The 72,089-nt window shown below is 35.5% G+C and overlaps 2 protein-coding genes across 6 annotated transcripts; one reads left to right on the plus strand and one right to left on the minus strand.

Annotated features, from left to right (window-relative positions):
- Positions 1-934: 934 nt before the first annotated feature.
- Positions 935-41,572, minus strand: LOC126732639 (uncharacterized). Of its 5 annotated transcripts, none has more exons than XM_050435603.1 (36): positions 41,061-41,569; positions 40,864-40,960; positions 38,288-40,542; positions 36,077-36,191; positions 33,264-34,025; positions 32,722-33,007; positions 32,201-32,649; positions 31,900-32,026; positions 31,693-31,817; positions 29,688-30,349; positions 29,462-29,576; positions 29,253-29,369; positions 18,704-18,798; positions 16,858-17,009; positions 15,432-15,487; positions 15,137-15,350; positions 13,454-13,873; positions 13,088-13,362; positions 12,789-12,874; positions 12,619-12,705; positions 12,222-12,483; positions 11,701-12,108; positions 11,494-11,590; positions 9,594-9,895; positions 8,777-8,893; positions 8,458-8,625; positions 8,113-8,241; positions 7,919-8,008; positions 7,683-7,789; positions 7,405-7,541; positions 6,256-6,338; positions 6,075-6,170; positions 5,843-5,965; positions 5,179-5,262; positions 4,318-4,461; positions 935-1,401 (listed from the first exon to the last, which is right to left on the minus strand). In XM_050435603.1, the coding sequence occupies exons 1-36, from the start codon at positions 41,342-41,344 to the stop codon at positions 1,063-1,065; spliced, it is 9,465 nt and encodes a 3,154-aa protein (XP_050291560.1). In that variant the 5' UTR covers positions 41,345-41,569; the 3' UTR covers positions 935-1,062. The 5 variants fall into 5 exon arrangements, 4 of the variants coding, with proteins under 4 accessions (XP_050291560.1, XP_050291559.1, XP_050291562.1 ...); XM_050435602.1 differs by having other exon boundaries at positions 7,393-7,541; XM_050435604.1 differs by having other exon boundaries at positions 1,381-1,516; positions 7,393-7,541; positions 41,061-41,570.
- Positions 41,573-56,923: 15,351 nt separating this feature from the next.
- LOC126732641 (protein JINGUBANG) lies at positions 56,924-58,995 on the plus strand. Its single transcript, XM_050435606.1, has one exon. It carries the CDS (start codon positions 57,351-57,353, stop codon positions 58,860-58,862), a length of 1,512 nt encoding a protein of 503 aa, XP_050291563.1. The 5' UTR covers positions 56,924-57,350; the 3' UTR covers positions 58,863-58,995.
- Positions 58,996-72,089: the final 13,094 nt, after the last annotated feature.

Consider the following 72,089-nt stretch of genomic DNA (forward strand, 5'->3'; position numbering starts at 1 on the left):
TTTTGGTGAGGGTGGACGATTTCATTTGAACATATGTGATTTTAAATAGTTCCTCAATTGGCATAACATTGAATCATGAGGAATTTATTTTTGTAACAATGAAGGCAAGATTTGATCGTGTTTGGGAAGAATTTGTAGAGAGACTCAATTTGGAAAGATTCAAGAGATGAAAGGATGAGATTGAGCTCTTTTCTCGAACAAAGTTGTGTGAGTGGTAGTAAGCATTCTTTGTGACATGTTCATATTAAGGATTGAAGAAGAGTAGTAATTCTTCTTTGTGAATGCTAAGAATTGAAGAAGAGTTGTCAACTTTGTTATGCAGAAGTTTTTATTGGCATATTAAGGCTAAGGAGCTATTTCTTGGTACACGTAAGGCAATAATGAAGGAAATGGTGGAGAAAATTATTTGGGGTCCCAATAAATTATGAAAGATTGCAACCAAAACTTAAGGACAAGTTTTCCCTGGCCTGAGGAAGATGATGCAAATTGATTGATTGTGCAGATGCTAATTTTTTATACAATGTAATTTTTAGAATTTTAGATGGGAGGTCGTAGGTGTTTTTATTGCATTCCTCGTCAAGTTTTGAGTCCACATATGGTTATTGGTTAGGTATTGGAAGGTATTGGAACTGATTAGAATGTAAACCTAAAATTCTTGTAGAGCTAGATTTGTAGAAGAGTTGTGTTATTCATGTATTTCATATTTAGCTTCTACTCGCCTAAATTGCATTAGAACAAAATGCTGGGATTCACAAGCAAAAGTATAAGGATAAGGAAGCTGTGTACAAAGCATTGAAGCAAATGCTACATTTTAGATTACTCCTTGGGAAGATTAGTGTATACGTTCAATAGGGTATTCCTTACAATATTCTGCTTTTAGCATGTGCTTATCTTAATTTAGTTTTGCTTAAATTAATTAAAAAACAGAACAAAATACGAAAATAAGACCAGGGAAAACATAATATTGGGCAAAAGGAAGAGTATGTGCAGCCAGCTTTTGTGTGTCAGCCATATAAAAGCTTCAATATATACATTCAGGGTACAAAGATATACACAAATAGATCATTCTTTGCTATTGTTGTCAAGAAAACTCAACAAAAATCCACTCACAATCCGTCGTGCTACTGGATTAGGTATGCAACGACATAACCTTCCATCAACATATGCCACAATGCCTGACAATACAAACTTGCCAATCCCCCATTTCCAGATAAATTTTAACCTGTATTTGTCTGCTTTGGGCTTTGCAAGGACAACTGCTTTTTGATTATCATCATCTGACTCTCTCTTCCACTTGACGTTGGCTATATACTTATTAGCTTGCTTTCTCAGTGCACGGATTGCAAAACTCACAAATAGGTGTTCACACAATGTCAACACCGTTGGTCCAATTTTCCATCCCTGTGGTAAAAAATTTCATTGCTGAATTACTTCAAATTGATTTAGAGGTGAACTTGTGTGTACATTGATCGCCAACAAGTTGATAATATTTCAGTTCTAATCATAAATTTAAAATCTACATGCACACAAAAGAAATAAGATATAAGGTGATCAACATATTCATAGACACATAGGTCACCAACAGACCAGTTAATGTCCAAAGTGCAATAACCATAATGGGTTACACTACATTTTCTCTTCTATGTCAGAAATTTAGCTACAAAAGAGACATTTGACAAAATACCAACACATCTAACTCAAAATGATTCATGATAAAATGACTATTAAAAAAAAAAAAATTGTTTATATAAAAAGGTTTTTGCTACTAGACCCATCATATTACCAATACATTTAAGAGGTACTGTCATACAACTTAATGCAGGATTTTTTTATTTTTTATTTTTTTGTGGATAATTCCATTGTTACAACAAGGGGAGGAAATGGGATTCAAAGCCTATATCTCCCTATATCTCCTTATTACGTGTTGGGAATTTAAACAAATTCCCAGATCTATGAGAGGAGATCTGTGAGAGGCGAGGCAAAAACGAATAGAAAAATAATACAACACACAAGGCAATCACACGACACAAGAAATTACGTGGTTCGGCAATTTGCCTACATCTACAGAGTTGCAGTGATTTCACTATTTTCAGGAAAAAATACAATATGTGGTAATACAGTTTCTCTCTCAAACAAATTGACAACCCCTAATATGAAACAATGATATTAAGGAGGCTCCATGGGCTATGCCTCAGAAAATCTCCCATTAAAACCGTAACACTTTTATATTGGGTTTGGTCATAATCCGGATCAAGACTCCACATAGCCCAACATTAAAGAGACCTCATGTGGGAGAGCATGAGTTTAGCTTAATTAAAGTTTAGCTTCTATAACATTCTTTTCATTTAGGGAGTGTTTGATTTGCCGTAATATTACATTACGTCATAATATTACGTTATTGTAATCTTACATTAATGTAATCTCAAAATAATAATACAACATTACATTGTTTACGAAGGTGATGAGATTAAGATGATGTGATATATTTTGTAATTTTAAATTATGGTAATGTTTGAAATAAAATAAACCAAAAACTTTAATGTTACATTATCGTAATGTGCATCACATCAAGGGCACATCACAGCGAATCAAACACTCCCTTAGGCTTCCACCTCATCAAAATTTAGCTTTTACGTTAAAGTATTAATTAGCATATACAATTATTTCAATGTATTTATAAGGCTCAAAGAATTCGTATGCCTCTCTCTCTCTCTCTCTCACACACACACATACATATATATGCAAAAATACAATTTACACCCTATAAGTTTGGTGAATTTTCATTTTAGTCCACTATGCTTAAAGATTGTTATCTTAATCCCTCTAATAAGGTTATAGCATGTGATGCATTCTTAGAGAATAAAACAAATTTTAAGATCCAACAAAAACAATTTAACACACAATCAAGACTATAAAAAGAATAATTATGTTCTTAAGTTAGAAAGTAATTAAATATTTGTCAATTTACGCAAACAATATTACAATATGTTCTTATTCTAAATTATATTAGTTTTAAAATTCTACATTTTTCCATTTTCTAATGACATGTAAATTATTTATTTATTCATTTTGATAATGGTTAGAAATACTATTTCTAAGCAAAGAATTAAATGAATTATTTATTTATATTCAACAATAAATAATTTTATTTCCTTAGTATTTAAATTTTAATAAAAGTTTTGGGTAACCACCTAGCGGGATATATATATAGACACTCATCTTTCATAGCAAAAAAATCTCAAAATAAATAATCATATTGTACACAATAAATGGCTTGCCATTTGCCAACGTGTAAATATCAAGTATGTAAAATAATGTGTTGGTTGATAAATCTTCAAAATATAAATATTTTATTAAATATTATGCAAAGTTCCCAACTAATATTTTTGTTCCACGCATTTTGTTCCAAGCTACAATAACCTAAGGTTTTGTCATCTGATGCATTCTTTAAGGAGCAAATAAAATATTCTTTGTTTAGCCTTCCACCTTCAGCAATGCCTTTAATCATTTGTTTAATTCTTTTTAGTATTCTTTTCTATTCAACAAAATATATATATATATATATATATAAATATATATATTTTAATGATAAAATATTAATTTAATTTAATGTGTAATGAGGTACATTCATTTTCAAGTGCTAATTTTATTGGTGTTGCATCAATTATTAATATTAAAGCAGAATTTATATTGTTTTTTTTTTTTCTTTGTTTGCTCACAATAAGTTGGGAGGGAGGATTTAAATTTGGGTCCTTTTAGGCAATGCCACTAATATTCAAGGATCTTTGTAATTTATATGGTAATTTTTCTAAAATTTATATTACCAAAAAAAAAAAAAAAACTGATTTGAAATATGAAATTTCTGCTCAAGTTTAGTTGTTTTAGCAATAATTAAAACAAAACCTAGCAAAACACAAAAGCAAATTTAATAGTACATGCAATCAAAATATAGAAAATAAATATGCAGTTAAATTTATCAAAATAATAAAATATTTATCAATTCATTCAAACAATATATTCTTATATTAAATTATATCAATCATAATAATTCATATATTCTCTCTTTTAATAACATGTAATATAACTAATTTTCAAATATAATAATACCTAATGAAGTATTATGCATGAACAATAAAGCTAATTCTTTTACAAAATGTTTTGATATGAACCAATGATGTAGTTGTTCATTGTTAGTTATCATAAAAGAAAATGTTTTTAAATTCATTTCTGAAATAACATTCCTACTCATGAAACAAACAATAAATTTTAAAAAAGTGAAAAGGAAAAGAGGCACACTAAATGAATGGTCACACTTACTCTTTCTCCTTGAAGATGATGCAAGGGTCGAGAAGTTGTTGAAGAATCTCCCTTCAACAATGCCTTGCTAATAAGGAATGCCTTCACATGATCCATGATCTCCTCAATGAGAGAACTATTTGGGGGTAGGTTTTTCAGGAAAACCTAAACAAATAAATGTGATATTCTTAGAAACTATAAATAGTGATACAGGAGTATCTAAGCCAAAACAAAGAAGGTCCATTAGTCCATGTTGTCTAGCCCGCTAACTATTACAAGAATAGTCTTTGTTAGTCTATGTTATGTTTTTTTTATTATTATGTCTTTAGCTTTTTAGAGCATTTGCACCAATATGCGTTTCATAAAAAATGTTTCAAATTTACACATTTAAGCCCCAAAACTGCTCACATCAGTTAAGCTAAAATTGTGTAAATATCTATTGTTGCTGCAGTAATTGTGTATATTTACATAGTTAGTATTCATTTGTATTGTATATTTTATTCTTATTTCTCTCACCTCAAACCCGGTCAATCTCTCTCTCTCTTCTCCCCTCACTCTCTTCTCTCTCTACCTCATCTCTCCAAACATATAAATAGTATTTAATAAATTGTAGTGTAAAATAAATAATCTAATGTGGGGTGTTTTGAAAAGTGGTTGTGTAAAATAGAAAAAGTAAATTCTTATGCTAAAATAGATAGAAATTTTTGCACCAACTAGTGCGAATGCTCTTAGAAAGTCATGTGACTAGAATGTGACTTTTAATGAAATTTGACGATTAAGATTTAATTGTTATACGGAAGATGAAGGACGAGGAATTTAGGGTTACTAACAGCTATTATAAATATTCAATTAAATTTTTTTGCAACCTGGTCAATAAATTACCTGATTCTCAATGACTTTGACTCTAAGATATTCTTGCCTATACAAGGTATCCAGCATAGCTTGCAGGTATCCTTCTATGTATAACTGCAGTAATTAAAGCAAAAATTAGTAATTGATTTCAGCAATAGACTTATAAAAAATGCAAAGGATAATGAGCTGCCTGTAGATATAGAACATACATACACAAAAAATAATTGTCAATTTTGTTGCATGATGTGGTAAAAGATGTGTCTTAATGTTTTACAATAAATGGACTGCCTTCTTGTCTTGGGTTTGATGATAGGGTTCCCATGGTCTTTCCCCAGAAATATCATTAATAATCTCTAGGTTGAGTGCCATTTTTCAAGGAGATAAAGAATATCCATCAATTCAGTCAACAAACACAAGCCACAATGTCCCAAGCTTTCAATGGTGCGACACGTTACTCGCAAAGAAAGAATATGTCAATGGTATTTAGCACTAAAGGCATCAATGCGGTATGAAAGAGACTTGGTCTCAACTCATACAATTACACAAAATAAATAAATAACCAAATCAAGAAATTAAAACAATAACAAGAAAAGAAGAAATTCTATCTTCTAGAGTCTTGAAAAATGGAGCATGGCAAAGGAATATCAAAATTTCACATTAATTCTCTCATCAGAGTAAATATATCAGATTTTACCTCATCCACCCCAGGGCTGTGATCAAGTTTGATCTTTCGATCTGGACCACCTTCCATCAAGGCAGTTCCCAACAAGGATGGCTCCATAGCCAGTTTCAAAATTCCCTGGTGAAAGCCACTTACCTTCAAGATAGGCAACAAAATATTAATGTTAAAAATTCCAATAATAGAAATAGAAATCAAAACGCTGCAAGTGCACTAGTGGTACCAAAAGTTGAGAAGTTAGTTGTACCATTCCATTAAAACCGCTTGCTTCTGCTCCCTTCAGAACAGAGTCTGATATTTCAGTGACAGCAGCAAAGAGTACATTAGATCCTGCTTTTCTCAACTACAGAGCCACAAATATTATAGTTTTAGTGAGTGCAGAAGCGCAGAAGCAAACATATCCACAAATTAAAAAATACAAGACTTACAGTTTTTTCAAGATCACCAAAGTATCGTTTTGTCCCAGAGAATCCTTTCCCATCTATACATTTACTTATGAATTTAAACGTACCTGTCCTCAATAGCCAAAGCAGCAAACAGATATTACAACTAGGCCTTTGCAATTAAAACAAAAAGAGAAGGCATTAAGGGAGCGTTAGTGTCTGACAGGGATATCAGAAACACTACAAGCAATTATATGGCATTTCATGTTTAAGTACACGTACAAAACAGAAGGTCAAAACGGCCATGTATTTTTGAATTGCTTATTCACTTTATCTCAGCCAATGAACAGTACAATAAAAAATAAAATTACTCAAAAAGGTAGGAAAGAAATTCATAGCTGGATGCTAGCATGGCTAAACTATTACACCAAATAAGTAAAGATTTTTAACAATGTTGGCATTTTCAATAAGAAATTTATTAGATTATCCCTGTTGTACGTATCTTACTTTTGGCAAACTTGTTGCAGTGAATTTTTTTTTTTTGGTCTTCATGCTTCATAGCAGGTCAGGATATTGGAGCTGTTAAATGGCAAAAAGCTAGAAAATATTGTTTCCAATGTACTGACTCAGATTCTCAACAGAAACCAATTCAAGTTCCTGACATAATATTTACAACCATAAAATAAAGACTCCCTGCACTACAAAACCCAGATAAAGCACCACTTTAGTTAGCACCACTCAACAAATCCCAAAAACATCCACAAGCTTCTTGCAAGTGAGACAAAGTGAGACCAATCTGCACTTTACCTAACAATCAGGTCCAAATTCTCAACTCTTCTTTAGTGGGCTAATTGTTGAGCCTAGAACTTGTCCTCACCCCCCCCCCCCCCCCCCCCCCTGCCCCTTTCCTTCTTGCCCAGTGTCCAACTACACACACACTCACAACTAATTGCCACCAAACAGTTGGACCAAAGCAGACATGCAAACACCAAAGAAAATCATGATGAATTTATTGTATTAATTTTCATTTACAAATGCCTATAAAGTTCAAATAATTTCCTGGGAGCTTATTAATTCACCACAATGATGAAAGTAACAAGTACAAAAAGGGGAACTTAAACAATACCCTACCCCCAAAAAAATAAAAGATCAGTAAATTAACATATAGCGGAGAAAGAGTACCTAAAGTCAAACCTGGAAGATTCCTCAACCCATGGGAAGGATCAAAAAAAATATCAAGAGAGGATGAAGCCAAGTCATCAAACATAGACACAAAATCTGGTGGTAGCAATTGGCTTCCTTTTGCAATATAGATGGCTCTCATGCCATACCTGGACAATCATATCAATTTATGGCTTAATATGTGAATCACAAAAGAAAAAAAAAAGAAAGATAAATGATAGGCTTACCATGAATAATGTCGCGCACATCTAATACATAATTCACGCATTGTTATCAGAGCATGGGCTTACCATGAATAATGTCGCGCACATCTAATACATAATTCACGCATTGTTATCAGAGCATGCGTAACCAGGACCCCATTGAGCTCTACAACCTTATTCTTTATGAAAGGGACCTACAGAATTTTAAAAATGAGGGTAAACAGATGAGTTTAAGAATGAAATAATAAAATGACAGCATAGATACTGTATCAAACATTTAAGCATGAAAAATATCAAGCCTTTTAAAAGCATGCCTGACATACCTTTACCACGCTATGCAGTAAAGACCTTAGAGTCTCCTGAGCTGAGCTATAACTTGAGTATGATTCCCCAGGAAGAAAATTTGCAAAAATCTATAGAAAGAGATACAAATAAAGGTCATATTTCTATTAATTTAAGGTGGGTGAAGTCTACTATAATGTGAGAGAGGTGGAGAGAATAAGAAAAGGCATCAAACCTTTATTGGGTGGATCTCAAAATGATCAAAGTAAAACTGCCGACTCTGAGATTTAGATTCACTGAGAGATGTTCTCCAAAATGGCGCAATTCTCATTAATGTCTCCTCATCAAGGTTCAAATCAACTGGCTGTATGACACCAACTCAGAAAATCAGAGGCTAGCACAGTCAATTACACTTGGATATTGTGCTATCAAATATATTCCATAACATTGGTTATGAGAGTTTCTCACAGGCTGATCACTGATTGTCAAAGAATCCAAGTGAAAAAAAGAAAAAAAAAATGCAACAGATAAGCTTTAGGAAATATAGGGAAAAGATTAGCATCCACTGCCTGATTTTTACCTGCAAAGCTATAGATGAGTATTTAACTTGTGTAACATTGGAACTGGCAGGAAGCAGGACGAAGACAATTTTGAGTACACAGTCATTTGGCTCACTATAGTCCACCATATGTCTACGAAGCATTGCTGCAAAAGGAGCTCCTACCCACTTCTCCTCCAAATTCAAGGACTGGATTAAATACAACAAAGGCACTATAAGTAACAAAATCTGATGGAAATAATTACCCAAGAATTCTTATAACACTTCACACAATCTGGAAAGAATAGACTGATCGGGATCAGTGACTCTTTTGAAGACATCAAGCATATGGAATCATTACCTGTAAACTGATCTGGTTATATTTGTGCTGATCAGTAAATACAGAATCCATATTGATTTTCCCAAGCCTCATAATTAAGATTGGTGAATTAACTGACGTCTCACTCTCATCTCCATCCTTCAGAAGATTATAACATATTAGATAAAGACCATAAGTACTAAGCTGTCCATCAAAATGAAATTATGTCATTGTAGCATGTACTCTGCACAACAACAGAGCACACTGTTCAAAAGATAAGACTGTAGCTGCCATGGCTTTGAAGCAATATAATAAAATTATTGAGCAACTTTGGATACAATCGCATGGGCAGGGGGACATCATTCCCAATTGTCAAGTGCTATCCACTTAGTCATTCATGCTACAAAATTTTTGGACAGAAGTATTATCCTCTCAGCAGTATTTTCTTTATAGATGTTTTTCATTTGTTTTTGGTGAAATATATAGATGTGGCTAAAACCATACCATATATATTCAGAATTTTATAGTAAAGAAGATGCATCAAGAATCCTTATTCCTTTTTAGTTGGCTGGACATAAGGACAAGAAGTGGAGGTGACATATGACAAGTTGTGCATGTATTTAAATTTTTATTACTAAGAGAAATAAATGTCTAATAATATATGAGTCCCTTGAATATTGCAAACAATATAAGCTTGAGTTTACAATTTTTTTTTGATAAGTAAGAAAGATGTATATTCAAAAAACTGCTTTATGCAATAAAGGCATAAAGCAAATCAAAGGTTTAAAAAAAAAGAGAGAAAAGCAAAGAACAAAGAAAGAAACTAATTACAATATCAATAACGGGGAATTGGACTGACCTGTTTTCTACATTCTAGTAGGTGGATTGCCAAATGGGAAACTTTTAGTTGAATCTTTGCACGTGATTTAAGCATTGAATCTCCCTTGTTACTACTGGATATCTCACAAATTCGTAAAACCCGTGTGAGACCATCTGCATATACTTCAAACCCCACCTTTACCATCTCCATGCCAGTAACTTCACCAATATTAATTCTCTGATCTCCAGAATTAGATGCCAATCCTCTATGTTGCCACGGTTTGTAAAAAGACTTCCACGCACGCACCTTATCCAAGTTAATCTCACGTAATGGAAGACGACCTACAAGAAAAACCAGAATATCCAGTTATGTGAATCTACTTTTTACAATCCAAATTACCATGCAATTATTGAACCTGCAATCTGATTATAAATAATACATGCCTATATTATTTGGACAATTCTAAATGTGTTGCACCCATCTCATACATGACAAATGCATGGGAAGTATCACAAACAACAACATCATGATTCATCAACATGTCAAACAAAAGGAAGGAAGAGAAATCTTCCTTGTTAGGCATAAATTCCAAAGCTCGAGTACAATATATTCTGCATTACACGTATAGTCTAAGAGAGGTCAGACCTTAGTGTGATGGCAAGTTCCCTCCACCCAAGTGAGGTGTCATGGGTTCAATTATAGGAATCAGGCTCTCCAAAAATTGGGGTAAGAAAAACCTTCAACCACCTCTCACAGACAGTAGCCTTGTACACTGTGTATGACCTTTATTTATGAATTCTTAAAACTAGTGTGGTCGCATTGCATGCTACCTCAATACTTCATGTAACCCCAGGGTATAAAAGAGGAAATTAGAGACTTTTGACAATCTATAAACATTTTCAGGTCTTCATATTGAAAGGCATGATGAACCTAACCCCTATATACATACCTATGCTCAAGTGGCATACCTAGGTCCACATGATATAGGTAGAACCATGACAAGTGATCAAATCTTGATCCATTTAATGCAAAAAAAAGAGGAATTATACTCCAATATAATTGTCTCTAGAGAATCATTAATTGGTCAGCTTTGCAAGAACATCACATGCACAGACACCGACACACACACACACATATTTATCCAAATAGATTTCCTAAACATATATCCAAGAACATTACACACACACACTGTTTAATTTTAAAGTTCCATGAAATTTTATTTCCAAAGTGAATGGCATTTGAAAAGTGTGGTAAAGCATGATTTAGGTTGAGTCTTTTAATAGGGACAACTACATAGACATGTAAATGGTGGTAAATTGCATGGGGCCACTGAAAAGGTAGCCAGAACTCAGAGACTATGGTAGTAAGCTTTTAATGATTACATCAACATTTATCATCCAACAGATATGAAACTCTATAAGCTTTATCACATTGTTGAACACTAAAAGAAATTACAAATAATCAGATTGAGGTGTTAAAAGATTCTCAAGCATTATCAATCAAAGAAGAGAGCTGTTCTTCAGTATCCTTTCTCTCTTATTCCACAACAGAAACATCAATACAGATTTGTCATAAATTAGTAATACTATTGCAATTTAAGATAAACAAAGAGAACTCTGACTTTCCTATGTCTACTATAGCAGACCACAGTTCCCCTGTTCTGAGCCAACTCCATATATGAAACCAAAGAGAGTATTCATGTATATAAACATACACACACTACAATTTTCGTGTGATTGGGCATCTATATACACATGCATATAACACACAACTAAGACATTACGCAGAGAGAGAGAAGGAGGTGTTTCAGAGGTAAGGTTGCTCTCCACCATGTTGATTGAGAACAGAAAAAACCAAAGAAGAATTCTAACATTCATTTTGAACTGAATTGCTATGAAAAAATTTAAATTAAACAATCCAACAAGGGATCAGTGAGTACCATCGATTAGGACAACCAGTTTATGTGGTAGAGTCAAATCATCCCAAACATAATCCACACTACACCCAGATTTTAGAACCTCTTGCTGTGATGACCCCTGTCAAATTATCAAGTGATTATTGAAAAAGAAAAAAGGAAGAAGAAAATAAACTTACAGACGAAAATTCCAATTTGCAGATGAGTAAGGAAAATGGAATAATAGCTTGCCTGTTGGTAGAAAGTTATAGCTACATCCCGCAAGCCATTTTCAATCCGATATGGTAGACTGCTGTCTGGCGGTTTTTGGAAGTGCAGAACAAGAGAAGACCCTTTTTCTACTACACAAACAGCTGCAAATTCTGTGATATGTGTGTCTGCAGCTGTTGTTTGATTTGATTTTTGTTTCCTGAACTTCACGAAAAAGCACCCCAAGGAAGCAATACATACTGGTCCTGACCAACTGAGTTCAGGCTCATCCAGTTGAAACCGGATGTATTTTAATGAGTCATGATTAGCATTTCTGTGTTTTCTAATAAAATTCTCAAATATATTGAACTCTCTCCCCTTGCTAATTCCATTCTGCAGCATTAGTGTTATTTTCTGCTTACTGTTAATGCGGATGCCTTCCATGTCATCCTTCAGAGAGAAAAAAAGAGGGGGGAAGGGGGGGTTAACAGACGTCATACAACTTTACAGAGACATGAGCCAAAAGAGAAGTAAACTTTATTATTAATAAATATAGAGTACACCTGTAAATAACATTGACGGACAATGATACTCTCCTCTGATTCATTTAGCACAACATAACGTGGGACCATAGTCACTATCTGAGATGGCAAATCTACTTCACGTAAAAGTGGCCCCATGGACACCCCGAGCTTTGTAATAGATTTGACTCCAGATCCTTCATTTACTTCCAAGCTTATCTCTGTAAGGCCTGATAATGCATCCAAGTCTAGCAATAGCTCTGATGCAGAATCTTTTAACAATTTGAGCTGCACCTTGTTAGATCTGGCAAAACAGAGTACATAAGATGCCTATTACATGAAATTGGGATACCTATAAAATCAGGAAAATTTTAGCATCATAAAGGGAAAGATGGAATTCAAAAATTCCTATTGCCGTTGAATAAAGAAAATATCTTACTTCAAGAACCATGATCCGAATGAATTTGGACGCAAAAGTAATCCTAATTCTGGAGAGATGCTGGAACCAAAATTCTCTGCTTCATCCCTGCATATATTTACAACTATCAAAATTTCAGAGTTCTAGAGCAATGCTCAAAAAGTTAAACTAATCTCAGATGAAGTGACTACCTTGACAGAGGCTTCTTATTAGGTGGAAATAAATAAAGGGAAAAATCAGTATCATTCTTCAGGGAATATGATGTAAAAATAGTAGCCTGCAAATAAATATCAGCATTAGATTTCCAGCAAGATCTTAAACCAAGCCAATCAAGAAAGTTGAAATAATTAGCAAATATGTCTGTTTAACTTATATAGTCTGTAAAACTGCAAATAACTAGAAGGTAGCATTCCAACTTATGGTTTATGCACTTTTGACTCTAAAATTATCAAATATATACTAAGAGCTAATGTGGCTAGAGCATAGAAACCTCTAATATGCCTCTGTCCCCACGAGACAATCTTAAGGAAGCAAAATACTTTCCACCACCAAAATCCAGATCAATATCCAGATAATGGACAGCACTTTTCTTCTTTAATAACTTCTTGATCCAATCACCACTATTCACTGGTTTGCAGCTTGTATTAAAATCAGTTAAAGTAATAGTAAAGAATATAATGGCAGGATTAACATAAAAATCAACTGTTGAATGGCTTGATATGGTTTCTTGGCTCCCAAGGTTATAGCCATTAGTTGTACATACATCTGCAGCACAAGATTACAAAAAAAAAAGGTTTAGAGTCAAGTAACTTGTGAACTAAAGAATATTGCCATCCCATGAAATTTTTGGTCTTACCCCTTTCACTCAAAAGTACATGTATCTTTGAGTACAATAAATTGGACACCTTTAGGGTAGGAAGAAGAAAAATTTCCTTTTGCTCTTGTAATGCAACTGGTGAATCACTATTTTTAAGATGACCCCTTGATTTATCAGGTTGTATAACAGGCACATCTCTTCCAATTCTCTGAATCAGAAAATGCATGCTTGAAACATGTGCACCATTAGATTTGAGAATACAACATGCTGTACTGAAGGAACATTTCATGGATCCAACAAATAAAGCCTTTCGGACTCTATAGCTTAATTGATCGAAAAATCCAGAGAGACAAACTGCCTTTCCACCTTCAAAATCATCTGACCACTCCACTGAAAGTGAATTCTTAGAATTTATTGAGCCATCTGAAAATTCAGGTCTTAATGAAAATAAGAAGTTACCTGCAACATATCAATCACTAATCACATTAATTGCAGGTACAGAAAATAATTTAATGCTCATTGTTCACAAAGAAAATCGCCATTCTCACTAAGGTAACTTATCCAGGAAGAAAAAAAAGAAAAGAAAAAAGCCTGTGATAAGAAGATCTTCTTTCAAGCTTGAAGAATCGTAAAATTATTCAGCACAATCCAAACTCTAGACCATACACCACCCTCACAGATGCATTAAATCCTTTGCAACTGTACTAGGCCAACTTTGGCGTGTATAATATCTGTTCATTACTTTTCAAAATCCATGATTAATTCCTATTATTAAATTCAGGTATAAAGTTCATATATGACTTTTTCCATATCAAGACCATTTAGGTGGATAACAAGCTCAAACTTTCCCACCTAATTATGAAAATTTTCCACTCAAAAAACACATTTTGTGGGAACCACCACTTAAGGTATCCCTCTCCCTAATTAAAGAATTTTTGTCTTAGACAATGTAGTGCGATGATCATGTTTTTCTCAAAGGCTTTCTTACCTCACAATAATATCCATAAATGACTTGTTTTTTGTAAAAGATGGACATTAGTTTGTGTAAATTCAGGAACATGTAAAGATCGATACACCAATTTTTTTCTCCCACTTAGTCACATTCTATATCTTCACTCTCAATAATGACATACAAGTTTATATAACCTAGAAAAGCAGGACACCCATGATGTGTACCTGTGGGACAAGCCAAATTCTTAATGTTATTTTCCATGCTAGTAAATAAGAGGCAACACCTGATTTAGGGAAAGTGATTTTTTACAGCACTCTCTTCAAAATAAACAAGCAAACACATTACTTTAGCAGTCATATTTTCCCCTTCAGATTTTCAGATATTTTAGGATCACACAATAATCTAGATGTACTTCTCCAATACAGTCAAGGAGTAACAGCATCATCTACATAGCAATATCCAATGAAATTAAACGATCGCATCATGCAAACAAACACTCTAGCCTCAAATCTGATCTCCACTTGAAATCTGTTCTTCTAAAGTGATGAAACACATTTATATAAGATTCTGAGTAATAAGTATCATACATCTCCACATCATACCTTGTTAAAGATGATTACAGATACTAATGATAATGATGATGAAGATGATGATAATGACAACAATGGCAAGAAGGGGTTAATGAAAAGAATAATGGAAAGAAATATAGATAACTCTTAAACAAGTGGGGTTTTTATTTGATTTGATGAACTAAAGTTGACAATGCATACCAACACTTAAAGACGTCAATGCCTTCTTTAATTCACCAGACAAATTGACAGCATCAAACATGGCGATGGAATCATCAATTGTTTCTCCTGTTTTTAGCATCACAGAAGCAAACTCATCTTCATTTTGTTGCGGTCGTCGAAACCGTAGCTCCATAGAGAATCTAGTTTCATTGTGTATTCTTATTAAAGGAGAAACTACAACTGATAAACCATCCTACAAGGATAAAAATTAATATAATGTGAAATTTTTATGAACTAATGAAATTAAAGAGTAGAGCACTAATTGAACAAATACCTCAGATTTTCTTGAAATGTCAACTACAACAAAAGGCCCAGGGTAAACTTTTGAATCTGTCAAAGGAAATAAAGGGATGAGCTAAGCCCAAATAGAAGTTACACAATCAAATTCTGAAATTAATTGTACAAATTAGGAAACTAGCATACAAAAATCAGGTGATTAAATAACAAGATTAAGAAGTCAAGGAAGCTTAACCCATTCATCTCAAGCTGATAAAAAGATACTAAGTGTCATATAAACATACATGCTTCAAGTTCATGAAAAGTTCCGCATAAATTTTCTCACAAAGCATTAAAATTCATGGTTGAAATTTAAACAGCCAACGAGTCTCATATGGTACATGATATCCTCACAAAGAATACAATTAACCTTACATGCTACACAAAGGGTAGCACCATGTATTATATAAGCTTTACAAACTTTCACATCTTATAGTAATTTTTTTTTTTTTAAAAAGCCACCCGATCACTTCTGCTGCTACTTTTCCACCCCACCCCCTCCTCTCTCCCCCTCTTATCTCAAATTTCAGAACCATACATAAAGTAAATCACGAAATAGGAATCAATCCTTTATTGTTAATATTTAAGTAGGCAATTTTCTTGTTGAAGTGTTCACATAAAACCCATATCTGCTATATAGAGTTAAATACAGATAGTGATCCTCAAGTTTACAAGTTACATGGTACTAACTTTGGTTAACACCATGGTGCAGCTAAACACTTTGTGGCTTTGCTATATGATCAGAAAGATTTGAATTAAGGGGGGAAAAAAAGAATTAGTATAAATATCACAAACCACCTTTAAGAATTTCTTGCACATATAAATTCAAATTTTTTTCTCATAGTACTGTCTCTTTTATTTTTTGATAAGTAATAAAAAATTTATTCAAACATTAAACAGGAGAGTCACCCAAGTATACATGTGGGGATCAATACAATCAAGAACACAAATTACAAGCATCCATCAAATCATAAATTTAAGAGACGAAATGACTTTCTATGATAGACATCCAATCTACCCATGGAAACTTTTAAAAGACCCAGAACCAATGGGAAAGAAACCAATGATTTTTAATTAGACTGAAGTGATGAGATGTTCACCAGTAAAAAGAGTGAATTGATCCAAGTTGAAGGAATGAAAAAAGGTAGAGGAAGACCAAAAATAACATTAGTAGAAATAATAAAAAAGGTCAATTTCAGAAATAACAGAGTATGACTTCAAATAAAATAGAAGGGAGGAAAAGAATACATAGTCGACCCAAACTAATCTATTGAGGATCCATAGCCGACCCAATATTTTGGGACTAAGGCTTTGTTGTTGTTGTTGTTGTTGTTGATGAGATGTGTGACTAATGGCATATGGCCAGCAGTAAAAAACAAAAATATTCAATGATGTTGTAAAAAGAAGAAAGTAGTTGAAAATACCTTGGACTGACATTATTCGCGTTCTCCAGGCAAGTGCTTGAGCTTCTAAAAGAGAAAGATGTAGGGGAGAAGTTGTTAGGGATCCAGGAATGGCAACTTGGACTGAAACAACTGGTGATATTTCTGGAGATTGGTTTGTTATATCTGAGTTCCTTGCAATCATGAAATGAGAATACCAATCAATCAATATGTTATATATCGATTCATATGAACATAAACATGCATGTGTGCAAGGCTGTGTAAAAGCACAAACTTTCAATAATTTAGTAATCGCCAATAATACAAACACACATCTTTAATGAACCAACTCAATTACATTTCTGGTACTTGAAAACTGTACTTTGTTCTGGCAGATAATTGTTTTGAAGTTCTAACATTTTTAAAGTTTAGAAAGACAAAACAACACATTATGTTTGCATCCTCGCATGCATGAATGTATTTATGCTTGCATATATGAATGCATGTAGGTAACTAGATGAAACATTAAGAAGACTATAATTCAAATCATATTTTCCCAGCCGTGAAATGTCCTTAGCCATCAATATCTCTCAATATTTTAAATATATATGTTAGAAAAATAGTTAAACAATTAAATCCCTTTCCTAATAGTTTAAGCTTTTGGGACAAATGTTAGTTTATCATGGTATTAGAGCATGTGGTCTTGAGTTTGAACTTCATCTCCAATCTACTTGACATTTAAAAAGTTAAAAAAATCCTACATGTTGGCCTCACATAGTAAAAGAGAGTTCGGGCATATGTGAAGGGGAGTGTTAGAAAAATGGTTAAATTATTAAATTTACCATTTTCTTATTGCTTAGTGTTTGGGTTGAGTGATAGTATACTAAGGTAGGATCAATGGATTAGATATTATGAGCTAGCCACCTTACCAACAGGTAATCATAAGGCATTATTTAATAAAAGCTAGCGAACAGCCATAACCCAGCCACTTCTTCTTCATTCTTAAGAGGTCATAAAATTAATCCATCCTAAAAAAGTAAAAGCAGAAAATATTCAACCTTTTTCTTTTTCTAATTTTTCTTTAGGAGATGTGACTTATCAATTGGATAGCTGTTGAAATATTACAAATATGATAATCAGCATGCATGATGGGCATGGGTAGGGCACTTGATCTAATCTGTGACCACCAAAAGCCGGGTTCTATGAAAAAATATTGCAAGGTTTATGCTAGTGAACGCTGCAAAGCTTGATAGCATGGCTTGGTACACAGGCCTATTGATGCAGTTGTAGATCTAGCTCTTGCCTTGAATCAGTCCAACATGTGCAGGCTGCTGATACATGGTGCACAAGCAGGCAGCCTTAGCAGCATTCGAGGCCATTGGAGATCCAAAAATTGTTGGCCTGCGCTACTGGGCACGTTTGCAGGAGGTAGGGTCAGCTTTGTAAGAATGTGGTTACGGATTAGGCTCTTGTAAGTGAATGTAGTTGCCCATGTGTGCAATGCTTTAGAGCATGTGCTGCAATTAAGACTGTTAGGCAGTTAGGAGTAGTAACCTGCCAGGTTGGCAGGTTGTTACAGAGTTAGTTAGAGTGACACACAGGCAAATGGCTTTGTTATGCTTGTATAAAAAGGGCTGTTGCTCATGTACTCAAATTATGCTGAACGTAATGCAAGTTTTCCCTTCTCAATCCCTCAATTCTCTCTAAAATTCCCTTGCTACTCTCTAAGAAGGCCTGGTTCTGTTGAAGTAACCATTCCCCCATTCCCTAAATTCTTAGGGGTCACAAGGTCCTCAAAAGTGTAAGAATAACAAATGTTACACCTACCTCAAGTTGAGCTTGCCTCATGTACATGGAAATGCATGATCATTATATTTTGAGGAGGTACCTTAAAAATACAGAAGCAGACTGATTTCTGGCTATAGTTAAACTTTGATTATTGGAGAAGTGACAAAGAAGGCTTAAGCCTATATGGTTCTCCACCTGTCATGGTAAAGAATAATACAAAAATTAGTTAAACCAGTTTCAAGATTTATCAAAAAAATAAATGTACATATGTGAACAGAGGAGAGCGTAAAAAGAGAATGAAGTGCTGAAAAATCCAACCTAACTAGATCAGTTAGTGATCAAAATTTTATTGAAAAAAGAGAGGGGGATGGGGGAAGCAATAGCAATTTTTTTTTTTTTTTTTTTTTTATAGGTAAAAATACTTTATTGAAAAGAGACTATTTCATGCAAAATGACATGAAGTAGCCTAAAGAATTACAAAAAATACAAAACTTCAGGTACAAAAGGATAAAGATTCAATAAACAATGGAATGGAATATCTATTTGCGAGTCCCCAAGCGCAACCCCAATCAAACAAAGTACCAACAAAATAAGCAAGAAGCTGGTTGCTTGTTCTCTCCATATCCTCAAACGTTCTCTTATTCCACTTTTGCCAAATAATCCACATCAAACATAGCAGACCAAATTCCAAATATCAAACATAGTGAAACCAAATTCCAAATATCTGACGAGTGTTTTCCCAACTAATTCCTCTAACAAATAAAATATCTCTCACCCGCTTTGGTAAGACCCAAGAAATAGCAAAAGATTTTAAAGCAAAACTCCACAAATGATAAGCATTTGTGAAATGAATCAAAGGTGATCCACCCCCTCCCCACTACAGTGGCACATGCAACACCAATCCACTATAGTATATCCTCTCCTTCAAATATTGTCACAAGTAAGAATCTTCCCCTAGCCGCCTTCCAAACAACGAAAGACACTCGCCGTGGGACCTTCACACCCAAAATACCCTTCCAAGGGATAGGGACAAAAGGACCCCTCAACACACCATAAAAAGAGCAAGTATCAAACTCCCCATAGTTCTTCAACCTCCATCGCATCCGATCTCCATCTGGTATCCAAGGAAAATGACACTTCAAAAAATGAAAGGAATGCAGCCAGGTTGATCCAACTACCAATCATTAAAGTCCCGACTCCAGAGAGAACCATACACCCCAAAACCACCCCTCCCCTCCAACCTGCCTCACCAACAAAGACCCCATAGATGCATCCTAGTCAATAGAGTTCTCGTATAAAAGGGGGAAAAGCTTCTTCCAAGGATTGGTCACCACACCAAAGATCATGCCAAAAATGAATACGATTCTCTATACCAACCTTAAACCAAATATGCAAACCAAACATCTCCCGACCCATTTTAATACTCCTTCAAAGACCACGTCCATAAGACCCCTACCCAGCATATAACTCCAACCCCCATCCATTCTTCCCCAAATTTGGAAACAATCACAAACCCCAAACCTCCAAAACCACTTACCCAAAAATGCTTTATTAAATGCAGTAAGTTTCCTTATACCCAACCCTCCATTCGCCATAGGGGTACAAACGGTACCCTATCCCACCGAATGGTGCTTAGGCTTTTCCCCTAAACCTCCCCACAAGAAATTCAGGTTTAGCTTCTAAATTCTATTTGCCACACTAGTTGGGGTAGTAAATAAAGACAAGTAATAAATGGGCAAAATCAAAAGTGTTTTTTTCAATAAAGTCAACCGACCACTCTTTGAAAGATATAATTTCTTCTACCCCGCCAATCATTTTTAAAGCTTCTCCAAGATAACATTCCAAATCATTGTCAGACTTATAAGGAGCTCCCAAAGGCATACAAAAGATAAGACATCACCTTACATCCAAAAATATCTGCAAGGCATTAATAAAATCAACTTCCCCTACAAGAACCATCTCACTCTTATTAACATTAACTCTCAATCCTATTACCGCCTCAAAGCAAATCAACAACCACTAATCTGCTACAAAGAGGCATCACAAAAAATAATGGTGTCATCCACAAAAAATAATGGTGTCATCCGCAAACAACAGATGTGACACACAACCCTTCAGCTCCTACACCACTTGCCTTAAATCCCATGATGAGACCAACATCCTACTCAAAACTTCTGTTATGAGTTAGTATAAAGCTGGGGGCAAAAGGGTATTATTATTGTACTCTCTTTATATATATAAATAAATAATATTTTGTGTTAAGTAATTAATTAATTAACCTTAAACACACATTTTACCACAATGAACCAAGATTCTTTTCCTGGACTGGCTCCATTGACTGATTTCGTGGTCTCACGACATTGTATCATTGTCGCCTGACCGCGATTCAGTCACGGTTCTAGTCATCTTCCTCTGGCGACACATGGTAGCCACCAGCTGTAGCTCCTACCCTCGCGCCACCGGATTTTCAGCCTATGGTTTCAATCTGATCTGTCAGGGTTTTAATCTGTTTGTTTCTTTAGTCTATGCCATATGGCATAATTTTAGAGAATATTTCATTAGTAAACACGTTTTTGAAGCTATTTAAGAAACTCGCATCTTGAGTCTTTGAGACTCGAGTTCAGTGACAAACTCAAGCCTTTAAGGCTCGAGTTTTAGTGTTGACGTGGAACAATTTATCCACATGGAACTCGATTTTCTTAAACTCAAGTTCTATAGAAGTAGATTTGAAGAAGGAAGAACAAGAACAAGAAACAGATCTGAAGAAAAAGAACGGAAGAAGAAGAAAACAAAGAAAAAAAAGAAGAAAAAGAAGAACAGAGACGATATCTGGAGTACGCAGATCCAAAGAAGAAGAAGAAGAATAGAGAACACGATCTGGAAAATGCAGATCCGAAGAAGAGGAAGAAGAAGAACAGACAATTTGGACGATTGGATGTGGAGAATGCTGAAACTCAAGTCTTAAAGACTCGAGTTCCATGTGGATTTTTTTCCATTTCAGATTGCCACCACTTGCAACTCGAGTTCCATCTTTGAACTCGAGTTTTAGAGCCTCAAGATGCTAGTTTGCTAAATAGTTTTGCAAGCTTGACAACTAACTTAAATGTTCCAAAAATAATGCTAAATGCCAAAAAAAAAAAAATTCTTTATATCCCCGGATCCACTAGTTTATTTGTTTACTACTTTACTGTTAGTTTTTTTATAAGAGTGTTGCTATGGAATCAAAACCCACCAATTTCTTATTGTCTCCGAACATGTTATCTATTACTTCTATTGGTCTTAATGTAAGTAATTACGCTCAATGGACCCAAGCTGTTGAAGTTTGTCTTCTTGGTAGGAAGAAGTTCAATTATCTAACGGAGGACCCACCTCCATCTACAGATTCTAAGTATGCTGATTGGAGGGCAGAGGATGCACATATTAGAAGTTGTTTGTGGATAGTACAGAGCCTAAAATAAGTTCTAGTCTTATATTCTTGTCCACAGCAAAACTTGTGTGGCAACAGGCTCAAGAGTTGTATTCTAGTGTTAATAATCTTCGTCATATTTATGATCTTTATCAGAATATTTCTCTATTGCTCTTAATGATTTATCTTTGGAAGATTACCATGGGAAGTTTAAAAATATACGGGAAGAACTTAATCTTTACCAGCCTATTTCTTCTGACATTAAGGTGATGCAGGACAACCTAGGTTTCCCACCTAGATTTGTCCCACCGTAGACCTTAGGCTTCCCACCTAAGGTGTTTGGATTCAGCACCAAACAAACACAATGAAATTTCTGCAAATAATCTAAATAATAATAATCATAGTCTGTAATACAAAAGAAATCATTTGGAACTTTATATGCAACTTCCAGGAATCACAATGATAAGGATAAACTCTCCTAAACAAATCTTAAACAATCTCAAATACTAATTTGATAACCCTAAACAATCTCAAATACTAATCTGATAATCCTAGACAAATGATAATGATAAACAACTAATCCTAACCAAAATCAAATATCAATCCAAACTAAACAAATAACTACGTTACAATCTAAAATTATCCACGGAAAATCTAAAATGAAATATTGAAATAACTTTTGGTTATGCTCCTAAATTTTAAGGCCAAGCACAAACAGAGGGATTGCATGGATATAGCTCGTTTCCTCTCTCATTTACCCTCCATTTTTTATCCAATTAACGCAAATATTGGGTAGTAGGGACCTTTCCTCTCTAGGTGAAGTATTTAGTCGACTTAGACAGGCCTCTTCATTATCATCTAGTGAGAAATCAGTCTTTACTATTCGTAAGGGAGGTGATAGATCTTCTAGAGGTGGCTGTGAAGGTAGAGAACAAGGCTGAGAAGGATAGATCCTCAAGTGGTTGTATCTTCTATGCAAATTCGCCATATTATGGAAAAACTTAGTGTTATTGTCACCCTCCTTAAGCCACAATACTCTTGATTTTTGTCTCCAAGATATCTCTTCCAAGGAAACGAGACACTCCACTTCAACTTTCATTTCCTCCCTTTGTCTCCTCTCCTCGTGCAGAAGTCCATGGACACCTTCCTTCTCATCTAACCTCGCCAACTTGTCTAACAATTTCTTCTTATTGACCCCTACATTCCCAAACTCCATTCTATTCCATCTTTTCAAATCTTCCTTCAACACCTTCATCTTATTAGCTAGCACAGAACTAGGAGTCCGACTAAATGTATATTGGTCCCCCCAAGCCTGGACATTCTCAACAAACCCCACAATTTCAAACCAAAAAGGACTCTTCCCTCTCACCATTCCCCCATCCTCCAATAAGATTGGTGTATGGTCAGAAATTAGGCATGGCAAGACCCATTGCATCGCATCTGAGAAATGCTCTTCCCAATCCAAGGGGATCAACACCCTATCAATCCTAGACATTAAAGGAGGTTCTGACCCGCTAGTCCAAGTAAACCTTCATCTCTCAAGAGGCAAATCAATCAAATTGCGATCTTCAATGAAATCAGAAAATTCCACCATTGCCAAGCTAAATCTAGAACAACCCAACCTCTCATGCGGATAGCGAACCAAGGAATATCCCATCTATGGCGAATCTCAATTAATATCTCCCAAAAATGTCATCCAACACTATCATCATTAGAACCATAGACCCCTCAACATTGCCACTCAAACCCATCCTCCACCCCTCACCACCTACAAGACACCGAGCAAGTACCCACCACCACCTACAACTTCTCCAACAACAATCCATCCCACATAAAGCACTTCCTCAGCAGTATTGGAAGCATCAAGCACAGCCTAATCCGCATAAGAGCAACTCCACAAGCTAATAACCATCTGCCTATCCAATACATCCAGATTCGTTTCCTGTAGACACACCACATTGCATTTCCAGTCCTTCAAAAAGTTTCTTACCACATCATGTTTCTGGAGTTATTCATACCCCTAATTTTCCTAGATACAAGCCTAAGCTTCATGAGAAAAACAAAACACCCTAACACCACCCAACACCAACGCCCACAAAAAGGGAACACTTTCGCCCTTCATAATTTACAAAGGAAATTAAATTCCTCAATTCCCTAAGTATCCGTTTTTGAACAACTTATTTAGTCTTTTGCTGAAAGTGTGCTAAAGTATACTTGTACTTTAAAAAGGTGAGAAAAGGTAAGATTTTAAAAAGTTGTACATAAATGTTAAAAAGCAAAAAGCTAGCTTATAATCTAGTCCCAAACACACACCAAGTCCTTTAACATTAGCGTTTGCAGAACAGTGCACACTAACTACTTTCCCTTTTTCCTTTTTAGCAGCCTCCATCTTTGTTCCCAATTTAAGTAATAAAGTCACACATTCTTACTCATGTTCATCCAAAGGGAGGCCCACCATTTTACTAAATCCATGTTTATTCGATTCCATCAATCCCAAATGTACCACCAACACCTTCACCATCTATCTGCTCCCCCTGGTCTGCCACCACAATAGCATAGTCAACAGGATCCATTTTGGCCACCAGTTCACACTCCAAAGGGCTACCGACCCCAACATTGTTCAGCAATTATAGACAGAAGCTCTCAACCAATATTATCCCATAATTGGAAAAATATTTCAGACTTAGAACTAATACCACATGCACAACAATAACCAAAATTAGTCTTTCTCAATCTGCTTTCATTCCGAGTAGAAGCATTGTTGAAAATGTCTTTATTGGCCCAAGAATTGGTTAGAAATTATCATAAACCTGTGGGTCAGCCTAGGTGCACTATTAAAGTAGATTTGATGAAAGCATATGATTTAGTGGATTAGAATTTTATCTTAACACTCTGTTTGTTTCAGCAATGATATTTTCTAGAAAATGAGTCATTTTCCAAAAAACATTTTCCATAAAACTATCTCATTTTCCTATGTTTGATAGCAACCTTAAATGAGTTGAAAAACAATCTTATAACTTACCTTATTAAGCTTGCTGTGAGATAGAGTTGTTTTCCAAAAAAAATTAGTGGAAAAAAATCTCTTAACATAAGCCATACTTTTTATGTTGACTAAATATAGTTTTCTTTTGACTCATTTATTCTAATACTACCAAACACTAGAAAATACGGAAAACTATCTTTAAACAGTGTTTTCCATCAAAACAAACAGAGCGTAAATACCCTTGCAGCAATGAAATTTCCTGAGAGGTTTATCAAATGGATTGAAATGTGTTTTACTTCTCCAAAATTTCCAATTGCATTTAATGGTTTCTTAGTTGGTTATTTTCAAGACAGACTCTAATTGTGACAGATTAGCAAAAAGGGCTGGCAGGGTGATTTGTTCTGTGTTTTCTGCAGAAATCAGTGTGAAACAAGGGATCATCTATTCCTTGAATGTTTTTTCTCTAGTAGGATCTGGAGGAGAGTGGTATGTGATTGTCTTAGGCAGCAAGCGTGTGGCCACTGGCATAAGGTAATAAAATGGAATCAATAGCTAGGAGGGAAAAATGTCCGATATAGAGTTGGTAAAATGTTAATTGCTGCTGTTTTATAATCTTTATGGAGACAAAGAAACAATGTCAGATTTTTGAAAACTCAGTTGACTGAAGACCAAATGGAAAAAGGCATTGAGAATGAGATAAAATGGAGAATTGAAGGGAATATTCCAAAGAAAAAACCTTCAGAGTTTTAGTGCTATCTTGGTCTTTGTTGAGTTGTAGTTAGTCTATAGTGTGGTTTGTTTGTAGTGTTACCAATAGATTTCAATTGTGAGTTGTTTCTGTAGGCTGGTCTGGGTGTGCAGCTGGTTGCTGCTGGTTTATGTGGTCTGAACTTTTGTACTCTATTCTTCTTTGGTTAATAATAATCTGTTATTCATAAATAAATAAAGAAATACATCACTATGTTAAAATCAGAGGTTCTGGGAAATAAATTCTAGATTTTAGAGCTCTCTATCATATTTCAATTCGTTAAAGGAAAATCATTAATAGAATCACTTTAGATTTGTCTTTTTTCTTTTTCTTTTTGGGATTCTTTGACGCAAGACAACCAGAACAAAATGAATAGAAAAATAAAGGATATGAATTAGAAGTCAGCACCTAGGCCTTATTTGAAGTCAGCACCAAGGTCTTGCTTGAAGTCAGCACCAAGCAGGAAAACCGTTAGGAGTCGGCACGTAGGGTGGACTTGGAGTCAGCACCAGACCAAAAAAGAGACCAAACAATATTTTTTATATATATTATTATGTGTGGTGTGGGCGCAGGATTTCTGGTGGTGGAAAAAAAGTACAGTGAATGTCTTTTCTTTTTCTTTTTTTGTCTGGTTCTAGAGGATTGACTACGATGATGCTTCAAACAAATAGGTGTTTGCTCTAATACCAAAACTGAGGTAGGACAACCAGAACAAAATGAGACAACAAGAAAATAAAGGATATGACCCAGGAGTCAGCAACTAGGGGTCTGTTTGGATACCGCTTATTGCTGAAAACTGAAAACACTGTAACAAAATAATTTTTAAATGTGTAAATAGTATCGTGGAACCCAGTTTTAAAGAAAAAGTTGCTAAATGAAGGTACTTGTGGGTCCCGTAAACAGTGCATGAGTGCACGGGACCCATAGAAAAAAACGCTTCCGCTGGGAAATGCGCAAAATGCACTTCCCAAATGGAGGCTAGGCCTTACTTGGAATCAGCACCAAGCGGGAAAATCACTAGGAGTCAACACCTAGGGTGGACCTCAAGTCAGCACTAGACCAAAAAGAGACCAAACAGCCATTTTTTTTCATTCATCAAAATATCAACTAACTCTTCAAGGAGTACAATAGGTTGCTTATAAAGGATTGTTACATCCTAGTTCTAATTGGCTAGGAAACCCTAATTGCCTTATTACAAAAATAACCTTGCTTCCAAATTAAAATACTAATAGCCTAATAAACTACTAGGACCTAAAACATAAAAATACAATTAACTTTCAAAAATAAATAATACTAAATAAAATCTTTTTGCTTCTCCTGCATCACTCTTTCTTCTGCTCCTAGATAAGAGAACATGGTGAACGCCCAATAGACAATTGCTACTTATCATATCGTAAACCTCCTTAACTTAAATAAAAATCTTTGAGGACATTAGTAGCATCTGTATCATTTTGAAATCTTTCAAAGTTGCATAATCAACAGCACTGTAATTATAATGGAAATACATAAAAAATACTAGATCTCTAAAGTCGTGGTAAGTAACACACGATATTTGCCTAAAAGTAACAACATACATTATGATTACATTGATTCTAGATTGCAATCAGGGAGAAAAAAAAATATTTTGTCAGATAGGGTCAATTATTCTTGTTTGATAAATTTTTTTTTTTTTTGATAAGTAAGAATGTTATATATACGAATGGCTACTCTATGCATGAAGAACATAGAGCAAACCCAGAAAATACAAGAAGGAGAAAACAAAGAAAAAACAAAAAAGAAAACCAATCAACAGATTAATTACAAAGAGAAAAAGAACTAAGGAAAGAAGGGAGAGAATCACTAGTCGTGAGTCCCCAAGCCCGAGACCAATCAAAAAGAGTCCCACTAAAAGAAGCAAGCATTTGATCATCGGAACTATCCAAATCCTCAAAAGTCCACCGATTCCGTTCCTTCCAAATACACCAAAAGATGCATAACGGAACTAAATTCCATATCTGAGATGAGTACTTCCCCAACCAATTCCACCAGCCAAAAAGCAAATCTGGGATCAATCTAGGTACAACCCAAGATAGGCCAAAAGTTATAAAGACAAAGCTCCATAACCAATAAGCCATCTCACAATGAAGAAGTAAGTGGTCTACCATCTCTCCACAATGTCGACACATAATACACCAGTCCACAAAAACCAATCTCCTCAATCTCAGGTTATCACCCGTTAGGATCTTATTCCAAGCTATGCACCAAACAAAAAAGGAAACTCGCCCAGGGGCCTTTACTTTCCATATAGCTTTCTAAGGAAAGACAATTGAGGGAGAATCCCTTAATTTGTTATAATATGACCGGATATCAAAATCCCCATTAAGCTTCAACTTCCCACTCATCCGGTCTCCCACATCCATTGGAGGAGTATTAGCTCCCAATATACGAAGAAAATACAGCCCTGCATCCATCTCCCAATCATTAAATTCTCGAATAAAACGAACATCCCAAATTCTTCTATCCTCCGCCCCCCTGCCTTGACAAAGAAGCTTCTACAGATACCTCCTTATCAATGGCAATAACATACAACCTTGGGAAAGCCAATTGAAAAGGTTGATCCCCACACCACCCATCCTGCCAAAACCTCACTCTATTCCCTAATCCAACAACAAATTGACAATTTTTGCTAAAATCCTCCCATCTCATTCGAATACCTCTCCACAAACCACACCCATGAACTCCCCTACCCAGTTTTGAGGTCAAACCCCCCCATTCTTCCCCATATTTTGAAGCTACCACCCTCCTCCATAACCAATCCTCTTCCTTCCCAAACCGCCACAACCATTTCCCCAATAAGGCCTTATTGAAAGTAGTAAGTTTCCTTATCCCCAAGCCACCATTGGCTATAGGCGCACAAACTTTATCCCATCCTACCAAATGAGTTTTGCTATCACCCCATAGAAAGTCCCTTTGCAACTTTTCAATTCTATTAGCCACATGAGTAGGAATTGTGAATAACGATAGAAAATAGGTAGGAAGACTAGATAGCGTACTCTTGAGTAACATCAATCGACCCCCCTTAGACAAATACAGCTTCTTCCACCCGACTAATTTCCACTCTAATTTTTCCAAAATAGGATTCCAAATTGAAGGGGAATTATGTGAAGCCCCCAACGGCATGCCAAGATAAGACATAGGCAACTTTCCAACTTTGCAGCCCAAAATTTCAGCCAGGGCATGCACATCATCAGCCTAATAAATTATCAACTTTTGCATACATATGCACCAGCTTTTTTTTCTTTCTTTCTTTCTTTTTTCCCTACTGTCCAAGAACTCCATAGAGATATTTTTTTTCTTTTTTGAGGCATTACACATCACAACGTTGATAAACTATAAGTCCACTCCTACAATATCAATTTTACATAAACTGCACAAGCAAATGCATGCCTATTAATGCAGTGACACATACAAACATTATAAAGATATATATATTGATGCTTCATATAGATCAATAACATAGCAGAGTAGCAGACCTTGCAGCAATTGTCCAGAATCATGGAGCTTCTCAATGAAAAAGGACCAGCCAAATCTAGTTTCCCAAGTACAAAGAGAAGCTTGTCCAGTGAAAGCTCAGTCAGGGATATGTTTAACTGCTAAGTGCCACAATACAGATTGTTAAAAATGATGTAATTAAGAAAAGCGTCCTAAAACAACAATATTGTTAAGGAATCATGTTCTTAACCTCTCCAACTCTGCAATAGATATGAACAGGAACTCCATGTGAAGTTTTTGGATCCTGAATCTGGAAACTGGAACGGTAGAATATGCATATTTCAACTGGGGAAAGAAATTCTCTCCTACAATTTAGAACCAAAATGGAAGCCTTATAAAAAGATAGTTAGATGGGAAATCAATGTCAAAGAAAGGAAAGTGGTAAGAAAGTAAAAGTAGCTGGACTAAATACTCACCATGAGTTTCTTTGGGCATCAAAGTAATATATTGCAGTACTGGATGTGCTTATAACCCGGGTTTTGGTTGATAGAACATGTAGAATAATTTTAACATTACTGATGCAACCACGAAGGAGAGGAAAGATGTCCTTTGTATCCAAGAGTTGAACAATGTTTAGAGAAATTTGGTTAATAGTGATATCAATGCAAGGGAGAATTTTACCCAGTAAAGAAGTGCTATCTTCACCCATGTGTGCATTATGTTGCAGACTTGTTTCAGAAGCTTCCATGGGGTGGGTATCTAGCTTTACAACATCACGAGCTATGGAAGGATCAGTGAATACTTTCAACTTGAATGGATTTCCAGGCTTCCTAACAAACTCTAGAACTCCATTAACAAAAGCAACAGCACAATCATTCTTCTTATTCACAAGGTAAAAGGTCCCTCTGACCAACTGATTGTAATGCTCCCACTCGATATCTCCATCATAACTTTCAGGCTTACAAGAAAGTGCTCTCCAAAGCACCCACCCACTGTCATTAGTGCTGGAGATGTCAACGAAACCTGATCCTGGCCTATAGTTCAACCGCAATGGCTCCCCTGAGTCATTCTTGGCATGCAATGATATCAAGGAGAACCACGGAACTCGTGATTTCCATCTTTGATTTTGGTACTTGACCTGTATAATAAGTTTTAACAGACTTCATACGGCACATCATGATGGTATCTGAAAGACTACAAAGAACAATCAATGATTCCCACTAGAGAAATGGGGGAATGATGAGTTGTTGGATCACTACTTGTTGCAATAATTTACAAATCAGACTTCTTTACTGATGATTCTATGCAATATTACTTACTCCAAAAGTAGCATTAAAGCAACTGCTACGTGAACACTACTAATACACAACCACTTTTTCACAGGAGGTGATTTTTTTTTTTTCATTTTTTTGGTTGGAGGAATGGGGGAAGTGAGGAGACACACAAGAGAGGAGCAGGAGAAGAGAAACAACCTAAGAGTTCAAAAAGGAAATGGAAAGTAACTTATCAAAAAAAAAAAGGAATGGAAAGTAAAAACATTCACTATTCAAACATCTCAAGAGCTCAAAATGCAACATCTCTTACAAACTAATTCTATCACTACCTGGTGACATTCCTCACCCCATTATAGCCCCTTCAACTAACACTAACAACTTCTCCATGCTACAATATCATATCTTTGTTAATACTACTCGACCAATTTGAAACAGCTCTATATCTGTATAATGAGGTTTCCCAACAAAAACGACTCTTACTTTCAAAGCCCACATGGCAAGACTCATACTTGTTCTCCCACACATCAAGAAAAAGTGAGCAGAAAACAACTAAGCTATACTGCCACATACTTTTGGAATTGACACCACAATCATTTTCCAGCTAGCTTTGCTACAAGGAGACGGTGCCGCCCAACTGTGCTGCAATGCTAGAGCACCATGTAACTATACTGACCCAATGAAGCTGACTTATCAGGAAAAAAAAATAGTGACCCAAAAAACCTGAAGTTCAAAAATTAACAAATAGATCAAGTCTGGTCACCTAAGCCAACCTAGCACTTAGGTTTCTCACAGCAACCTATCAGATATACTAGAGCTCTGTAGAGAATCTCACCAAAATATGCAATTTTAACATCTGCAGCCCATGCATGCCAAAAAATAAAACCCATAGCAAATGACAAGACCCAAATCCAGATTGTACCCAAATAGAGCGTATGCTAAATAATTACAGCATCACTGTCTCAAAGCCACTAATAAACCTAAGAGCATAGCCAAAATCCTATGAGCCATCATTAGTGCTGAAACATATATTTTAAATTGGGATTTTAAAAATTTAACAGCAAACCAAAACATGGATTCACACGTATATGCTCAGTACCTATATTTGTAATACACTAACACATTATAAACAGAATCCATCAATTTTGGAAAGTGGTATTTCTCAGGCCCCTACATTTAACATAAATGTAAAGTATTAGAAATTCCGTACCCTGAAAAGGGCCCTTTCTCCAACAAGAGAATAATGAACTGCACCAACTAAATTGTACTTATTATCTCCTTCTTCAACAGTAATGTACATGTGTTGGTCAACATCTTGAATTGCAACAATTGCTCCTATAAAGATTATAAATGTGATTAATTGAATTTCGATCAAATTTTCAAGAAACATAATTAAATGTTTAGATGATCAAAGTACCATTAGGAAACATTGGTTCCATACTATTGTCTGATTCCTGACCACTGGTCCAGATCCTTTCATTTGATTTGCTGGTCGCTCCATTACTAAATAACCCAGAGAAGGTTGAGATTGTAGACAAAATCATCTGAAGCAACAATAGCAGGTAAAGGTCAGTAAGCCATGTCTTAATATTTGTTATAAAGAAGATTAAGGCATGTCTTTTACTGGATTAAGTATCAGCACAAGAAATAATTATGATGCCTAAGGGGACTCAAAACAACTTTATTGAAAACAAAGGAGGAAATAAAGCATTCCTCACCTGTATTTCGGAAAGAGAAATTGTCACATCAAACCCAGAAACCGAACCACGACCTAACCAGGCCTGATTTTGGTGCAAAGGACCATTCTCTGGCTTCTCAACTGCCACAGAAGCCCCTAACTGCTTCAAGATACAGTTCTGATGACTTAAACAGAATTCCTCAGATGCACAATTTTCTGTAGTATCCCTCGAGCAACTTGCTTCATTATCAAGATGGATCACATTTCTGTGCTGAAGTCCTTTAGCAGGAGCCCCAGACGCAGAGCAAGACATATTAATTGATGTGACAGAAGAAAAACGAGGAATTTGGATTTTATTTTCCACACTTTCTTGAAAGACTCGAGAAATGATTGAAAACCGAGATAGGTCAAATATAAGCTTTCTTCTCATATTTGCCAACTCAAATTCCAACTGGACATCAACCTCAAGCACAAATTCCCGAAAACCACCTGCATCAGTGAAATAATTATTTGGATATATTAGGCATAATTATAACTTATGACAAAAGAAGGGGAGCATACCAGATCCATCTTCAATTACAAGAACAAGAGAAAATTGGGACACATCAATTATAAAAGCTTCCAGCAGTTCCTTTTTTCCATGTCGAGATGCACGGGGCATTTCTTGGGCATTGTCCTTGACAAAATGATCATCCAGTCTAGTCACATCCTCCTCATGCTCCGCTTTTTTTATGTTTTGATCAGATGATTGAATGACAGATATAAGATTTCTGACACAATAAAGATAAAAAACAAGCCATCGAACAAACATTGCCAAAGCTGTTGTTTCAAGTAAAACAAAACCACCCTGCCCAATAGCATCAAGTTTCACTACAGTCAGAAAACTAATGATATTCTTTTTAGTCACAGAAACTTAATGATTTAGCTAAGAAGAAAACAACATTCATATGCATGACATTTCAACAATGCAAACTCATCTTTAAGCATAACAAAAAATAAAGACAAAAAAGTCTGACAATAATCATATGAGCAAATAAATATAGCAAAGGAAGTGTAAAGGAGATTATTGCTCTCCTCCAATCCAGTCTCCACCAAATTATCACCTTTATTCTCCAAGAGATTGTTCGAAATTCACTGCCAACAGAAAGGGATGATTGAAGCTTATTCAACTGATGTGCTCCAACCAGAACATTCTTTAGAGAGCATCTTGCAATAACAATCTCACTCAGTTCAATATTTGTGAATAACCAATGAGTTGGCTTTTCAGAATCAGTCATCAAAGTGGAATTTTCAACCATGTTGCTCAGACTATCAGAAGATGATGCATATTCAGGGGGAGCCAACGATAAAGTAATCATGCAAGTAGAAAGTGACATTTCATACAAGCTGTCAAGAGATTGCAGAGATAGATCCTTCAGTACAGACTGATCAGTATTTTCTCCTATTTGATTCTGATATCTAAAAATAACAGACTGGATCCCTGAAAAATCTATGAGAACTTCCATTTGTTCTTTGCAAGGTATCTCAAAGCTTGTTTGCTGAACAGACGCCCGTATTCCACAATCAGACAAACCACCTTCAGCAAACTTTCCACTAGTTAAAGCATCAAAGATTATCATGGAGCTCTCCACATGTTCGCTCCTCCTAGAAACATGAAGAACCATATCCACTGACTTGAGTTTGAAGGTTCCGTAGATTTTAAATAGCACACTAACATAAATCAAGGGATCTCCTTCTACTATTATCTCCTCTTTTTCAGGTTTAGCAAGCACAGTCTCTTGTGTGGTATATTCTTCAGGTACAGGACCACTAGGATCAAAGCTATGATAAACATGTGATACTGCAGAATGTAAACCTCCAACCACCTATCACAAAATAATATTCTTTAGTCAAAATTGGTAAAAAAATAAAAATAAATTAGTCATGTACAAAGAACTCATGGGATATACACACACATGCAAATACTACATAAGAAGATGAAAACAACAACCACATAATGTCAAAAATTCTCCAGTTCACCTAATTATCAATCCTTATTTAGAAAGAAACTACAAGAATTAGAATGATAATTACAGTACAACAATAACTCCTCCAATGGAAACAGAAGCTGGCATTCTTGAAGTCATTATGGTAACTATCACAAACCATGGCCATCAAGACAATTAAAATTTAAAACTCAGAGCATTAAGTCCCAACATATTGGGGTCTCAAACCATTTCTCGCCATTCCATTCTACTCATGGGCATATCTGCCTTAAAGCTGTAGCCAGCACACTTTTTCTCCGAACCCCACCAAGATTCTTTCCAGCTGTCTACCTTCCTGCCTTGTGGCACCTTCAAAAGATATCAAGTCACTTCCAGAAAGCTGAAAGTGCCAAAAGGACAATAAGGCTGAAAAAGGGAAAGGTAGAGATGGTGGAAATTTGCAAAAGATTTTGTAATGAATATGAGTCCAGATATTAGATACAACTTGTGGCAATAAAGGATTTATCAGCTGACTCAAATTATTTGGTCTACGGCCTTTGTCGAGTTTTAAAACTAATAATTTTTTTTTCCCATACAATTGTAAGTGCATATTTCAATAATAATAAAGATAAGGGAGTTCAGGATGCACCCAGTGCCCACGTAACTAAGGTTCTGCTAAATATACTAACTGTTGATGCGAGACTTAAATGCAAATGATACCAAAATCATTTTTCTTTTCTTTTCTTTTCTTTTTGGGGAAGGGGGGGTAGGAATATTTGTTAGTTTTCAAGAATATAACCACACAGACCATACCCATAAAAACCCCATGCACAAACTTATAAAATGTCAATAGCTTAAGGTTAGTCACAAATCAAAGCCCAATTACTCTTTATAGCACTAAAGGCAACAATATTTGGCATATAGAAAATAGCAACAACATAAATTTCAGCAAAACATGAACCTTTTGCAGTACAATGGCAAACTTCTGGAAGACAATTTGAAAGCCATATATTAATTCCATAATCCAAAAACCAATTATCCCAGAGGCATGAAACTTTTTTAAAATTTATTCTTTTATTTTAGTTGTAACCTTCAAAAATAATTATACTAGTACTATGACCATGCAATGCAGAAATTCAATAAAATTAGTATGTAAATTAAAAATATATTCCAATAATATCAGTGAAATCAAACAATGAAATAGAGTACAAATAAAAGGCTGAGTTTTAACAAAACCAAAAATGATAATAAATCATTTAAGTTATTTAAAATAAATAGTAAAAATTCTTTTAAATTTCTTGAAATCTAACTTTGGTAATAGAATTTCACCCAAAGCAAACCACCTTGGAAAATTTAATATACTTTTAGTGATCCAAATGGCAAAAACACAGCATACAACAATGACATGTAAAACTCACATTGAGTCTCATGGTGTAATGACGTGTAAAACCCAATTTTTAGTATACAGTACATCATATACTAAGAAAAATATATCCATTAGAGATTGAAAAGTTGTTAACAAAGAAAGACATGTTCACTCATTTCAATCAAGGGTCATTGGTCATAACAATTTGTCATTTGTACAACAATGAACCCAACACTGAAAATACATAGTATCTTGAAGTTGCTATAATTATTACATTTGGATTAACAACCTGAGAGTGAAACAAAGACCATCAAAGACTACTTTCTTCCACAAATATATTTATAGGATTGAGTCCTTGCAGCAGAGGACATGATTAAGAAGAACTTCACAAGTAACAGATGTATAGTGTAGGCCATCAGAAACTACTATTATCATTAAGAAGAGGCAAGCCCCACAAATAAAGAAACAGAAAGTTGTTCAATTAAAGATATGTTCAATAAAAAAGAAGGTATGCATTATTAAACGAGAACATTAAAAAAAGTCAATTAAACATCAAATTTGATTAGGCAATAGAAAATCACAACACCTGAAAGAGAGCATACAACTCATCCATATATGATAAAATGGTGATTCCCATAGCCTTCCCACAAAAAGCTGCTGAGAAAGCAACAACAGCTGTGCTAAATGAATGAAGATAACTCCTGCACCACAAATGCAATTCTTTCACAATCAAGACAATTAATGTAGGACAAACCAAAACAATCCAAAATAAACCGAAAAACAGGAAAATAAAGATAGGAGAACTAGGTGTCAGCAACTTAGGCTGGATTGGATTCAACACCAAGCAAGGGAAACCTCTAGGAGTTAGCACCTAGGGTTGGCTGGAATTGGCACCAGACCATTAAAATAATACCAACAACAATAACAAAACCTTAGTCCCATATTTTTTGAGGTCAACTGTGGATCCTCAACAGTGTTAGTTAGTGTCAGTCATATGTATTCTTTTCCTCCATTTTATTCTTTCTGAAGTCATAACTTCTCTTACTTCCTTAATTGAAACATTTTTTTTAACAACTTCTACTACTGTTATTATTGGTCTTCCTCTACCTTTTTTTTTTTTTGTTCCCTCAACTTGAATCATTTCACTCTGTCTTACTGATGCATTAATCACTCTCCTCTGCACATGACCAAACCATCTCAAGCAACTTTCCTTCATTTTGTCATCAATAAGTGTCACCCCTATCTTTAAGCAAATTTCCTCATTTCAAATCCTAACTTTCCATGTATTTCCACTATCCATCTTAACATTCTCATTCTAGTTACACTCATTTTATGAATACGCTGCTTCTTAACAGCCCACCATAGAGCACCATAGAGCGTAACTGATCTTATAGCAATCTTATAAAATTTTCTCTTTAACTTAATAGGTATTTTACAATCACACAATATTTCTAGTGTGCTTTTCCACTTCATCCACCCTACAATTTCTCTCTATTTTTATGGACTATTGATCCAAGATCAAAAGCTCCTGCTCTTTTGCATCCCCCAACCATCAAGTCTTACCACTCCTTCATCACTGCTTCTAATTTTACAAAACTTACATTCCATGTGCCAAGAACCTTATATGCTATAGCTCAATTAGCACCTCCTGGTGTTTGCAATAAAGATGTCAAAGGTTCAAATCCCCTGTCTCTCAACTATTTGTATAATTGGAAGCCTATATCTTGTGTCCACACCAGTCTTTCATACTATTTTAAGCAAACTAGAAATATCTTTGTATCAGCTTCAGGGGGAGTGTTGGAATATAAAATATAGTTCAAATGTATTGCTTTGTTATTTTACCACTCATAAGGGATACATGTATTTACCCATTAATGACTATTTAAGAGTAATAAAATATCCGTTAGGGTACATTAGAAACCCCAACAATGAGAGAGTTTGAATCTCGACATTTTCAACAATTATGCTACCTAATATTAGTAGTACCCAAAAACTTAAATAGAAATAGTTGATTATAAAGAAATTCCACAATTAATGGTTCCACATTCAGAGAATTCCATATAGAATTAAAATGGTTGTTAGAAATGTGCATTTAGCCATGTCTACAAATGATGAGAGGTAAGTATAAGTTAATGTTGTCAAAACCTAAGAATCCATTCATTTGTTACTGTGTAATTAAACTATAATTTTCAATTTGATTTTTCTAAAAATTTCCACATATCAAAATCATACTAAGGAATATCCAATAAAAATAAAAATATTTTTGAAATTAAAAGTAACAACATTAAGTTTTTTTTTGTTTTTTCTTGACATAAGTACCGAAAGCAAGTTTTATTATGGTTTGAATAATTGTTAAATGATTAAATTCACCATTTTTTAATAAGTTAAACTTTTGAGACAAGTGATATATCATAGTATTAGAGTAAGTTAAACTTTTGAGACAAGTGATATATCATGGTATCAAAGTAAGTGGTCCAAAGTTCGAACAATGTCTCTACTCTACCTCCAAGATATCAAGTTAAAAACTATTATGTTGACCCTCACTTATTAAGGGGGAGTGGGGCCTAAACATGAGATGAAATGTTATAAAAATTGTTAAATAATTAAATTCACTATTTAGTAACAGCTTAAGTTTTTGGTACAAGTGGTAACTTATCAATTATAACATAAAAATAAAATCAATAATGCAAATGAACATGATGTAAAGAAGAAAATAAACTAGAAATAACAGATAGGGCATTGCTGAGTTCATCTGAGCAACAATCAAGTAAAGCAAAACTAGATACAAAAATTCTACCTGATGGATGATAAGTGGACTGTCATGGGTTTTAATGCCAAAACATCACTTTGTTGCTTCTCTGCTAAGTCCTCCACATAAGCATCTAAACCACTAACCCGCAGATATAAGTCAAGTGAAACACGCCCTTCAGATACATACTTTTCACTATCTAATTTGGGAAGATCAATCATCTGAGGCTCTTTCAACAAGAGATGTTTCTTTTCTGCATCATCAGAACCCAGGGGCCCAGTCAATGATACCAGATCAGATCTGGACGTTGGCCAAACAGCAACTTCAATGTTATGAAGTTCAAACACAAGGTGAAAATCATCCTGATTAACTACATGATTTATGTCTTTATTCAAACCATCAAACTCTTTTCCCAATGATATATGGATATGAGGACCAGCTATAAATATTCCAAGTTCAACGTGTTTTTCAGGAATTCGAAGGAAGGCTGTCTTCATTCCCCTACCATTGAACTTGTATTTACTAGCCTCACTGATTTCTGGTTGAACATTAACTCCTCTTGGTGAACGTGGAAGAACCATTGCTCTCACATTGTCCTCAGTCCTACTAAGAGCGTCTTGTACCTGCCTAAGAAGCAGAGATAATGATAGTAATGATGAAAATCCCAAAGCCAAATTCAACTTTCCTAGTATCAAACTGCATTTCCAAAATCCAGAATCTTGATTCTTGAGGCCTGGATACACCAAAGAGCTTTTGATCTCACAGAGAAGGCATGGATTCTCTGAATACTGAATATCACGTTCTTCAAATTCTAAGCAAGCTCTTCTCCATCTCAACCACATTTCCCTCAGAATATTGTTCAGGATCAGTATGCAAGCACCTTCAACATCATCGGCAGCAACGGTATTACTAGTTTCTGAAAAGACAAATGATTGTGCTGGCTCGCCCCACAAAATAGATTTAAGATCATCAACTCTCTCCATCCTATGCCCTTCCACAGAATTAGGATAAATTTTTGAACTGCTTTCCCCGACAGAGGCTTCCATAAAAGATGATGATGAGTTAACCTTCAATTGCCCAAAGGATAGAAGGACAGAATGTTCACAAGTGTTTTGTACATATACTAATAACAATTTTTCAATTGAAAGACAAAATGAGAGGAAATTGGAATATGAGATCCCAATATGTGATTCTAACTTCTCATTTACAGAAGGTTGACATTCATTCATTTGACAAATAGTAATTACAAGTCTCCCAAGGTTCAAAACGAAGCAACTGCGCGCATAGGGATCTTCAAAGACAGTTCCACAATCTCCATCATTTCTTTGATCTTGCACCAAAACTTTCCTCAAATGTAAAAATTTTACAATGGCATGGAATAAATTGCATATGAGTTTCAAAATACATGCTAGTAGTTCAACAATCTTGCAAAGAAACCTGAAGTGACTAGTGACAACAGATTCCATGCTAGTATCTTTGACACTATGAACATTCAAAGCTGCTCTGTATCGGGCAATTCGCCGCGCCCGTGCAATAGCTTCAGCAGGCAGCTCTTTCTCAGTATCACAGATCACCTTCCAATGGTATTTGATAGAACTCAAAAACCATTTTCCATTGGACATCTCAGTACAGGATCTTTCTAAAAAGTGATCAGAAGGATATCCAACCAATGACAAGAAATGCTCATAAGCACTAACATAACGTAGCCAAAGACAGACAACAACAACTAGTTTATGGAATGATATTCTAGGAGCAGAAGTCACATGGCCAAATTTTCTTGCAGCTAATTGCCATAGTTGTCTACCATCTCTAGCAGGCTTGGATTCAATAGATGATATTTTACCAATTGCTGAATACATAGAAAGATCAGCTGGCGAAAAAAACAAGCTTAATTTTGGAACCCAAAGTTTGAAGTCCACAAGCTGAAGAGCATCCAATTTAATGTAAGTGAACATATCCGTTGAAAGCAAAACGCAGTTTATCCGATCTCCTCTCTTGAAGCTAATCTCAAAACCATTGCCACTGACAGTACAAGAAATCTTTTTCAAAGGTAAAAAAATTGCACCACAAAGCCCTCTAAAAAGACAGCCATGTGTACGATACTGAGATTCTGCATTAAGCTCCTTCATTTCCGATGCACATGTAAACAAATCATTTAAAACGGGGAACTGCACTTGCAGTCTAATATCACACATCTGAAGCCGACAATGTTTGAGTATAAGATTCCAAAAAGATGTTCTAAACTGACTTCTTGAAAAACTGGTGGGTAAGATCCTTTCAAGGGCACCATGCAAAGCACTACCCTGAAGTCAAATAAAAGCATCAGGCAGTAATGATCAATGCACAAAACTTTCACCCACATGTTTTATAAATAAATTTTTTTTTTTTTTTAACAATTCAATAGTTGGGTGAGTTAAAGAGAATAATTGCTATATATTAAGTATACTAGTAAGTATGAAAACTATCTCAACATTCAATAGCTCATTCTCAAGAACATGACACTCTAATCACTCGCTATAGCTCACTCATTACTTCTATTATTATATACTTCATACCAATAGTGTAAATGTAACATATTTTATTCTCTAAAGAATTAAAGAAACATAGCAATGTAATGCAAATACCTCAGGATCAAGCATAGAAAGCCTCTTTTTCATATCCTCTAAAAACGTATCCTTTGGTTTCCCAACCTTTATCGAATACCCCTCTTCATTCAAATCCCTTCAAGTAAAAAAATCCCAAAATATCATTCACATTTCACACAATTGAAAGCGCGCGCGCGCACACACACACACACACAGAAAAAAGTGCAATGATTCACCCGGCTGATAGTGTGACATGGACGCCGCGAACTTCGATTGCGAAGGCGGTTTCAGACCAGTTCGAGAACCGTATGCTCAGCGATTCGACAGTGAATTCTTTGAAACAAAAGCGAGAGGGATCGTCGACGATGAGCTCGTTGAGAACCGAAGTGTTGAGCCGCAGGTTCCTGGCGACCGCCTGAGAATTTATGAACCCTAATTTGACTTCCAGTTCCGGCTCGTCTCGCAGCCATGGCAGCAACAGAACCGCTAGTCTCCGTCGGATTATGCCGTCCAAGAACATTTTCTTGGATAGAGTCAAATTCAGAAGCTCAGGAAATCAATATACTTTGAGTATGGTCATGGTTCTTGAAAGCTTTCTTTGGAAACAAACAGGAAAAAAGTATTTTACCCTAACTCTTCTTTTGCTAAAACATCGGTGCAATTTATGAGAGTGAGTGAGTGAGTGAGTGAATCGGCGGGAAAGCAACTGGAGAGAGGAAGGGATATACAGGAGTCACCGAATATATGTAAGTCCTGTCTCCTGTGGACGGGACAATTGGGCAAGTAATCTTTTATCCTTTAATTTATTCGTGTCCAAACTTTTCAGTTTCTTTTTCAATTTGATCCTTTGAGTTTCAAAAATAGCAATTAAATTTTAAATATTTTATCTTTTTAATCCTTCAAATTTGTCTTCTTTTCCAATTTAGTACATAGAGTTTTAAAAGTTTGTGAAATGTGACCTTTTTTTTTTCAATCACAAAAATACCATTCACTTCCTATAAGGTTGCGTTTAGTATTGGCTTAAAAAGCCAGTTTTTTTACTATTTAATTTATTTTTACTACTATTCAATAGGTCTTATTGCACTTTTTAGTACTATTTATGAGTCCCACTATATTATTTTTAGTCACCCTTTAGTTTTATCTATAATACTTTCAGCAAAAAAAATTTAATTTCAACTAAATAAACTGTTTCTAATCAGACTCTAAGTTTGGTGAATAATCATTTTATTCCACTCAGATTAAAGTTCTTCATTTTAATTCATTAACTTTGACAACGCTGTCATTTTAATCCTTCTATCATTGTTGTTTGAAATACACCAATAACTTTCTCATATTCTATCATTGTTGTTTGAAATACACCGATAATTTTATCTTTTTATAGTATGAAATAGTTTCATTTTAAGAGTGTCAAAAGGTGCTTTTCAAATGGCAATGGATGGAATGACTTAAGATGACATCAACATCGTCTTAATGTGTAATTTTCAAGGCGGTTTCTTCCTCCCAGTAAAAGACAATTAAATATAAGGACGATCTGGCGCTTATTCAATGAATAGGAAACATATTACAATTGATTATTTGCACTTATTCAATGAATAGGAAAAAATCGAAAAAAAAAAAAAAAATGAATAGGAAACATGTCACAATTGGTTATTTATAGAACCATAGATCCTTTTGGCCCAAATGATCTCATCTTAGTAATTCTATTATTTATCATGTGCAACTAATAATTCCAGCATGTGTTTTTATTATTAACACATGTTCAATGTGATAGGCATGCTAGGGATTTTTTTAAGTTTGAGAATATTTTAGTCATTTTCAAGATTATAGGGTAAATCTATAATTTTGGAGGTTTTCAAATGATATTTTGGTCAATTTGGAGAATTAAAGGTATTTCAGTTATTTTGTATATTTCAGGGGTATTTATATTGATTTGGAGGTTTTAGAGATGTAAGGACTCGATTTGTAACGACCCAAAATGATATGGGATTCGCACGTAAAAAGGCTCAAACAATATAATTTGTAGAGCGTGGGTATTAAGAACTAAATTAACTTTCGTAGAATGAGAAGATTCACCCTCACGTATATTGAAGGCTCAGAGCTGGCACAACAATCGGTTTTTCGTTGAAATAGATACAGTTCTTTTGTTTTTCACTTTTTTCTTCTTCAGTCTTTGCTTTTCTTTTTTCTTTTTCTTTTTTTGTTATCTTCCGATCCCCCCTCCTGCATGTTCTTCTTTCAGTTTATATACCACCCTCTGTGTTCCATCCTCACCACACACGTGTAGGTTGGGTTCGGGGGATTTCTTTCTGTCCCATTTAGCACCTCCTGGAACTTCCTATGGGCAGTTGTAAGGCTGCTTCATTACTATTTAGGTATCACCTCCACATTAATGCGGCCAGAGAGTTGGTTGAGAGGCAATTAATGCGGAGGCAGCTGTAGTTATAGATATTTGTTTGCCTTTTCTTTCTTACCCTTGGTCTGTTATCTCATCTTCAGTGGTGATATAGTTCTGAGGTCCGATTGTAACAAGACCGCATCCTGATCGTCCTCGGATGCATACTGCCGAGGAGTATGGTGTCCTCGGACGAATACAGAACTCTACTTTCGTGATATTGACTACCCCCCCCCCCTCGGTGGTTACCCTTACGACCTAACTTGGGCCTCCTCGGACGAATTTGCATCCTTGGATGGGCCACAGGCCCAACAATCTTGACCTTAATGGGTTTGTTGATTGACTGGCCCCCACAAGAGATATTTCCTAGCTAGGAGCCAATTGAATTCAATTATATATATATACACACACACAAATGGAAGATTGATGTGGTATATGTGTGATAGTTTATTCACTTAAATATTTTTTCATATGACCTAAAAAAAAAAAATCTATATTTTCAAGTAATCCGAATCTTTTTTTTTTTTTTTTTAGAAGAAAGTAATCTGAATCTCTTTTTCTTTTTTGAAAAGAAAAGTAATCCGAATCTAGTTCTAAACTTAATCATTATGCGTAAAAGTCTAAGTTTTGCATTTTACCTTTATATTAGCATACCCCAATGATTAAGTAAAATAAAAAACTAACCCCAATGATGTTCTCGAGCCTATTTGCACCAAGCTAAAATCAAGCATAATTAACATCCCATATAATTTAACTATGTACAATTAATTCATGTGTCAATACAATATCATATTCATAATTAATTAAATTCATCTATTATTGTTCATGGGAAAGATGTACCACATGCTTTCAACCCATAATCATAGCTATCAAACCCATACAATTACAAGAGGTGGAAATTTGATGATGTAACGTTCGAGATCGATTATTACCCAAATGCACAGCTTGAGAAACTAGCTTTAGGTTATGTTTGGCAATGACTTAAAAAACCAACTTTTTTTACCATTCAATTTATTTTTGATACTATTCATGGGTCTCATTGCACTTTTAGTACTATTCATGAGTCTCACTGTACTATTTTAACTACCTTTTAGTTTTATTTACAGTATTTTCAGCAAAAAGTTTTCAGTTTTAGCTAAATAAGTTGTTTCTAAATAAAGTCAAACTATTTTGGTGCAACTCATATTATACTTTTACCCTAACTAACCAAATAATGAAGATTAGATAAATATCCTATAGGCAAGTCATAAGTTTTAGGTCCACTTTAAAAGAATTACAAATCATATAGCTTGACCATCACCCACTGCACCTATTAAATTTTTTAATACAACATCTAATTAGCAAATGGATTGATCTTATAGTTGGATTGCAACTCTTATCTATATCTATATATATATATATATATATATATATATATTAATAGCCAAAACTCAAAGGAAATCTAATTAGATTTTAATTGAATTCTCAATTTTGCAACACGTGCTCCATTTAATTTTCAATTTTGTACCAAATGAATTATTGATTGTAAAAATCGAACAGTCTAAATCCAATTAGATTCTAAATTGGATTTCAATTGAAGTCCAATTTTCTGCCACGTATCCATTTAAGTTTGTAATTTTTGTGGTAAATGAATTATTGGGTGCAAAAATCGAAAAGTCAAAAACCAATTAAAATCTAGATCATATATATATATAATGAAAAACCATTACATATTTTAGAAAATGTATGGTTTTAAAAAAGTGTAAACTAATTTCATATATAATTTGAACCATATAATTGTGATTGTTTTTAATTGTACCTGTGCATGTGCACAGAACTACACACTAGTTGATATAATCAAAGCCAAGGGTGTTTTAGTGATCATCAATCCATAATGTTCCATTTTAGAAATCAATGCATCAAACAAATAAACAAATTACACATTGACCTTAGTTTTTCTTTGATTTAGATATGTGATACCCCATATTCATTGGATATTGGATTGAATTGACTCATTTGGTGTTGTGTGGGCGTGTGTTGAATGCCACATAAAATACATATATATATATATATATATATATATGTATATATATGGGTTGGGTTTATGTTATACCTTTTTTTTTTTTTTTTTTTCGAGAATGAACTTGAAACTTTATTGAACTTGGTTGGCCAAATTGGCTAAATCATGTTGAGCTACAGAGAATAAAGGATGGGGGACTTCCTCCATCCATACTACATAGTCAAAAACATTTATAAAATATCTAGCTAGACTATGTGCTAATTTATTGTCGTCTCTTCTGCAATGAGAGTATAGCAATTTTGTAAAGAAACCAAAAAAAACAATGGCATCTTGAATTAGAGGCTCCATTGAAGCAATTGTATTGCCACCCGCCTTCAAGGACTCAATAATCAACTCAGAATCGCCTTCACAAACCGCTTCACTTATGCCTATTTCATTTCCAAACTCCAGAGATCATGCTGTTGCAACTGCCTCAATTTTAGCTGGTTGAAGTGCTGGGGATATAAGCTGAGTTAGTGACGCTATGATGGAGCCAGTGTGGTCTTGAACAACAACTCCTATGCCTCTTCTATTTTTATTCCTAAAGATTGCTTTGTCGAAGTTTATTTTGAAACAACTTGCGTCTAATGGCTTCCATTTCACCCTTGGTCTTGGTACTGCTGGTGGTGTTGGTGGAAGTACAGCGAGGAATTCATCCAACTTCTCTTTTGCCTGCGGTGCGAGCTGGTCTAAGGTGCAGCAAGGTTTGTGGGTGCAAACCTAGTTTCGCTAATGCCATATTCCCCACGTTATCATTGCAAATAGCCTCGGGTTGCCCTGCTTATTTAGTATCCATGATAGAAGCTCCTTGAAGTTTGTGACGCTTGTGTTTTGGCTAAAGCTCCACTCTAATGAAGATCACACCGAGCTGAGTTCATTGCAATACCACAATGCATGTAATGGGCTTTCCTCAGCACTCAAGCACCATTCGCACAGCGAGTTGTCTGTTATGTGTCGCCTCTTCAGATTTGCTTTTGTAGGAATAGAATCATGACAAGCTCACCACAAGAAGTTTTTGATTTTATTTGGAAATCGCAAATCCCAAATGTAGCACCATAATTTTTTATCTTCAACCTGCGTTGCCTTAGACCCTTCCTCATCTTCCTCATACTTCAAAAACTGGTATCCAGATTTGCAAGAATACTACCCACTTTGTGTCCACGGCTAGAACAACTTGTCATTTGTTGGGTGTTTGGACAAGGGTATTTTCTTAATGAGTTCAGCTTCCTCAGGAACAAACAGGCCATCAATAACCTCTTCATTCCATGTCCACTTCTCTTCATTTATCAGAACTTCAACTGTGACCTCCTCCCACCCCTCTAAAATAGGTGATGATACACAGGTAGGGTGCTTGATTGGTAGCCATGTGTGTTGCCAAATCTGAACTTTCTTCCCATTGCCTATTCTCCAACAAGCTCCACATTTAATAACATCACGACCATGTAGTATGCTTTTCCAAGCATAAGAGCCATGCCTTGATTCAGCAGCCTCCATGATTGTGTGATTTGGGAAGAAGCGGGGTTTAAAGACCTTATAAAATAGTAAGCTTTTATCCTACAATAAGTGTCATGCTTGCTTGGCCAAGAGAGAGTTGTTGTGCAAAGCTAAGTCACGGAAGCCCATACCACCCTCGCTTTTGGATCTTGTCATCTCACCCCATTTTAGCCAATAAATTTTTCGCTTTTCCCCTCTTTGTCCCCACCATTGGTAATTTAAAGCACCCCATTGCAAAAGTTGGAATGGCTTGGATAACTGCCTTAATGAGAATCTCTCTTCCAGTTTGGGAAAAGAGTTTTCCTTCTCAACCCCGCAATTTCCTCCATACTCTCTCTTTGATATAATTAAAGCTTTTTTTTTCCTCTTCCTATCAAAAATGGCAACCCCAAATACTTTTCGTAGTGGTGGATTTCACAAGTCCCAAGAATTCCTTTAATGATCTGTCTGTTTGCTTTAGTAACTGATTTGCTGAAGAATAAAGCTGTCTTCCCCTATTTATTTTTTGGCCAGAAACTTCTTCATACAAGGATAGAAGGTCCAACACCTTGCTACACCTAGTGTAACTCTAAATAATGTTACACCACATAATAACTTATTATTGAATTTATATCTTGAAAATCCAACCGTTGAATTACATGTTCCATATATTTTTAACATACATGCCAAATTTTGTGTCAATCAGGTATAATTTACCATTCGATCCATAAACTAAATTTTTATGCATTATTTTAAATTACAAAAACTTGAATTTAAACAATTGATTGATGACATGACTATTGATCTTTGATCACCTTGAAATTTTGCAAGTATGAAGAATATATGAAGATAATGTAATCTAACAACAGATTTGTCAAATTTGCATCAAATAAAAAATATTGAGTGGTGTAACATTGCTTAGAGTTGCAAAAACTTTAATTTAAACAATTGATTGATGACATGACTATTGATCTTTGATCACCTTGAAATTTTGCAAGTATTAAGAATGTACGAAAACAATGTAATCTAACGATATTTAACCCGTGCTTACACACAAGAATGATATATTGAAGTGGTACTATTGATGTTAGTTTGTGTTATTAAATATATAGGACATTAATTCAACCAGGACATTTTTTTTTTTTTTTTTTGAGAATCAACCAGGACATTTAAAGGTACTAAAATTTTCCTTACAATTTTCATGATATTAGTTACACAAAGTTTCTCATTACATTACTATTATGTATATAATTTTGAAAATTACTATTGGATACTACATATACAATATCAATTCACAATCATTGCACGTGAAATTTTACTAAATACAACACAAAATAAAAAAGAATAGGTTAGTCCAATAATATCTTCTAAGTTGAATGGGGATAGGTGTATGAGATCGTTCAGTACAATTATAATTTTTAAGGTTCAAGAAATCACATACAAAATACTTCCTCCGTCCCACTTTGTTTGTCTTCTATTCCATTTTGAAATGTCCCAAAATATTGTCCTGTTTCTAAAAATAAAAGTCATTAATTTACTAAGATTCCTATTATACCCCTATTTTATTAATAATTCAATTTTTTGATAAATTTATTTAAGAGTAGTTTTGGAAACTTATACATTTTTAAAAGGTAGACAAAACAATAAATGATGTTTCCTTAAAAAGTTTGACTTTTCAAACAGGACAAACAAAGTGGGACGGAGGGAATATTTGAATAGAAACAGTATGAAAAATATGCTCATTAGTTTAGGGAAAAAATAACAACAAAAATCTAAACAATTTAATTTTTATGGAAAGCTAACAAAAGCAAAATCCAATTTTGATTCTAATTGAAATTTCTTTAAGCTTTAGTTTAATATATATATATATATATATATATATAACCTAGTTAGTAATGGACCATACATAGTCATGGTATATTACATAAATAACTTATAAATTTGAATAATTTTTAGTTACACAAAAAAATGGCTCATAAATATAAAATCATTCAAAATCTCTTTTCCTCTAATTTTATATATAGAGTTAGATATATGATTAGGTTTTTTTTATGGTTTTTTTTTTTTATTTTATATTGAACTCCTCGTTTTTTATACTGAATTAACTTACCTGGCACAAATTTTTTTTAAAAAAAAAACTTAAATTAGATGGGACACGTGGCGTAAAATTAAACTCTAATTGAAATTTAATTTTTACACTGAATGAACTCACTTAGTACAAAAATTTTAAAAACTTAGATTAGATAGGACACGTGGTGTAAAACTAGACTCTAATTGAATTCCCATTTAAAATCTAATTGAATTTTTTCTCAACTTTGACTTATTATATATATATATATATATATATGATGAACCTCGATTATTACTAGATTAGTCCTTTTAGGGTATAGTTAAACTTATGTGAGCTCGGAGTCGTTGACTCACAATGTGTCTTGACAATGACGTCATGAATTTTAGTGTGTATTAGTCATTTTAATTAGGCTATAGCACGAATATGGTTAGTACTTTTCTTTAGGCCATTACAAGATATTTGAAGGTGCTTTTAATTTTTTTTTTTTAAATTAAGAAATACATACATTTTTATTTATTAATTTGCAACACATCAACTTGGATATGTTTTGATGACAAATATGGTATATAGTATATACCCTAACCAAAGAACCTTCGTCTTACCTTCCCCTCTCCAAAAAGAAATAGAAAAAGGTATGCTAGGCATGTTGTGCGAAGCTGCAAGCAACCTTATCGCGTTTCTTACCTCTGGAAATTCCTCACTTCATTAATGATGCAACTTTTTTATATACAAAATCTTTGATTCTCACACATTTGTTGTGGATTTATTGTATTTGCGATTATAATGCTATCAAGGTCCTTTTATTCAAAGTCTAACACAAGGCAAGCCCAATTATTATTAGGCCCTTTATTTCATTTACCTTTTCATATCGCATGGCCCAAGCCTATATAAAATTATGGGGGACTTATAGAATGAGTGTAATTTGGACGGCAAGAGAGCTTATTTTGAGCTTACTTATTGGATGGAAGAGGTTCTGCAAAGTGGGTTTTGAACACTTGCCAAACTCATAAGCCCATGAGCAAGCCCACATGCAAGCCATAAACTCAAGTAAAGCTAATCTGAAAATTCGTTGGATTACCTTGATTCTGGGCCTATTTATCTCCACCCATGAAAAAATTTACGTGTCATCATTTAATGCTAATGAACGTGATCCCTTAAATTAAGGGATCAATTCTTTCCAAAAAAAAAAGTAAATAGAGACTTGTTTGGCTAACCAAATCACCTAAAATTATTACCGCATATGTGATGTCACTATTCAAAATTATAAGTTGTTGTGAGGAGAGGGAGTAAGGGCCGAGATTCAAGTATCCAAAAAGAAGTTTCACACACATATAAACTTATATTAGACTATAATAGATTTTTATCTCAGACAATAAATAAATTTTTTTTTTTTAAAAACCCAAAATTGGCATCAAACCAAATTGTTGCATCCTTTCTTCTCAAATAGCAAAAAACAAAAAATAAAAAATTGTTGCATCCTTTCTTTCTCACAAAATCATGAGATAGACTAGAAGCTTTTGACAATTTCTTTGAAATTTTCAATCTACATGCATCAAGTCATTCACAGATGTAGATCACGATGCAAAGATTTGGTTGGAAGTTACACACACATATTATTTGGGTTATGTCGGTGATTAGGTGATGAAATGGAGTTGAGTTAGTTTTTAAATTGAGGTATTAAGTTTGTTTAGTCCAACTAAGTTACGTTGTAACAATTGTACCTTAACACATTGTTGAGAATAAATTTTTCACACCACATGACTTAATTTCATTGGCGATCCATACCACATCAACATTATCATGAATTTTGGGAAAATCCCTTCTAAAGCCCAAAAGAGCCCATATCGTCAAAGTCCATGGTTCAAGCTCAAAGCACATCATCTCATTTTCAGGCTCATGATCCAAGCTCATGAGTCTCATCGGGGGAATTTTGGGAGTCATGGTTTGGAGGGCCAAGAAGTAGGTTCAATAAAGCTCTAGTGGTTCAAAGTTGATAAAGGAAAGCATGTTACTTAGCATGTCTTCCCCAATTCCCTGAACTCTAACGGGTCAATGTGCAATAGGTAACATTTGATAAGTCTCTCATATCACATAACACTTTAAATGATAAAACTCTCCATGCTCTTTATATAAAAATTAATATTCATCATATAATATAAGTTTAAAAATGTAATTATAGTATTTCATATAAGCTATATTATTATCATCTAAATCAATTCCAAGCACATGGCTAAGTATATATTAATATCTCATATCTAGCATTAAATGCTCTCCTTACTCTCCAATATTTGGTTAAAATACAAAAAGATCATAAATACATCTCTAAAACTTCATCAAATATCAACCAACTAGTCTATTATTTACCAAAATTATATATGGACTAAACATATAATTTTCCAAAAGAGGAAACTTAGCCAAAAATACCAACAACGGCTCCAGCAAAAGCTACAAATAGCTTCTGCACAAACAGCTCTAGCAGAAGCTGCAAATAACTTCTGCAGAAATTGTAACATCTCCAACGGAAGCTGCAAACAACTTTTGCAGAAACTGCAACAGCTCTAGCAGAAGCTACAGTAGTTCCAGCAGGTTGACATATATCCTAAAATGACATCACTTGCTCATTAATTCCCAATTCTAACAGCTTGCTATAATACCCAAAGAAATAGAAGGATCTCATAAAGATTATCTTACCATTTTTAGCCAAACCATGAATTTAATGCCAAATATTTTCCCTCCAAGCAAAAGATGTCATTCAAATAGCATCATTTGACAGCTAACAGCTGTGACTAACAGCTATAACTGTTGTGACAACACCATTAAGTCTCTAACTTTGTTTCTTTTGGCTAAAAAACAAAATCCCACTAATGAAACCACTTACTTTGTTAAAGACTTTTCCTTATTTGCTAAATTTCCCTTCAACTGATTCTAATCTAGTTTCATACTTAGCTCTATATAAAGAGGACCAAGCTACACACCAAGGGGGGGGGGGTGGATCCATCCCTCTCTCATCTTCAATATTTTGAAACTCTATTCTTTTTGCTGCCATATCTCTAAAGATCTCCATATCTTTCTTCATCTCTCTTACAAAATCCCTCTTTTTAGATAACACTATTACATCACACCTATTACACTACACCATTACATACTATCCATCTCTCCCACACTTAAATATTTTGAAACTTCATCATTTTGCTATCCAAAAAACACATCTCTAGCTCATTCTTTATTTCTCATACAAAATCTCCCTTCTTAGAAAGCAACATAACCCATGACATAACACAAAAAACTACTCCAGCAGCAGCTATAATCTCATGTATTTACTATATTTAACCTTCATATTATCTATCTCTCACTTCCATATATTTTACAAACAAATTCCTCGCAAAATACCCATACATACTTCTCATATATCTTTAAACTCCATGTCTCACAAAGTATAAATATACAAGATCCATGTCGAACAAAATATCTACATATAATTCCTATACATATTACAAACACCATATCTCACAATATATATATATATATATATATATATTTCTTACCATTTCCATACATCTTAAAACATATCAAACACTCTTCGAAGAACTTACTACTAAAAGCCCTTTCTCATGGAAGACATATATTTATAATGCTAAAAGCCTTTCTCATGAAAGGCAAAAACTTATAATACTAAAAATTATTCTCATGGAAGGCAACATTACTCATATTTGATTAAAAACTAAAAGAGCATTACATGGGGAAAGTCATTTAAGTGCATGATGAAAGGGGATAAACTCAACCAACTTATGTATACGGCTGTACATACTCTCTCTCCCTCTAGTTGCACTCATTTTTCCCCTTCAATCATAAAGTCACCATCGAAGGACTCATACTATCATATTGTACCATTGGACTCGTTTCATCACACTGCTGAAATGTCATAAGTCCACTGTTGTTCTATGGCTAAAGCTACAAATTATGAAGATAAGTCAATCTTTCTCCATCTTTGAAATTACATTATTAAGTACATGTTAATTCATTATTATTGTACTGCTGGATGGAAGTTAGTTTAATATCATTTCACAATTTAATAAACATGATCTCACTAATACTTCATTAATGAACATACATATTAATAAATCAATTTGCCACCATTGCACATATGTTATTTGGACATGAACCACTCTTGGACACATATTTTTGGAAATGAACTGCCATTGGACATATATTATTTGGATATGGACCATTGCTAGATATATCTTATTATGTTGAACATGAACCATGAACCGCAGTTGGATATGGACTATTGGACTCATCCCATTATTGGATATTTGATACCTAATTAATTATTTTCTAATGTTAGACATCACTTAATATACATAATAATAACGTATCAACTTACCATTTAGTCAAAGCTATCATGCTAAGCATATTATTTATTTATTTCAACCATTATCATGATTCTAAAACTTTGGGTTTCATCTATTTTGTAAGCTTAAAAATATACCGGAAGCCATTGGTCTATGTGGCCCAATGTCGAGTTCCAGGTTGAACTCCTTAAAACAAATACGGGCTTAGCAAAGTCACACTTCCAGCAGGAGACATGTGGCTATGCGCAAAAAACCGCCCCCGACACACATTAAAACATTTTGTCACACTTCCAGCAAGAGACATGTGGCTACACGCAAAAAACCGCCCCTGACACACATTAAAACATTTTGTACATGAGGATGTGTCAATTCAACTACAAAACCTTTAGCATATTATTTGGGAGTTAAACAGAAATGAATGGCAAAAAAAAAAAAAAAAACATTTTATAACAATATTACTATTATACAATCTCTTGAATAAAAATGGAGAAAGCATGAGGAGGTGTCAATTCAACTACAAAACCTTTGGCATATTATTTGGGAGTTAAACAAAAATGAATGGCAAACAAAATATATATATATATATATATATATATATCCATTTTATAACAACATTACTACTATACATTCTCTTGAATAAAAATGGAGGAATAGACATTTAAGAGGGGAAAAAAGGCTTTTATAAATACTTTAATAAAAACTTATTAAAACACATTCAATGCTCTTTGATTTATCATAATTTTAGAGAGATTAAAAAAGGAATGAAAGAATATTCTTATTTTCTTTCGATGTCATTCCTTCTTATATAGCTATTTTTCTCTTTCAAAGAACTTACAAAAAGTAACATTTGATGTCTTGGTATAATAGTAAAGAAAAATTATTATGAAGTGAATGCTTAAATCATATTGTACATACTAGCCTCATCACACACGCTTTGCACGTGCGATGAGATTTTTTTTTTTTTTTTTATTATTATTGTAGGGATAATAGGCCTAGTAGAACATATCTATGTACATATTGGGCCAGGGGCCTAATCCAAAGATATTAAGTAGTCCGAGGATGAGTAAACACTTTAATGAGAATTCGTTTTAGTAAGTGAAGAGGTGAAGTGTGATCATGATCATCCAAAAAGTTGGTTCGAGGAGGAATGCCTCCTCGGCTAAGTAAAGTCGAGGTTAGAAAGTACGGTCTGACATCAAAAACAACGTTCTGAACAATTCCACTTATGAGGATAAGTATTAAAAAGGAACAGGATATAGGGAGGCTATGAAATATCTAAAGAAAAAGCTGTTACCACTGCATTAAATGTTCTGCAGCTAACTCTCTGATTGCATTAATAAGAAAGTGATACCTGAACAGTAACTTTCAGCCTTACAACTACTACCCAAAGACTTCAGGAAGGTGATGATGGGATAAGGATCAACACCAACAATCTGATCTGCACGTAGAAGGTGGAGATGAAAGGAGAAGATAGTATAAAAGGGAAGAGAGACCCTGAGAGAAGGGGATCAAGAAATTAAGAGAAAAACGTTGTAGAAATCAAGAATTGAACTTGTAATCAAAATTGAGAGAAATATATAAAGAACTGATCTCCGTAGACTGTACCGATAACGATTTTCTTTAGATTAAATCAGTTTATCTTCATTTTCTTATTATCTGAATCCACTTTATTTGTTGTCTGATTCATTAAAGCTCAGTTTTCCAACTCACTATCTACAAATTCATTGTATTGGGGTTTTTGGGTCTAAGTTCATTTATCCTTTGGGCTTAGGACTCAAATTACGTCCTTACAATTATTATTATTATTATTTTTATCTAGTATCATAGTTTCCTTTAAAAAAAAAAAAATTGGATAAGTTTGTTTTGAAAATATGGATTAGTAAGAGAGTGTTCTATTTTGTAGGCATTTTAAGTGGAGTTAGAGATATATTTTCATTGTGGATATAGTATTTCTTATTTTTATTAAGTTATTCTTAAGCTTTTTCCCCGTTAAACGTAAAGTTTAGGAATATTTTTGAACCACATAAAAATCCAATTCAAAGAAAAGAATCCTCTTATAAATAGTATATATTAAAAAAGAGTAATACTACAGACATAAATTATTTTACAATATTTTTATAAATTGCTGATGTGACTTTAGCATTTTTCAAATAGTTATTAGTAAGTAAAATGTAATGTTAGTAATTAGTTCCAAAAAAAAAAAAGTAATTTTAGTAATTGGCTCAAATTAAAACCAGTAAGAATTTGTCATATCAATAGTTTATAAATGTTAAAGATATATTAGCCCATTAGTATAGGCCAAAGTCTAATTCTACTTTGTGTGCAAGGCAAGTTTCCTACTTATACTAGAAGTCTATTAATCTAGGGTTTAGTCTACTATATATACACATGTTATGATTCATTATAACACAGGATTTGTATTACACTATAATATATTATTGATGTAGCCCTTTAGGGTTTCCTCCGTGGATGTAGGCCGTTAGGCTGAACCACGTAACTCTCGTGTGTTATTATGTTTTATACTTTATGCTTTCACTTCCGCATCTATACTAGCATATTCAACATGGTATATCAATGCTAATATTTAACATGGTATCAGAGCCACCTTCTTGTAGCCATGGTTTTCTGTCCTTACGGTATATTTAAGAGCAATCTTTGTCTTCCTCGGTGTTTTTCTTCGCTGTGTTCATCTTCTTTGGCTTCTTACTACTGCCGTCAAAACTCTCCGGTATAATCAAGCCACTGTTAGAAGTCGCATCAACACTGCAAGACCATTACCTTCCTCAAACTACCGTCACAGAGCCAAACTTCATTTAAGGGATCTTCTCAACCTTATCAAATCTCAAGATTTCATCAAGCTTCCATCTTGAGTTTGAGAGGGGGTGTTAAAGATATATTAGCCCATTAGTATAGGCCCAAGCCTAATTCTATTTTGTGTGCAAGCCAAGTCTCCTACTTATACTAGAAGTCTATTAGTCTAGGGTTTAGTCTACTATATATACACATGTTATGATTCATTATAACACAGGATTTGTACTGCACTATAATATATTATTGATGTAACCCTTTAGGATTTCCTCCGTGGATGTAGGCCGTTAGGCTGAACCACGTAACTCTCGTGTGTTATTATGTTTTATACTTTATGCTTTCACTTCCGCATCTATACTAGCATATTCAACATGGTATATCAATGCTAATATTTAACAATAAAAATATTGTAAAATAATTTGTGACTGTAGTATTACTCATTAAAAAAAAAAAAAGTTTATCTTATGATCTTATCTAATCTTATCATTTGGTTACTAAGAAAGTAATTGAGATTAAAATAAAAAATTTATTCAAATTATAAAACTTAATCTAAATCCAAAACAAAACAAAACATAGCCTTCGCACTATGATCAAATTTGTTTTGATTTAGAAATTAAGTGAAGGATGCATTGAAATAAAACTTTTTTAATAATTAATTAATTAATTTTAAAAAAAGACCTTGATATTTACCCAATTGGCCCCTAAAAATGCTCTTTACCACATTTATTTGGTTAACATTACTATTAAGACCAGGTCAAAGGCCTAAATTTTCCTGTTAAATAAAGAAAAGTTATTTGTTATAGTCACTCTTCGAATGCCCTGGTCTGTAACCGCGTACCTCCGCTGCCTCCATCTCACCTACACCATTGGTCCTAGGCTCAAGCTTTTTAAAGAATAGCTCGTCATTTCATTGTCTTTTGCTTTTCAAATGGCCAACTAGTACGTCAACGTGGCGTGCTGTGATTATCAAATTTTCCAGAAGAACCGTCAAGTTGTAACTGAGAAAACGACCATAGAAAGAGAAACAAATGAAAAAAAAAGAAACCTCAATCTTAGGACCCCCCAAACCGCCCAACTGAAGTTTCCCGGGAAAACCCATAACGAAAGTGTTTGTTGTGAGAGTTTTCCTAAAACCGCGGGGTCCTCAGAATTTACCATTTCTCAACGAAAACGATTTTCCACCTTTGTCTCCTTTTTTATTTTCCCTCTTGATGATGGCAAATGTTCTTGTTCTTCAAGCTGCTCTCTTCGGCTTTCTTAATTCTTGGGTTACCTCTTTATTCCTTGTAGCGTAATATTAATATTGTACAAAACAAAGCAAACCCATCTTTTTCACTTTTTTGTGCTTTGTTTCTGATTGTGCTACACACATATATATATATACTTCACAAGATGATGAGTATAATGAGAAGCACATCAAAAGGACGCCGCGTATTCACAGAAGATAATAGCAACAAACGTGGACAGAAATTCGACAGGCTAAAGAACTCCGAAAGAGATCTCGAGGTCGAAGAAGATAAGCTTATTATTCATCGTCGTGGACACAGCGATACTTCTGCAGGGCCAACGAGTCCACCTCGCTTCGATGTTGACACCGACCCTCTAATGGTGTTGGACACTGCTGGTCCCTACGATTTGTCCAATACTAATTCTCCTTTCACCAGGTCTCCTTGGTCACGTCACATGAATTCTTCATCTCCTCCTCCTCCTCCTCCTCGTGCTACTCCTCCTTCACCTCCTCATCATTATTCTCACTCTGCTGATGAAAGTAATGCCTCACCAAACGCATTGATCGGCTCGCTGATTCGTGAGGAAGGTCATATATACTCGCTGGCCGTGGCTGGCGAGTTGTTGTACACGGGGTCAGATAGCAAGAACATTCGGGTTTGGAAGGATCGGCAAGAGTTCTCGTCATTCAAAGCGAATTATGGGTTGGTTAAAGCGATTGTGGTTGGTGGGGATAAGGTGTTTACGGGTCATAATGATGGGAAGATTCGAGTTTGGAAAGTGTCTAAAAAGAATGGAGGCATTCACAAACGCATAGATACTATACCAACTCTGAAGGATTATCTCAAAGGCTCAATGAATCCGAAGAATTTCGCAGACGATCAGAGACGTAGTCGTAAAGTGTTATGGAGCAAACACTACGATGCCATCTCGAGCCTTGGCTTGAGCGATGATGGAACCTTTCTTTACTCAGCTTCATGGGACAAAACGTTTAAAGTGTGGCGAGTCTCGGACTTCAAGTGTTTAGAATCAATCAATGCTCACGATGATGCTGTTAACTCCTTGGTTGTGAGCCTCGATGGCTTAGTATTCACAGGCTCAGCTGATGGTACCGTGAAGGTTTGGCGTAGAGAGTTACAAGGGAAAGGAACAAAGCATTTCTTTTCACAGACGTTGCTGAAGCAAGAGTGTGCGGTGACAGCATTGGCGGTGAACTTCCCTGAGGTCACATTTCTTTACGCTGGCTCATCAGATGGGATTGTTAATTTCTGGGACACTGAGAAGTCTCTCTCGCACGGTGGCGATTTGAAAGGCCATAAATTGGCAGTGTTATGCTTAGCCACAGCTGAGAATTTAGTGTTCAGTGGCTCCGCTGACATGGGGATATGCGTGTGGAAGAGATCGGAGGAAGCAGAGCACACATGCTTGTCAGTGTTAACGGGGCACACCGGTCCCGTTAAGTGTTTGGCTGTGGAAAAGGATCCTGAATCCACATCCACCGAGCAACGGTGGATTGTGTATAGTGGCAGTTTGGACAAGTCCGTGAAGGCATGGAAGGTTTCGGATCAAGCACCTACAATGGCAAATAATAAGGACGATGAACAACACAACAGTAAGCCCACTGTTAACACAGCTCCAGGCTTCTCCTCTCGTGGCAAAATGGGCTCAAGAAGATAATAGGTGAAAGTTTTACTTGTGTGCATTTGCTTCATGTCATATCAACTATGCCGACTATGCATAAATTAATAAGCTAACATATATATATAATTAGATTTTGTTCATGATGGTCGTCAATTTGAATGTATAACCTAACTTTCTTGTGTTGTAAACTTATCTTCTTTTTTTTCGTCTTTTATTATATTTACTTATTTTGTTGTTGTTCGTAATATCAAAATTGGCTGTGATATCAAACATGACATAGGGGTGTACGGTTTGAGAATTTTTATTTTATTTTATTGATTTCTTACTATAAAGTAGTGAACGGTGACTATTGCAATGCAATTTGCATGAGGGGAGTCATGTGAAATTGGCTTATTCATCCATATTTTGTTTTCATTATGTTTATTATTCATCTATCACAGTCAAATTAAAGATAATAATTAAATTATTTAGAATATATACATGTGGGAATTAAACGATTGTAGTTGTCCGTACAACTGGATAAATATATATTTGCTGTTAAGTTTGTACAGAATTGTTGTTTTAGGTTTAAGGTTTCACAGACTCTCCCATATATATTGCTTATTCAATTTCGTTGAAGGTTTTTTCCTACTTTCTTCGGGTAGGCCAAAGTGGAGGAGGGTGAGGGGAATAGTCGAATAGAGTCATAGACAACTTGCATGTTATATTATATGAGACTTGAAAGTTGGAACAACTTTTTTAAAGCAAGAACATGGTCTTTGAAAGCAACCTCTGAGAATTTGAGAGAGTACTGTTAGTTTAGCTTAGCTTATTTTTATTAACTAGAATAGCTGTTCGATACCTATGACCATGACTTTCTGTCTCTGATACGGTGATACTAGCCTAGTGTGAAAGGAATCAAAGTCATTAGATTTTTTTATCGCCGAAAGTATTCTTAACAGTGAACTTGAGGGAATCTTCTGTATTCAATTGGGGAGGAAAGATTTCCCCCTTCCGATGCATGCAAGTTTTCTGCTTTGAAATGTTGCGGTTTGATCCTTTAAATTGTTGGGATTTAGCGTTATCAATAACTCATCACTTTATTTTCATCACTTATCACTTAAAATATGTGAATCTCACGCATGCAACCTTTGTTTAAATTTGTTTTCATTTTTTGTTTCCATCACTTATATTTCACATTTTTTAGGTATGAGTAGGTGAATTTAGAAACAAAAAAATTGTTGTTTTTAGAATTATGATGGCATGATGGTAATTTCCCTCATATATTTGGCCCCACGGTCAGAGTATTGTCTAATCACACCAATGGCATTATTTTGAGTTGAGACCATTTACTACACTTTCCTTTTCTCAATTCCTTTACCCACCTCACACTCCGGTCTTCTCCAGCCGAGCTCTCCATTCCAAAACCCACCTCAAACTTCGGTCTTCTCCAGCCGAGCGACTCTAGCAAACCATTCAAAGTATTATTTTCAATAAGGTTTTTCATGGCACTTGAAAACCAATCAACTATGTATTCTTGAAAAATCAATAAACTAGCAAATTGCCCGACAGCAGCCGATGTTTAGGCAATGGCCAAATCATTTTTGTTATATTCTCAAATTAAAGAATATATTGCTCAACTAAGTGAAATTAAACAACCAAATTTCAACTCAGTAATCAACATTCATCTTTGTCATATTCTCACCCATTTATTTCAACAGCAACAACACCCACATTTCTAATTCCAGTCTCTACCCAATAGTCCCATCCCACATAAAATCCCAACCAAATACTTCAAATTTGGAACCAATACCACATCTGAAGAAAAAAAAAAAAAAAAAAAAAAAAAAAAAACCAATTCATAATGTGGGGGGTAAAAGACCGGGAAGCCCATGTCAATGTCTACGTTGGGCCAAGAGCCCAGTCCAAGGAAAAACCCCTCCTCGGCCATGGGAAGAACCCTCCTCGGCATGGATGTAGCCGAGGACAAAGGGAGCAACCTGCTACTGGTAGTGACACTCCAGGTCATTCCATGGAACAGGAAAAGTACTAAAACAGAAAAGGACAACAGAGAAAATAGAAATGTCTGAAGGAAAGGCTGCCATTATTGCATTTAGTGCTTTGTACCTGACATAGCCATGTTTTTCTGCCTTTACAATCACTCCCAACAACTGTAGGAAAGGGCTGATGGGACAAGTATCAGCACTAGGAACTCAATTTAGGAGGAAGGAAACTACTATAGAAGAGGGTGGAGGGAGACAGAAAAGAGGGGGGGGGCTGAAACCCCTATCACACAAGAGGCACCAGAAAAAGCTCCTCGGACCGTGCCGAGGACCAACCCTCTTTGATAAACCCAGTTCATCTCAGCTTGATCGTGAAAAATACCGTGTTAACTGTTGTCCATACACTAAAACCTAGCTCTTTGACCCACTCTCTACAAATTCATTGTACCGGGCTCACTGGTCTAAGGTCCCATACATCTTGAGCCTGAGTTGAAAAACGTGACCCTACACATAACTTTATCCATTTCTCATTTCTATAAACAATAGAGCAACATAAAGAACAACAACAAAAATGTGATCTTTATTGAATACCATGACATACCCAAAAAAAAGATCTAGGTTTTTTTCCTAATTTTTTAAAAAAGAAGAAGAAACATTCATACCTTAAATAAAATGTGATAATTTTTAGATGAGCCGAAAACCTCGGAGTCGGAAGGGATGGCAACAATGATTGGAAATTGCAGGGAATGAAGCTTTTCACGGCAGGAACAGCGTGTGCTAATGCTCCACCAATCGATGTAGCAAGCTAATGTCGTCTGATTCAGCTTCTTCTCATCAACCACCACCGATCTAATCAAGGAGTAGAGCACCAAAAGGTTGTTTTCTGGGTTTGGTTTCAAGGATGAGGATGTACGAAGGAGGTTTAGAACTACTTGGTGGATTCAAATTCAGGGACAAGGATGGAGGAAGAAGTTAAGGAGATTGGCATCGCTGGGTGACGATGGAGTAGATGATCTAGGTTTAATATAGGTTTTGGGAGATTTTGTGGGCTGAAGGAAATAAGAGGCAAAATGGGTTTGGGTTGAAGGGTCACGCAGGTAGCCTAACTGTGGGCAGACACAATGCTCAATCCCTGGGTCCCATACAAAGGTGAGTATTTTAAGTTTGAATAATGCTACAGTCACAAACTATTTTACAACATTTTTACAAACTATTGATGTGACAAATTCTTATTAGTTTTAATATGGGTCCACTACTAACATCACATTTATATTTACCAATAATTATTTGAAAATTACTAAAGCCACATCAGCAGTTTGTAAAAATGTTGTAAAATAATTTGTGTCTGTAGCATTACTCTTTAAGTTTTGGGAATGAAAACTCTAACCGGGTTGTAGTGCCAAACATAGTTGAGGTGTAACTTGGAGATTTTTAAGTGATAATAAATGAGCTATATGTGATGAATGATAAGTAATGATATTTGAGCGATAAGTGATGGGTGATAGTGTTTCCACCATCCAAACTAAAAATATTTTGGTACCATAGTTTATAGACTCTAAACTCTATAGGAGTCAAAGACAGAATAAAATAATAAATAAATGGATATGGCATCAATAGTGTTTGAAATTGGACTGGTTTGCACTTTGCACATTACATTGACTTATTCTCTTACAATTGTTTGATGTACGCTTCATGCAACTAATATTTATAATTTCACGTGTAATATTCATTTTTTATTTACTTGATATTTACATTTAAAACGTGAAATATGTCATTTGTACAGATGAAGTACAATAACATGTGTGAGAAAATCAATTTCCTCCAACTTTTATAAATCTTAATAATTTTAAACTTATTTTTGAAAGTTGGGTGGTGGCTATGGTCCCAATTGGTCTGTGAATGGCTTCATCTCTACCGAATTACAAATATGGACAATACTAAATAATGTTAGATGATATCGAATTTTGTTAGGATTTTTAGTTTTGGTTAAATTCTTGAATAAAATTATATATGTTGTATTTTGGAATTTGTACTTTATATTGTGTATGGGTCTAATAAATGTTTATTATTGAAGCTTTTGTGTAGAGTGCAATAACGAAGACATTGCTTGAGCGAAATCAGAGCTTGGTCGAGTGATAATAAAGTTTAGAGAAAAATTCAGGGTGAAAATGGGCTTTTGCCCTTTTTTAAAAAAATATCCAGCAAAATGCCCCATATCTGAAATTATTTAAGAAAATGCCCCTGTTTTGAAACTCGATTTTCTAAAAATTGAGTTTCAATTTAAAACTCGATTTTTGGACAATCGAATTATAGCGAATTGAAAAAAAAAAAAAATTGCTGGAACTCGAGTACTTTACATGGAACTTGAGTTCATGGAACTCGAGTTCAAAAAAAAAAAAATTTTAAGTTCACGTTTGCTATAACTCGATGTTCCAAAAATCAAGTTATACATTTGAAACTTAATTTTCAGAAAATCAAGTTTCAAACTAGGGACATTTCCCTAATTAGTTTTAGACATGGGGTATTTTGCTGGATATTTTAAAAAAGAAAGGACAAAAGCCCATTTTCTCCCTATTTACTGTATAGAATTCTTGTGAGTAAAATTTATATTACAACAATTTTCTGTAATGGGTTTATTGATTACGGCTTACCTCCAGAGTGTTTTTATTTTAAGGGCATTCACTCCATGATCTTATGTTGTCTTTGTATACGTCAAGGACGTAGACATATTTAGACCAAAGGGGGCCATGTTCTTGGCCTTAATTTTTTTTCCCCTATAGTATAAATGTTTTAAATAGTAATTATATGAAAAAAAAAAAAAAACATAGAATATGTCTTTAAATTTTAAATTTTAGACTTCCGAAAATTACGCCTAACCCTGCTTAAGAGTTAAGACTTATGGTAATCCCTCTTTTTATTTTTATTTTATTTATAACTTAAAAGACTTATGTTAATCCAAGATGACTTATAAATGGAAATGACCAAGTAACCACACCTATGGCCCCCTCTTAAAAAAATGTTAATAAATACATTAAATTAAGTGATATTATTGAATTGAAGACATCAATTGTAGGGATGATAGGCCTAGTAGTATATGTTGGGCCGGGGGCCCGGTCCAAGAACGCTTCGTAGTTCGAGGATGGGTAAACATTGTTATGAAAGTCGGCATTAGTGAATAAAAAAAGGGGTTTGGTCATGATGGTTCAAGAATGTGGTCCGAGGAGGAATGATTTCTCGGTTAAGCAAAGCAAAAGTCAGAAGGTGCGGTTTGCCATCAAGAGTAACATTCTGGGTAATTCCACCGTTAAGGATAAGTATCAGGAAGGAACAGGACAAAGGGAAGTTATGAAATATCTAAGAGAAAGCTGCTACCACCGTATTGAATGCTCTGCAGCTAACTCTCTGGCCGCATTAATGTGAAAATGATACTTAAACAGTAATTTTCAGCCTTACAGCTACTTCCAAAGACTTCAGGAGGGTGTTGATGGGATAAGGATCAACACTAGTAATCTAATCTACACGTGGAGAGAGAGATGAAAGAAGGAAGATAGTATAAAATAGAAAGAAGACCCTAAGGGAAAAGGATTGGAGAATTAAAAGAAAAACATTGTAGCAACAAGAACAGTGCTTGTAATCAAATTCAAGAAATATATACAAGAACTAATTTCCTCAGATTGTGCCGAGAATGATTTTCTTTAGATAAAACCAGTCTATCTTTATTTTATTGTCATCGGGATCCATTATAATTGTTACCCAACTCATTAGAGCCTAGTTTTCGAACCCACTCTCTACAAATTCATTGTATTAGGCTATTTGGGCCTAGATCCTTTTACCTTTTGGGCTTAGGAACCAAATTGTGTCCTTACAATTGGTGCCATCTGTGGGAATTACTTGAGCTTTTTTGAGTTCAACGTCCAACTATGGTAGGTTCAGGGGCAAACTAGGAGGAATCTATTGGTTCCCAACGTCAGGATCAGTTCCTCAACCTCGAGCGAAGGAGGGACTGGGAGGTTAATGTGCATACCATGCACACTGGAGGAAGTCAGTCTCGAGGTGGAAGTCACCTATTTCATAAAGAGAATACTAGGATCATGCAACTGGAGATTAACCGTTTGCGCAGAAGGTTACGCCATGAGTGACGTAGAGGAACCCTTCCGAGTTCTAATCCCTCTTCTGATGATGATAGTGATAATAGCTACCATCCCAGGTCCAGGACTCCTCCCAGTGAGTCCTTTTCGTGCGATCAGGATCGTCATTATAGGCGAAGAAAGGAGAGCCCGTATCGCCAGGGTCTGGGTAATGACACTATGGGTAGGGCTTTGAATCAAATTTCCAAGTCACCTTTTACTCTTAGGATTGAAAGAGGAAAACTTCCTCGGCGGTTTACTCAACCAACATTCACCATGTACAATGGTTGAACGGACCTTGTAGAACATGTGAGCCACTTCAACCAAAAGATGGTTGTTCACTCTAGGAACGAGGCCTTGATGTGCAAGGTGTTCTCATCCAATCCGGGGCTTGTGGCAATGAGATGGTTCGACGGTCTGAGGAAAGGTTCTATTAGCTCCTTTAAAGAGCTTACTAGGGCATTTGGGGACTTTGATGATGTGGCCATAAGGACTTTCAAGGTCGACCTACCTGCCGAGCATGACTTGAGAAAGTCATTGACCAAGAAGCCTGTAAGAAGTATGCGTCGGCTCATGGACCGTATAGATGAGTATAAATGGGTCGAGGAAGACTAACAGCAAGGGAAAGGGAAACTTAAGGTTATCCCTCAGGATAGGAGATATTTCAAGTCGAACAGATACAACAATAATCGGCCCAAAGAGACTTTGCGGGGCAATCAGGGTCTATTGCTACCTATGTGGTTGGCATGGTATTCAGGGAACTAGTGCATCATGTCTTGGAAAAAAATTAAGAATGAGTCATACTTTAGATGGCCAAAAAAAATGGGAGGACACCCAATGAAGCGCAATCAAAGCTTTCATTGTCAATACCACCAGAAGCGAGGGCATACCACGGAAGATTGCAGAACTTTGTGGAATCATCTGGAATAGTTGGTCAGAGATGGAAAGTTGAAGTAATTTCTACACTAGTCTAGCAGGCAAAATAGTCAGGCAGGATCCAGATCTCAAAGATATGCTTCTTCAATGCCACCTTTGGGCACAATTAATGTCATCTTTGCTGCTCCGGGGAGAACTAGTTCTCACCCCTCTAGCGTGATGCGTGTAGCTCGGCTACCTACCGAGGATTTTAACCCTGAGCCAAAGAAGGCTAGGATGGAGATCCAACCAGTATTGAGCTTCTCAGATGAGGACAATGTTAGGACCATATAGCCACATGATGATGCCCTGGTGGTCACCTTCAAGATAGGGGGCATGATGTGAAAAGGGTGTTGGTAGATCAGGACAGTGGGGCAGAGATTATGTACCCTAATTTGTATAAAGGACTAAACCTAAAACCTGAGGATTTGACAGCGTATGATTCATCTTTGTTAGGCTTTGACGAAAAAGTTGTTGTTCCAAAGGGCCAGATTAGGCTACCCGTGCAGGCAGGTTCAGAGGTGGTGGAGGTGGACTTCATTGTGGTATATGCTTATTCTCCTTACATTGCCACTGTAGCAAGACCTTGGTTTCATGCCCTGGGGGCTGTCTCTTCCACCCTCCACTTAAAGGTGAAATATCCATCTGGGGATCAAATCGAGGAGTTGGTTGGGAGCTAGTTCGTGGCTAGGCAGTGCTTGGTGGTTGCAATTATGCATCAGCCAGAAGCTAGGTCCTCGGCCTTTGCTGATAGGGGTTTATAGCAATCAAGGACTTTGGTGTTACCCATGGATGAGGCATCAGAAGGGGCGAAGTGTGAGGAGTTAGAGAGGATTGTTGTAGATGATGATTCGGAGAAGTTCTTTCAGGTCAGAGCTCAGCTGTCTCCTTGAGAGAAGGAAGAGTTGATAGTGTTTCTTAAGAGGAATATTGATGTATTCGCATGGAGTGCTTACGAAGCTCCTAGGTGGATCCAAACTTCATTTGCCATCATTTGAATGTCAATCCATCCGTTATTCCCAAAAAGCAACTACTTCGACGCTCATCTAAGGACCATTCTAATGCTGTCAAGGATGAGGTGACCAAACTTAAGCAGACCAAGGCTATTAAAGAGGTGTTTTACACTGAGTGGCTAGCCAATACTGTAGTGGTGAAAAAAAATAGTGAAAAGTGATGGGTATGTGTGGACTTCACAGATTTGAACAAGGCCTGTCCAAAAGATCCTTTCCCTATGCCTTGGATAGACCAGCTAGTGGATGCAACAGTAGGCTATCCTCGGATGAGCTTTTTGGATGCCTTCAAAGGATACCACTAAATACCACAAGTTTTGGATGATCAAGAAAAGACAACCTTTGTCACTCATACTGGAAATTACCACTACAAGGTGATGCCTTTTAGATTGAAGAATGCAAGGTCTACCTATTAAAGAATGATGATCAGGACGTTCGAGCCACAATTAGGCAAAAATATTGAAGTTTATATCGATGATATGGTGGTGAAGAGTAAGGTGGTGTCCGAGCACGTGGGAGACCTCGGAAATATTTTTGAAATATTGAGAAAACACAAATTGCACCTCAATGCTTTCAAGTGCTCTTTTGGCGTGGGTTCAAATAAATTTCTAGGCTATATGGTCACTCATCATGGAATTAAGGTCAACCTTGATTAGGTTAAGGCAATTAATAGTTTATAGCCACCTTGGAATCCCAAGAAAGTCCAGAAATTAACAAGAATGACTACCACCTTGAATCGGTTTATCTTTTGGTCAGCAGACAGGTGCAGACCTTTCTTCTAGTTGTTGAATAAATGGAAGGGATTTGAGTGGACCAAGGAGTGCGCATTGGCCTTCTAGCAGCTTAAGGAATACCTTTCTTGGCCACCTGGTATGTCCAGGCCCGAGATGGATGAGGTCTTGTTTGCTTATATTGCTGTGGCATCCCATGCCGTGAGCTTGGTGCTAATACGGGTTGACAATAGTGTGCAGAGGCTAGTTTACTATGTAAGTAAGTTATTGCATGAAGCTGAGGTTCGTTATTTACCATTGAAGAATGCCATTTTAGCAGTAGTACATGCTACTCTAAACTCACTCACTACTTCCAATCCCACACAGTTATTGTTTTAACCTGACTTCTGCTTCGATCACTACTTCAGAGTGCTGATTACATTGGAAGGGTTGCCAAATGGGGTACGATCCTAGGGGGTTTTAACATTAAATATATGCCTCGCACCTCTATCAAGGGCCAGATCCTCACAGATTTGGTGGCCGAGTTTGCTGAATCCTCATTAGAAGAAGAGATAGAGAAGCAGGACATAGATGGAAAATCAGTTGGCGTGGTCTCCTTGCAAGATCCTTTATCATAGAGGGTATACATTGATGGTGCAGCGAATTAAAGAGGATCTGGACTGGGGCTAGTTTTAATATCTCTTAAGAAGATCACTATTGAAAAATCCTTAAGATTGGGTTTCTCGACCACAAACAATAAGGCTGAATATGAGGCTCTAGTAGTAGGGATGACCATGGTTCAGGAAATGGGAGGAAAAGTAGTGGAGATATTCTTTGATTCAAGGTTGGTTGTAGGCTAGGTGAAGGAGGAGTTGGAGGCCAGGGATGTGAGGATGCAAGAATACTTAAATCAGGTTAGGCATTTACAATCAGGGTTTGAATCTTTCAACTTACTGCACATTCCTAGAAGTGGAAACACCCATACTGATTCTTTGACTACTCTTGCAACCTCCTCTGCGCAGAGCCTGCCTCAGGTTATCCTTATTGAAGACTTGTGCAAACCTACTGAAATGAAGAAAGAGATGATCCAAATTCATCAAATTAGAGTGGGACCTAGCTGGATGGACTCTATCGTGCTATTCCTTAAGGAGGATATCTTGCCCAAAGGAAAGTTCGAGGTTGACAAAGTGCGAAAAAAGGCTCTTCGGTTTTAGCTGTCCAAGGACCAGAAGTTGTACAAGCGCTCTTTTTCTGGGCCGTATTTGCTATGTATACACCCTGAGGCATCAAAGTTACTCCTAGAGGAGTTACATGAAGGGATCTGTGGGAGCCACATAGGAGGCAGATCTTTGTCTCATAGAGCCCTTACTCATAGATATTGGTGGCCGAACATGCAGAAGGAAGCACAAGAGTATGTGAAAAAGTGTGACTAATGCCAAAGATTCGCCCCAAACATTCATCAACCAGGGGGTGTTCTTAATCTTTTGTTCAGCCCTTGGTCTTTTGCTCAGTGGGGCTTGGATATTGTAGGGCTATTCCCTAAGGTAGCAGGGAATAAGAGATGACTGCTGGTCACCACGGATTACTTTACCAAGTAGGTTGAAGCTGAACCATTGGCAAATATCAGGGACATGGATGTCAAGAGATTTGTTTAGAAAAATATTGTCACCTGGTTTGGGATCCCTCATACCCTCATCTCGGACAATAGCTTTCAGTTTGACAGCAAGGCCTTCAGGAGGTACTGTTGTGATCTTGGCACTACGAATAGGTATTCCACCCCAGTTTATCCATAGGGGAATGGACAGGTTGAGGCTGTCAATAAGGTGATAGTAAAATGACTTAAGAAGAGGCTGGATGATGCAAAGGGAAAATGAGTGGAAGAGCTGCTACACGTCTTTTGGACATATCAGACTACACCTCGTAGGTCAATAGGGGAGACCCGCTTTTCAATGACTTATGGAGCCGAAGCTGTGATTCCTTTGGAAACCAGATTCCCAATATTAAGGATGAGTTTTTTCACTCCGAGCAACAACGACGGGTTGTTAGAGAAGAGTTTAGACTTGATTGAAGAACGACGAGAAAATGTCATGGTTCAATTGGCATATTATCAACATAAGCTCAAGCAAGGATACGACGCCAACATGAGGTTAAGGCCATTAGCACCTGGAGACTTAGTATTGAGAAAGACTTTGGGTACTGCAAAGAACCCAGCATAGGGAAAGTTAGAGCCCAACTGGGAAGGGCCATATCGCATCACCTCGGTGGCTGGAATAGGTGTATATTATCTTAAAGATCTAGATGAAAATGTTGTACCATACCCCTGGAATGTAAATAATCTGCGAAGTTATTATTATTAATGAAAGTCTTTTCTGCCATATTTTCGTTTATTACATTATGCGTTGTACTTCTCATTTGCTTAAGTGTTAAATAGAACTTTAGTTATGCCTGGTTCCTCAGACCACATACTTTGAGTAAATTAATACTTCACATCATTTTTCTAAGTGTTAAACAGAACTTTAGTCATACCGAGTTCCTCAGATTACATACTTTGGGTAAATTAATACTTCACATCAATTTTTTAAGTGTTAAATAGAACCTTAGTCATGTTTGGTTCCTTGGACCACATACTTTGGGTAAATTAATACTTCCTATTATTTATTTAAGTATCAAATAGAACCAGCCATGCTGAATGGCAGAGATTTTCATTGTGGTGACATGATCAAATAGACACTCATGAGTATCACATAAAGCATTTGCAAGTGTATCTATGATCTGTGTGAGAACTGATTATCACCCCCAGTTCCTTAGACTTACTTATAAGTGGGGAATTAGGTGAAGCCAGACATGTATGGATACTCTACCATTGTGTTTGTTTTTAAGGTTAAGGTTATACTTTGTTGAGATAGTGGACTTAGTAGGTTTAACATGTCCTGTTGCTGATCATGTGAGGTGTGGTAACTATGCTACCACTTATGCAGATAATTAAATGGAGCTATATCTCATTGTCACGTTGGTTAAGTGTTAAATGAAATAGAAACTATGTTTGGATCCACATAAACATCACAAGTATGAAAGAAAAGCTTACTATTATCATTAAGCTAAGCCTCTGAAAAAGGCAAATAGATTACAAAAGGGTGAATGGATTACAGAGCTTGGAAACAAAAACAACAATTAAAAAAAGGCGTAAATGCTCTTTTTGTCCCTACATTTTGGGGTCATTTCTATTTTGGTCCCTAGATTTCTATTTTACCACTTTTAGTCCTTAATCTAATTAACGCTTGTTATTTTAGTCCTTTCCGTCACTCAACTAACAGAAAAAACTGATGTGGCAAACGGAGTGTACTGTTGACACAGTAAATGCTGACATGGCGAATAAAATAATAATAAAAAAAATTATTTATTATTTAATAAATGTCAAGTCAGCATAAAATAATAATAAAATAATAATAAATGCCATCTCAGATCCATTTTAATTGATCAATTTAAAAAAAATAAAAAACAGAATTAAAAATAAAAAACACATGAATTTAGATCTAACATCCTCTTCATCAAGAACACAGAAGAGCACAACCCAGAAAAAATCATACAAATCCAGAAAATCAAACACAAAGAACACAAGAAAATCAGACTCAGAAAAATCATAAATAAATATTGTACAAAACAAAATCAATCCACATATAAACATAAACCAAATCAATCCACACCATCCAGAAACTCCTCTTGCTCTACCTCGAGCTCATCGAGAAAATCGATTCCAAGGGAAAAGTTCTTCCCGAAATGATCCTCATTTGCCAGAACCTCCGCAACAACCTCCAGCACCCCAACGAGTTCATACGCGGCGTCACGCTCCGGTTCCTCTGCCGCCTCAACGAGTCCGAGATCGTCGAGCCACTTCTGCTGACGATCCTGTCGAACCTCGAGCACCGCCACTCGTTCGTGCGGCGGAATGCGGTGCTGGCGGTGATGTCGGTCTACAAGCTGCCGCAGGGGGAGCAGTTGCTGGATTCGGCGCCGGAGATCGTCGAGAAGTTCCTGACTTTTGAGTAGGATAGTTCGAGCAAGCGCAACGCGTTTCTGATTCTGTTCAATTGCGCGCAGGATCGGGCGGTGGACTATCTATTTAGGAATGTGGATCAGATTGTCGATTGGGGCGAGTAGCTCCACATGGTGGTGCTGGAGTTGATTCGGAAGGTTTGCCTCGCGAACAAGGCGGAGAAGGGGAAACCAACGAATTACTATATCTGAATTCAAGTTTTATTTATTTATTTTTTTTTTAATTTGGTTTATGTATATATGTGGATTGATTTTGTTTTGCACAATATTCAATTATGATTTTTCTGAGTTTGATTTTCTTGTGTTCTTTGTGTTTGATATTTTGGGTTTGTATGATTTTTTCTGGGTTGTGTTCTTCTGTGTTCTTGATGAAGAGGATGTTAGATCTAAATTCATGTGTTTTTTATTTTTAATTCTGTTTTTTATTTTTTTTAAAAATTGATCAATTAAAATGGATCTGAGGTGG

Source organism: Quercus robur, chromosome 6 (genome assembly GCF_932294415.1).
Source record: "Quercus robur chromosome 6, dhQueRobu3.1, whole genome shotgun sequence".
Taxonomy (NCBI): domain Eukaryota; kingdom Viridiplantae; phylum Streptophyta; class Magnoliopsida; order Fagales; family Fagaceae; genus Quercus; species Quercus robur.

Bases quoted from the DNA above. Each gene is read 5' to 3' on its own strand.
- LOC126732639 (XM_050435602.1), bottom strand. From the start codon at position 41,344: ATGTTCTTGGACGGCATAATCCGACGGAGACTAGCGGTTCTGTTGCTG. The intron at 13,874-15,136 runs GTATGCATTGTC...GATATGTTGCAG, and splicing joins ATTGACGTCTTTAAGTGTTG to GTAACTTCTTATTTTCATTA. The intron at 9,896-11,493 runs GTACTCACTGAT...TTTTTCTTGTAG, and splicing joins ACTGGTTGTCCTAATCGATG to GTCGTCTTCCATTACGTGAG.
- LOC126732641 (XM_050435606.1), top strand. From the start codon at position 57,351: ATGATGAGTATAATGAGAAGCACATCAAAAGGACGCCGCGTATTCACA.